The sequence below is a fragment of the Heptranchias perlo genome, unplaced genomic scaffold (assembly GCF_035084215.1).
Source record: "Heptranchias perlo isolate sHepPer1 unplaced genomic scaffold, sHepPer1.hap1 HAP1_SCAFFOLD_52, whole genome shotgun sequence".
NCBI classification, from domain to species: domain Eukaryota; kingdom Metazoa; phylum Chordata; class Chondrichthyes; order Hexanchiformes; family Hexanchidae; genus Heptranchias; species Heptranchias perlo.
Genome location: NW_027139537.1, coordinates 5820999 through 5893087, shown reverse-complemented (window position 1 = coordinate 5893087; position 72089 = coordinate 5820999). Strand labels below are relative to the sequence as shown.

Here is a 72089-nt window from a genome sequence, read left to right as displayed (position 1 = left end):
TTTCACTTTATATTTCCTGTCCTCTGTACAGTGTGTTTCTTTCCCAGTGAGGCGAGGTACTCTGTAATAAATGTCCCAGTGCTGTGTTGACACAAAATGGTGGCCCTGAATAAACACAAAATTGAGACATACACCTGTAAAAAAATCAGTGCCTTTACATTTAAACAAAATGCCTTTACATTTAAACAAACAGTGTGTCTCTCCTTCTCTGTACTTTACGGCCCATGTATGGAACAGTGACAGCTCCTGGACATGTACAGCACACAGTGGGTAACAGGGAACCATTCACTCCCGCCCTGAACTGAAAACAAAATATCTGCCAGCAAGGCTCACTGAGGGGCAAGGCGGCCATCATACTGAGGGGCAAGCTGGCTATCTTGCTGAGGGGCAAGGCGGCCATCTTACTGAGGGGCAAGGCGGCCATCTTACTGAGGGGCAAGGCGGCCATTATACTGTGGGGCAAGGCGGCCATCTTACTGAGGGGCAAGGCGGCCATCTTACTGAGGGGCAAGGCGGCCATCATACTGTGGGGCAAGCTGGCTCTCCTGCTGAGGGGCGAAGGCCATAAAAATGCAAACATTTCTCAAAGAAGAGAATTGAAAAGCAGAGATATTATGTTGAACTTGTACAGGACCTTGGTTAGACCAGACTATGAAAACTGTAATTAAATCAGATAATGCTGGACACACACAACAAGTCAGGCAGCATCTGTGGAGAGAGAAACAGTGTTAACATTTCAGATCTGTGAACCGTTCTGGTCTCCATATTATAAAAACGATACACGGTCACTGGAGAAGGTGCAAAAAATGATTCACTGGAATGATACCAGAACTGAGAGGTTATAAATATCAGGAAAGACTGAACAGGCTGGGTATTTTTATTCTAGAGAAGAGAAGGCTGAGGAGTGCCCTAATAGAGGTCTTTACAATTAGGAAGGGGTTTGATATGTTAGAGGGAGGGAAGATGTTTCCACTTTTGGGTAGTTCAAAACTTGGGGTCATAAATATAAAATAGTCACTATTAAACCCAATAAGGAATTCAGGAGAAACTTTTTAACCATGAGAGTGGATGGAATTTTGGAACTTGCTCCAACCTGGAGTAGTTGAGGCGAATAGTAGAGATGTATTTAAGGGGAAGCTGGATAAGTACACGAGGGAGAGAGGAACAGAAGGATATTCTGAAAGAGTTAGATGAAGTCAGGAGGAGGCTCGTGTGGAGCATATACACCGGAATGGAACAGTTGGGCCGAATGGCCTGTTTTTGTTTAAGATTTAAGTCTCGTCTTTTCTATTCCCATGGAAATAATCCTGTTTTTTCAAGTCTTTCCAAAAAAGTTTCCCTTCCCTGGCCACATTCGAGTGAATCGACATTGTGCTCTCCCTATGGCTTTAATGTTGTTTCTATAATGGGACACCGAAACTGCTCTGGAACTATGTGGTTTAACCGAATAGAATAACTAATAAATCTTCATCATAATCATCAGTCCCAGGGAGCAGTAAATCGGGTTATAATCAAAGAGTAAAAAGACAAATAACTAATAAATCTTCATCCTAGTCAGTGTTGCTTGTCTCCTATTAGATCAAGGATCCCCTAAAGGTTCCCTCACGGTTGTACAAACCGATTTCAAGGCGATGCCTGAACATAAACCAAGTTATGTTGTTCGAACAAAACGGTGTCCACGAGCAGTTTCCAATGTTTATTTATGTGAGCAAGTCTGTCTCTGATATAAATCTCTTTCTGGTACAAGAATATGATCCCAGAAACTACTTTTCCTCATACAGTAGACAACTAATGAACACATTCCAATGAAAGTTAACAACAACTTGCATTCCCAGACTGCCTTGAATGGAATAAACATTCCCAAGCGGATTCACGGAGAAGTAAAAGGAATAAGAAGGTGTCAGGAGGACTGGCGAAAACCTTGGTCAAAGAGTGGGTTTAAGGAGGGTGTAAAATGAGCAGAAGTAAATGGAGAATCGGAGGGGATATGATTGGTTTTCAAGAGTAGAATTTCGACGACTCCTGACCAAGGAAGGAAATAGTAGGAAGGACGGCAAAAGCTTGAAGCAAGAGATGGCTTCTTGGAAGGTCTGAAAAAGAAAAGAACTTGCTTTTCTCCAGCGCCGTTCTTGACCTCGGGACGTCCCTAATCAGTCAATGAAGTACATTGTGAAGAGTAGTCGCTGTGTTAATGGAGGAAACGTGGCAGCCAATTTGCACGTATCAAGCTCCCACACACTGCAATGAGATAAATGTCCAGAAAGTCGGTTTTATAAACATTGGTTGAAGGGTAAATATTGGCCAGGACACTGGAAGGAACTCCCCTGCTCATTTTCGAATATTGATGTGGGATCTTTTACATCTACCTGAGAGGGCAGATGAGCCCTCGGCTTAAAGTATCCTACCGTCGACACCATCGACAGGACAGCGCTCCCAGAGTACTGCCCATCCGACAGTACCGCGCTCTTTTAGCACTGACCATCCAGCAGTGCGCCAGTCCCTCGGTGCCGACCCTCCGACAGTGCAGCACTCCCTCACTGCTGACCCTCAGACAGTACTGTGCTGCCTCAATATTGACCCTCCAACAATACAGCACTCCTTCAGTACTGACCCTCCGAGAGTACTGTGCTCCCTCAGTACTGACCCTCCGAGAGTAATGTGCTCCCTCAGTACTGACCCTCCGAGAGTAATGTGCTCCCTCAATACTGACCCTCCGAGAGTAATGTGCTCCCTCAGTAGTGACCCTCCGATAGTCGAGTGCTCCCTCAGGACTGCACTGCAGTGTCAGCCGGGATTATATGTTCAAGTCTCTGGAATTAGACTTCAATGCACAGACTTCTATCTCACAGGGGAGACTGCGACCACTGAGCCACGTCTGACACGTGAAAGGAGGAATGGAGATGGAGGGGCTGAGGGTGGGCATTCAGGAGCGTGGATATGGCTGAAGGCACGACTGTCAGAAGTGGGACAAATGGACTGCAGATGCACAAGCGGCCAGAGGTGGAGGAGCAGAATGTTTGGGAGGGGCTGTCGGAACTGGTAGTTTATAGAGATAGGGAGGGGTGAGACCCTGATGGATTCAAGTGTGAGAAAGAATAAAAATAAACTAAAGGCTGAGGAGATTGGAATCCAAAGCAAGTCAGTAAGGGCTTGAGTGGTTGGTGAGTGACTCACCAATCAAAAAAACCAGGGGTGAGGATGGAATCCCTGGCAAAGTTCATGACTTCCCAATTTTTAACTGGAGGAACTGGCGGCTCATCTAAAACAAAATGTGGACCTGACAACACAAAGATATTGGAAGGGTCAAGAGAGGCGGTGGTTTCGTCAGCGTCCATCTGAAAGCTGGTCCGTGTCTGTGGACTGTGTCACCAAAGGGCAGCATGTAGATGAGGAAGAGGAGGGAGCCAAGGATTGAACCTTTGGTAACATCAGAGATAACGGTGATAGGGTGGGAAGAGAAGCTTCTCCTGGCTCTGATCAGATAGGTGAGTGGAACCAAGTGAGGGGAGTCCCAGCAAAAGAGGCCAGTGTCCGATGAATGAGATGGTGACGGGTGAGTTGTCTGTTGGTATGGAAATGGGGAGGGGTGGGCTATGGAGGGTTTTAAACCCAAGGATGAGAATTTTAAATTTAAGTGATATGGAACTGTGAGCCAGTGAGGGTCAGTGAGTCCGAGCAGTGCCTGGTGCTGGTTGGACACGGACAAGAGTTTTGGACGAGCTCACGTTTATAGAAGGTGGGGATTGGGTGGCCGGTCAGGAGTGCATTGGAGGAATGGAGTCTGGAGGGGACAGAGACATTGATGAGGGTTTCAATGGCAATGGGCTGAGGAAGGAATGGAGGCGGGTGAGGGAATTAAGGGGCCTTTGTGATGGAGGTGAAAAGGGGTCATGAGCTGAGCTCGGTTTTACACGGGACCAATTTTACTGGAGCCGTTAACCAATGTAGAATAAACGGGTAAACATCTGCAGTAAAATAGCGGAGAGAGGAATGTCAATGGGACACGTTCAGTGTCCGTCCCCTAATATCACCCACAGTCATTTCTAGGCTGCAATCCTCAACCTGCCCTTTAACTGTCCTCGTGTCAGAGACTCACAATTCATATTTTAACTGGGAAACTGCAGGAACAGAGTGAAACGGGTCTGCTTGTGTCCCTGGATTCAGTGCACACTGCGGAGACATCTGTCTAAATTATAAATGAAACACCAGGAGTGAACATGGTCAATGCAGTTATAAAGAAGCTGCAAATGCAGCCGTTTATTATTGTTGGATCAGTCCTGTATGAGAACAGATTGAAGCTTTATTCCTGAGAGAGGTCTGATTAAGTAATAACCTGGACTTTGAGATGTTTGTGTTTTATTCACCACATTATTTACAGCGGAGTCAAAGCTGCTGATATAATGTGTTTGTTAAACTGACTGTAACTAATAGCAATGATCAGGAGTATAACCGTGTCAGTGGAGACTTAGCCCCTGTATAAATCAGGGCTTGTTGGAATGGATCAGCTCAGAGTGCCTGCTGGAGCTGTGGTTTCCAGACCAACAGAAGTCAGTGCTTCTCACAGAAATGGAAGATCCAGTAATCTATCAGATACAACGTATTTATTATCCTGTTCTTGCAGCCATTGGAGTTCCGGGTAAGCCGTTATCTCATCTGTTAAAGGTGTAAATCGGTGTTAACTCTGCTGCTGTACTTGGCAAATTGTTTTTTGTCCCGACATATTTTACACAGTCACTTGTTCTGTTCTATTGGTTGAATGATGGAATGTGTTAAGTCTCTGCTCTTTCGGTATTGAGGCGCTGCATTATATCTGTCATGAATTTGTCGATCCAACCCTGGCATTGTTACAGGATTATTCCCTGTACTGAATGTATTGGAATCAGGTGTCTGGGCTAAGAGTTGGTATCAGACCATCAGGAGATGATAACAGTTTCTTGTTGTGGAACTCACCTGTCCTGGAATATGTTTTCATCAATGTGTTTTCAATGATTGATAATGAGACAGCTCACGGTCTCAGTGTTACAAGGAGGCAGCGGAATGTCCTCCCTCTCCAATAACATGCTTCAGTTTAACTGAGATTTCAATGTATTTATTGGTGATCACTGTTATGAAATATTATTTCATTATGTGTGTATCTGACGCCGCTTCAGATGTCTGGTTACTGAACTGAGTTTGCTGCTGACTCTTTCACATCTCATTCTCTGCTTCACTGTGGATGAATTCACTGACTGTCACTGGACTTCACTGTAAAATGAAATGTTTTGATGTTTTGTGGTCTCAATTTGCACTGTCCCTGTTGAAATCAGCAGCCCTTCTATGTACCTGTAGGTTATAAGTATGATGTTGGCGTTTTATAAATTGAACAATCCCGCCATCTATCCCTTTACTTTATAATTACTGGAGAAGGAATCTCAATTATTGTGAGATCTGCCTGGGAGAGGGATTCGATTCTGTTTATTCCATGATTTGTGGATGAAGTGAACAGTGTTGGTGAACAGGTGGAGAATTGGATGATCTGTGGAAATATTAAACTATTCCACAAAGGCTTCACTATTGAACAAACTAACACGGAGAATAGGATCGGTGGAACACGGGGCTGGTGAGCAGAATGCAGGCACAGGATGATAGGATTTAATCGGATATGAAAATGGACTTGAGATAGGGAGTAGAGTGAGTGATAGAGAGGGTGACTGAGAGGGAAAGCGAGAGGCTGTGGTGTGAATAATTCATCAGAATGAACTGCTGAAACTTCCAGTACAATTAAACATCGAAAATGTGATTTGAAGGTGTTATTATGAAGTGGTCAGATTGGGTGAGTTTTTATTGTGGGACTCGCTCCTCATGTTTATATCCCTGTCAGGTCCTCAGTCTGTTTTTGTGAATGTTCCTTGTTTTCCAACTTAAAATTAAACATAATGAAAACTTACTTCAAGAACACAATCAGTAATTTCTTGATCGTAATGAATCATTCGGATACTCTGTTTTTAAAGCTCGGCTGAATTCAATAAACAACTGGGTTGATTTAATTAATAAATATCTATTTAATTTCAATTGAAGGTACAAAGTATATTTATTGAACATATTTTACACCCAACACAGGTTCCCTGACATCAATAACCACAGAAATGAACTGTTGAATGTATTAGTTGGATTTTGTAAGTTGGAGCTATATATTTGATTGCCTCGAACACTCTGCTGCAGTCTCTCTCTCTCCGAATCCCAGCCTCTCCTCCCACTGCATTTTATCCTCTGTCTCCTCATCCCTTACTTCAGTTTGTCCACTTTCCCAAACCATCTGCTCCTGACTCCCCTCCAGCTCTTACATATCCTTTTCCTTGCCTCCCTCCCAATCTCACTCACTGGCTCGGTCTCCAACTGCCTTTCCCATTTAGTGCCTGCCCCTGTCGGCTCACTTAACCCAGAACAACAAAGCAGCTGCACCTCCCCCTGTCCCCTCACATTCACGGCCTTTCCCCTCTCTTTCCTCGTCCGTCTGGAGCCCAAACACGGTTTAATCCACTGTATTCCCGGTGTGTAAAACCCCTTCTCCCTTCCCCAAGGCACTGCACCCTCACTCAGCCCTTCCACTAGATCCGGTGCTCACTTTATTCACTTTCTGTATCCATCTCCCAATTCATTATTGATCATTGTGTTTAAAAACATATCTCTGCCCGAAAGCACTGCCCAGGTCAATCAATCACTTTCCACCCTTCGATGCAGCAACAAAGCTGGAAATTTCACCCCAGATCATCTCAATCTGCTGCTTTGACTCCAGGTCTGATCAGTAATTTCTCTGCTTCCTTTTCTCTCTCTTCCAGTTAACTTGGTGGCGATTGTGATCCTGTCCCGAGGAAAGTGCGGTCTCTCCAAATGTATCAGTGTCTACCTGGTGGGAATGGCAGTGGCCGATCTCATGGTCGTTATCGCTGATCCGATATTGAGATGGATTAATGAGCTGTATCTCTCATGGTCATTCCTGCACATCACTCCCGTGTGTAGTTTTGTTATATTCTTGTGTTATGTAACCGCGAATGTTTCTGTCTGGTTCACAGTCGCTTTCACCTTTGATCGATTTGTGGCCATTTGTTGTGAGAAGCTGAAAACTAAATATTGCACCGAGAAAACGGCGGCTGTGGTTCTGGGAACAGTGAGTGTGCTGGGCTGTTTGGAGAGTGTCCCCTGGTACTTTATATATGAAACTTTATATATAATTGATAATGTTCCCTGGTTTTGTGTGGTTAAACCGAGCTTCCGTACTTCCCCCGCATGGACCGCATTTGACATGTTTCACCTCATTTTAACCCCTTGTGTCCCGTTCTGTCTGATTTTACTGTTCAATGTTCTGACTGTCAGGCGTATTTTAGTGTCCAGTCGAGTCCGCATGGGACTCCGGGGCCGCAGCAATGGAGAGAATCAGAGTGATCCAGAGATGGAGAACCGAAAGAAATCCATCATTTTACTCTTCAGTATATCGGGCAGTTTTATACTGTTGTGGCTGACATGGGTTGTATTTTTCATTTATGTGCGAATTGCAGACATTCGGTATTTTTACTCCTACACTGACCCTGTTTATCTCACACAACAGACAGCAAAGATGCTGCAGCTTCTCAGTTCCTGCACAAACACGTGTATTTATGTCCTGACCCAGACTAAATTCAGAGAGGAGCTGAAGGACGCGGTGAAATACCCACTCAATCTAATTATTAAATTAGTGAAATCATAGAAAGAACAGAAGGGTTTCAAGCACTAGAACTAAATCCCATTTCATTCTCCATCCCCTACACTTCCCGGGGGATGGAAAGTACATTTTATATTAGCAGCACAGAGCCATTAAATGATCTTAAATCTGATTCGAAGATTATATTTTATTGATAATCTGACCTATTGAGGCAGCATTTGCTTTGCAGACAACACGTGAATTGTTGCTCAAAATAGCGGCACCAAAGAGCTCAGCTGGACTTTAATTAACTGACCGCAAGGCAAAATGGGCAAAGCTGGAAATCAAAGTCACTTCTGTGGCCCTGTTCAGAATGTGTGTACTCCACATAAATTGTGAGAGAGAGGGAGAGAGGAAGGGAGAGACGGAGAGAGAGACGGGAGACAGAGAGAGAGAGCGTGAGAGACAGAGAAAGAGGGACAGAGATAGTGTGGAGGGGGAGAGCGGGAGAGAGAGAGAGAGAGTGAAAGAAAGAGAGAAGGAGCTAGAAGGAGGGAGAGAAAGGGAGAGGCAATTAGAGAGAGACAGAGAGAGGAAAACAGAGAAAGAGAGACAGAGGGGGAGAGAGGGAGAGAGAGACAGAGAATGTGACAGAGAGAGACACAAAGAGAGAGGCAGGGAGAGAGAGACAGAGAGAAAGAGAGAGGGAGGGCAGAGAGAGAGAGACAGAGAGAAAGAGAGAGGGAGAGACAGGGAGGGCAGAGAGAGAGAGAGACAGAGAGAGGGAGACGGAGGGAGAGAGAACACAAGGACAAAAGAAATATACCAATTACAAAAGTGCAGAAACAAAGAGGGGCAGAGATAGAGTTACTCGGAGACGAAGAGAAACAAGGAGTAGGTTATTTAGATTGGAGATAAAAATAAAGAGAGAAAAAAAGCATATATTATAATGAGAGAGAGACAACACAAATATGGATGGAACGAGAGTGAAACACTGACAAATGATAATAAAGTGATCGGAGCGGAGAGGTAATTCGATGGAAGAAAGCAATTCAAAATAACTAGAGACTGAGAGTGAGGCAGAGCAGGAGAGTGTCAGACATAAAAAGACAGTAAGAGAAAGAGAGAAATAGGAACAGAAAGCAAGGAGAATAATAGAAAACAGGAGAGATGGGAGAAATACAAAGATTAAAATGGAGACTGAGAGAGATGGAATGAAATACTGAAACAGATGGAAAGAAGAGATCGAGAAGTCAAATGGAACCGGAGAGAAAGAAGGAGACAGAAGTAGAGCTGGAGAGAGTGAAAAACAAACAGAATAGAACAAAGACAGGTGAAAAGGGAAAAGTAGATCCACAGAGAGAAACAATGAGAGAGGTGATGCCGGGATGCCCCACAATAAAGTCACTCAGCCTTGTGTACCTGGCCCTGACCATTACTTACTGCAGGAGTTTCCCAGCTGCTCTGTGCAGTAAAAAATCATCTGATAAACGAAAGGCTGAAATTAAATCAGCTTCAGCATGTCTGAAGGAAAAGGATGATTAAAAGGTGGAAGGACTGTTAAAAGGATTGTTAATGACACATTGTAAAAGATCACACAGCAGAGGATAGATCACCATAGCAACAAGAACGATTCAAGGAGGGCTCGAGGTCGTTTGAACACCTGCCGACTTAACTTGGTTACGTTGTGGACACTGAGAGACAACAAGTGAAGTGTCAATCAATCGTGGGTTATATTTGTCTGAACCAATTGTTGATAACCCACCGTCCCAGAGGTGTGATTCTTTGTTAAAAAGGTCTTTAAAATCTGGGCAGACGTTGATTGGAGAGAGACACAGATCCACCACGACTGCTCCAACCTCACCTTTCACTTCCTGGCAGCACCACCTCACCTGCAATCTTCATGACTGCTCGCTAACTCCCAGCTTGATGCCTCGATGCTGGTTTACAGATTGCCTGTGAAGCAGATGGCCTGGATACAAGAGAAAGTCACACTACACTACAACGGTCTCCATCAAAATACCTGGAATCTTCGCGGCAAGATTGAACCAACCATGAGGATATAACTGTTGTTATGGGATCAGTCTAAGATAGATATTTGATTTCCAAACAGTTACGTATTTTGGGAATTCAGAGTGTGTTGTTTTATTGTTGTTGAAGCAATTCTAAATCTGGCATAAACCAAAGATGTTGATTAAATTGTAATCTCAATTTTTCTAGTAAATTAATAATAATAATAAATGATTGTTTTGTTCATAAAGCCATGGTTTGTGCCTGAAGTTTCTTTAGGATAAAGAGCCCATTATTTCAATATAAAATTAAACATCGTGGAGACAAAAAGTCATTGATCCCAAATTAAAGTGTAAAATCACTTTGCACCTTTTTGCTCCTCCATCTGGACCATGTGTAACTTTCCCAGTGAGCTGCTGGATTCCGTAATAAATCACAATGTACTCTTACCCCTTCTGCTGTGTTACTAAACTGGACAGGGTCCCGCAGCACTCTCCTGCTCTGTTACTGTTACAAATACTGTTATTGTTTCAGATTAAAGAAAATTATTAATAATGGAGAAATGAATTAAATCCCAGATCAGAACTACATTCAGATTGAGTCCAATTTTACTCTGATTTATTTAACAGAAGCTAGAATTACATTCTCTACACAAAATGGCTAATTGGACCTTTCCTCCGAATGTCTGGTCTCTCCTTCTCGGTCACCATTACGTCCAAATAACCAAATGTTAATCCACTTTTTTTTCAGAAGTTCACCTTTTGTTGTTTAATTCCCTCACTGCACCGCTGTCTTTGTGTTACACACCAGCTGGTGCCGTTCTCACTCAGTTTGTAGTTCAACAGTGATTTAACAGGAACAACAAATGAACCCTCTCCATGTCTCTCACCAGAACAAGCTTCTCCTTGCCCCTCAGTAAGATGGCTGCCTTACTCATGTCCATTCAGTTTCACGTTCACGGCGTTGAAATTATTGTTCATCGATTCATGGTTTCATGGTGGGTACGATGCAAGAGGGAGTCCATTCAGCCCACCATGCTTTTGCCAGCTCTTTGAAAGCGCTATCCAATTCGTCCCATTTCCCGCTCTGCTTTTCCCCCACAGCCCTTTTGGAGGCTTTGTAATAGTAGGTGTATAATGGAAATACATATATATGTGTATGTGCAAATTTAGTTGCAAATGATTGTCTCTCAATCTTTTACTCTTTAGATTCTTCTCCTTTATGAACTGGGCTTTGCTTGTGCGCAAATGAATGTTGCTGAGAGATTGTCCCTGCAACTGAGTGAGGGATCATGCTGTGCATTAGTTTTTTGAAAAAAACACTTTTTTGCTTTGGCTCTTTTATACGTCATGAATTTGTTTGAACTCTTTGGCAGATTGGAAAAAGCCACAAACTGTAAGTTGACCACAAACTACAGGCTTTTTGTCCATTGCTAATTAAAACAAGAGAAAAGAGCAAAGGTAAAGTTCGTTCACCTTTGCAAACTGCAACATAAAGGGGTAAAGTAGCAAAAAATGCCCAGAGTTTTGTCGCCTGCTCCAGCAACAGAAGAGAAAATGAGCACAGGAGTAATGTGGACCATGCAGAAAACACTAACCAGAACAGACAGACAGACCAGAACCTTTTAGGGGAGAGGTGAGAGGGAGTGGGTGAGTGAGGGAATGAATTTCAAAGCAGTAGAGAAAACCCTGCAAACTTGTATTAGAGAGAGAGAGAGAAGCAACTTGTGCTCTTCAGCCTGCCCTGAGTGTCTTTCTGTCTCTCTCTCTCTCCCAACTTTTCTCTCTTCTTTAGATTCTCTGATTTGTAACTGGGGAGTTTCTTTGTCAGTGGTGTTTGGTGAGAGATTGCCTGCCTATGTAATGGAGTGAGTGAGTGAGTGAGTGAGTGTGAATGTGTGTGAGTGAGTGAATGTGAGGGAGCTCTGGGCTCTTGCTGTGCCCTTTCAATCACTTGCTTTGTTTTTAATCAATTCCTTTTCAGCACCTCTCTCTCCCTACAGAGGATTTTTTTTGTGGAAATGCCGTAACATGAAGATGTGGAAAGAGAATTTTTGGGAGGAGGAGGAATCCTTGGACATGAAGCTTTCTCTCCACAGGGGACTGACCGAGGCCTTCATCCCAGGCTGCACTCAATGTGGCTCACGTGAGTTTTGCCTGGGTCACTGTGGTATCGGTGGGAGCACTGTGGGATCACGGGTTCCTGTGGGATCACTGGGATACTGCAGGTTCACTGGGGCACTGGCGGCCATTTTGTTTCAGCTTCATGGGGTTACAGGAGAAACAACTTTACCCATTCTATGTAATATAGAAATATTATATACATATATATATATACATATATATATATATCTTATTTTATATAACATGAAAGTCTCTCAAACATTTACACAAATTCAGTTTGGATACTGGGACCTCTGGGTGCACTGTGGGATCACTGGGATCACTTTGGGAGCACTGTGACATTATCACTGGGTGTGCAGGAGGATCACTGGGTCACTCTGCGATCACTGTGGGATCACTGGGTTCAATGTGGATCACTGGGACAATGTGGATCACTGGGATACTGTGCATGACTGTGGCATAACACTGGGTGTACTGTGGGGGTCACTGGGTCACTCTGCAATCACTGTGCGATCACTGGGTGCACTGTGGATCACTGGGACACTGTGGATCAATGGGGCACGATCACTGGGTGTACTGTGGGATCACTGGGTCACTCTGCGATCACTGTGCGATCACTGGGTTCTCTGCGGATTACTGGGACAATGTGGATCACTGGGACGCTGTGCAAGACTGGGGCAGTAACACTGGGTGCACTGTGGGGGTCACTGGGTCACTCTGCGATCACTGGGTGCACTGTGGATCACTGTGACACTGTGGATCAATGGGGCACTATCACTGGGTGCACTGTGGGATCAATAATCACTGTGGGGACTCTATGGGATATTTATTTCCCCAGTTGGGCCGAATGACCTCTGTTTCTCTGCTGTACATTCGATGTAATTTTATGTAGTATACAAATATAGATAATGTTGTTATGATGTTGTGGGAAAACAGGGAATCCCGGAGAGACTTCCTTACACAGATGGGCCGAATGGCCTCTTTCTGTGCCGTGCAGTATTCAATGCTATATATATATATATATATATATCTCAAAAGATAAATATTTTATATATACAAGCAAATGTTGTAAAATAGAAATAGAAATCGGGCTGAATGGCCTCTGTACTATACTCTGTTGTACTGTACATTCAATGTAAAATATATGTAACTGTATAATTCTATTATATATTATATTATACCATATTTTCAACAATTTGTTGTTGTTGTCAAATGAGAAATTCAGGGGAATTTCTTTACCCAGATGGGCTGAATGGCCTGTTTCTGTGCCGTGCTGTATTCTATGTAAAATATATATAAAGAAATGTACGGGGTTAAATTCGATAACCCCCGAATCCGGGCGCGGGGGGCGATTAACCCCCGAGTGATTAACCTGCACCCGGTCGTTGAGATGCAGACAGTCCGTGAGATTGGTGCTGCCTGGTGATTTACCTGATTCCTGCGAGCAGTCAGGCCTGGCTGTGCTGTTGAGCGGCTTCTCACCAGCAGGGGGGCCCTGATATTGCGTGAGTGGTGAGCGCCTCGAAAAGGCAGCCCGCACCTCTTCAAGGCAGGCCGCACCTCTGAAAGGCAGGCCGCACCTCTTAAAGCAGCCCGCACCTCTTAAAGGCAGGCTGCACCTCTGAAAGGCAGCCGGCACCTCTTAAAGGCAGGCTGCACCTCATAAAGGCAGGTTGCACCTCTTAAAGGCAGGCTGCACCGATTAAAGGCAGCCTGTACCGATTAAAGTCAGGCTGCACCTCTTAAAGGCAGGCTGCACCGATTAAAGGCAGGCTGCACCGATTAAAGTCAGGCTGCACCTCTTAAAGGCAGATTGAACCTCTGAAAGGCAGCCCGTACCTCTTAAAGGCAGGCTGAACCTCTGAAAGGCATCCCGCACCTCTCAAAGGCAGCCCATACCTCTCAAAGGCAGGCTGAACATCTGAAAGGCAGGCTGCACCTCTTAAAGGCAGGCTGAACCTCTGAAAGGCAGGCTGCACCTTTTAAAGGCAGGCTGCACCGATTAAAGTCAGGCTGGATCTCACAAAGTCAAACATTTGATTCAGATTCAAACCTCCGGGGTCATTTCCTCTCGTACAGTTTTGATTGGCAGCTTCTTTTGAATTAAACAAACCATTGCTTAAAATGACTGGCTCCCAGTCACTGTTTTGAAGCCATTTTTCACCTTGTCTTTTTCAAACTGGTGAGTCTGTTTGGAATCTCTGAGAATGTTAATCAAGTCGACAGCTTCCATAGTTTGTGATAAAAAGACAACAAAGAACCAGGATGTTCGAAAGTTCGGTCACAGTTTCGTATAGTATTTGTGAATTATTTATTATTTTCTTTTCCATTAAGGATCTGGTTGAGCTTTACAGTAAAACTGTTGTCTTACTGCTACTATTTTGTTTGTTCTCTTATTGTTTCATCAATTTGTTTGGCAGTTAAAGTCTAAAACAAGCTCTAGTGTAGTGTGAATCTGTCTCCCTCTGAAGAGCAGGCACTATTAGGCACTGGATAGAACGAGTGGGCTGAGATAATCTGAAGGGGTTTCACTGTTCATTACCTGGCGCCCTTCAAATGTTACATTGATATCAGGACAAGCGGAAACACTGAGACATTGGGAGTGAAGCCTCACCTAACAGAGGAGCTGCTTTTTCAAGCTTAGAAATACAGCTGATTTTAAATCAGCAAACATTCGCTTCATTAAAGTAGACAAAAAGGCAACTATCTCTGAACTGTCGCCACTCTCTCAAAAACATAGATATTTTACTGATCGGGGAATAATGGTCTTGTTCAAACTGTACAAAATAAAAATCAATTGTGATCTTTTTAAAATAATGAACTGATTTAAAGCATTGTCCAACCAAACAAAGGCACCAAGAATTCCCAGGACATTGAGAGATTATGAGTGGGCAAAACTGTGGCAAATGGAGTTCAATGTGGGGAAATGTGAGGTCATCCACTTCGGATCTAAGAAAGATAGATCAGAGAGTTTTCTAAATGGTGAGGAGCTCGGAACTGTGGAGGAGCAGAGCGATTTAGGGTCCAAGTACAGAAATCATTAAAAGCTAGTGGACAGTTACAAAAATAATTAAAAAGGCTAATGGAATGTCGGCCTTTATTTCAAGAGGGCTGGAATATAAAGGGGTGGAAGTTATGTTCCAGCTGTACAGAGCTCTGGTTAGACCACATCTGGAGGACCGCATTCAGTTCTGGGCACTGCACCTCAGGAAGGATATATTGCCAATGGAAGGGCTGCAGCGCAGATTCACCAGAATGATCTCGTGGCTAAAAGGGGTTAAATTATGAGGACAGGTTGCATGGACTAGCCTTGTATTCCCCTGAATAAAGAAGATTAAGGCGTGATTGAATTGAGGTGTTTAAGATGATGAAAGGATTTGATAGGGTAGATAGAGAGAAACTACTTCCTCTGTTGGGGGAGTCCAGAACAAAAGGCCATAACCTTAAAATTGGAGCTCGGCCGTCCAGGGGTGATGTCAGGAAGCACTTCTTCACACAAAGGGTCGTAGAAATCTGGAACTCTCTCCCACAAAAGTCTGTTGAGGCTGGGGGTCAATACAAAATTTCAAAACGGAGATTGATAGATTTTTATTAGTCAAGGGTATTGATGATTAAGGAACCAAGGCGGGTAGATGGAGTTAACATACTGATCAGCCATGATCTAATTGAATGGCAGAACAGGTTGAGGAGCTGAATTGTCTACTCCTGTTCCTATGTAACAGGCTCGTGTGGCTGAATGGACTTCTCTTGTTCCAATGTAACATGCTCGAGGGGCTGAATGTTCTCATCTTCTTCCTATATTATCATGCTCGAGGGGCTGAATGGACTCCTCTTGTTCCTATGTAACATGCGCGACAGGCTGAATAGCGTCCAGATCCTGTATAACAGTCTCGAAGGGCTGAATGGCTTCCTCTGTTCAAGTGCAACGAGCTCGAGGGGCTTAATGGCCGAGTCCTATTCCAGTGTAATCGGCTCGAGGTGCTGAATGGCCTTCAGTTCCCGTGGAACACGCTCGTGGGGCTGAATGGCCTGCTGCTGTTCCTATCTAACAGGCTTGAGAGGCTGATTGGCCTCCAGGTCTGATGTTTCGGGCTCGAGGGGCTGAATTGCCTTCAATTCCCGTATAACACGCTCGAGGGGCTGAATGGTCTGCTGCTGTTCCTGTGTAACAGGCTTGAGGTGCTGATTGGCTAACAGATCTAGTCTAAGGTGCTCGAGGGGCTGAATGGCCTCCTCCTGTTGCTATCTTACAGGCTTGAAGGGTTGATTGGCGTCTAGTTCCTATATAACAGGCTCGAAGGGCTGAATGGCCTTCAGTTCCCAGATAACAGGCTCGAAAGGCTAAATGGCCTCCTCCTTTTGATATTTGACAGGCTTGAGGGGTTGATCGGCCTCAAGTTCCTGTATAACAGGCTCAGAGGGCTGAATGGCCTCCTCCTGATTCTATGTAACAGGCTTGAGGGGATGATCGGCCTCCAGTAACGATGTAACGGGCTTGAGGGGCTGAATGGCCTCCTCCTTTTCCTGTGTAACAGCCTTCAGAGGCTGAATGGCCTTCAGTTCCCATATTAAAGGCTTGAGGAGCTCAATGGCCTCCTTCTGTTCCTGTCGAACAGCCGTGAAGGACTTGCGGCCAATTTGTCCAAGATGATTGCCAGACTTGCTGCCATTTTGTCCAAGATGTCGGGCGAACTTGCCACCATTTTGTCTAAAAATTAGATCCGGACCTTTCAGGAGCGAGATTAGAAAACATTTCTACACACAAAGGGTGGTAGAAGTTTGGAACTCTCTTCCGCAAATGGCAATTGATACCAGCTCAATTGCTAAATTTAGATGTGAGATTGATAGCTTTTTGGCAATCAAAGGTATTAAGGGATATGGGCCAAAGGCGGGTTTATGGAGTTAGATCACAGATCAGCCATGATCTTATCAAATGGCGGAGCAGGAACGAGGGGCTGAACGTCCTACTCCTGTTCCTATGTTCCTATGATATTATTTATATGGAATTCCGACAGGCATTTGATAAGGTTCCACACAAGAGACTGTTGGCAAAAATGAAAGCGCATGGAACTTGAGGCAATGTATTGGCATGGGTAGAGAATTGGTTAGGAGATCGTAGTCAGAGAGTGGGGATAATGGGTACATACTCCAATTGGCAGGATGCGACTAGTGGTGTCTCCCAGGGATCTGTAACTGGGGTCTCAGCTTGTCACCATATTTATCAATGACTTAGATGAAGGAACAGAGAGTCGTATATCCAAGTTTGCTGATGACACTAAGTTAGGTGGTACAGTGAGCAGTGTGGATGCGAGTGGAAAGTTGCAAAGGGACATTGATAAATTTAGTGAGTGGGCAAAACTATGGCAGATGGAGTTCAATGTGGGGTAATCCACTTTGGACCTATGGTCAGGGTATTTTCCAAATGGTAAGAAGCTCGGAACTGTGGAGAAGCAGAGAGAATTAACGGTTCATTTACATAAATCAGTAAAAGCTAACGGACGGGTCCAAAAATAATTTAAAAGGCGAACGGAGTGTTAGCCCTTATCTCAGGGGGCTGGAATATAAAGAAGTGGAAGTTATGTTCCAGTTATATAAAGCTCTGGTTAGACTGCGTCTGGAGTAACTGCGTTCAGTTTTGGACACTGCACCTCAGGAAGGATAGATTGGCCTTGGAGGGAGTGCAGAGCAGATTCACCAGAATGTTACCGCGGTTAAAAAGGTTAAACTATGAGGACAGGCTGCATGGACTGGGCTCGTATTCCATCGAGTACCGAAGATTGAGGGGCGGTCTGAGCGAGGTGTTTAACATGTTTAAATGAGTCGATAGAATAAAGAGAGAGAGAATCAATTTCCTCTGGGGAATCAAGAACGAGGGGGACAGAACCTTAAAATTAGAACCATGCCATTCAGGTTCGAAATCAGGAAGCACTTTTTTACACAATGGGCAGTAGAAGTCTGGAACTCTGTCCCCCAAAAGACTGTGGATGCTGGGGTTCAATTGAAGCTTTCAAGACTGAGATCGATAGATTTTTGTTGGGTGAGGGTATCGAGAGATAGGGAGCAAAGACGGGTAAATGGATTTGCGGTTCAGATGATCTCTGATCTAATTGAAGGGTGGAACAGGTTCAAGGGGCGAAATGGCCTCCTCCTGTTCCCAATGGAAATGTTGAGAATATGCTTTATTGATGCTGTGATGCCAGGTCCCACACCTGTCAAAACAAGGCCACATTTGGGAGTTTAATAACTTTGAAATGAACATTTTTCTTTTGTGACTTGTGCAACTTCGATCAATTGAATAGTTATGAAAGAGAATCAATGCCGTCATTCTAATTTCTGGCTGACCACCAAAGCAGAGGTTTCCGTGGTGTAGTGGTTATCACGTTCGCCTCACACGCGAAAGGTCCCCGGTTCGATCCCGGGTGGAAACATTATGTTGGGGCAGATGTTTTTTTCATCTGTGAAAGAGCCGGTCCTATTAAATTTAACACAAATTCGTGTTCTCACGAGCACTGAACATTTTAAACCGAGCCCTTCAAAATACAGTGTGTAAAATGAGAAGGGATAAAAAGTTCATCGCACAAAAGAAATTATTAAAGTTTTCCAACTTCCCTCAGTAGCCTTTCATTCTGCAAAATAACGTTATCAGTTAATTAATGGTGAATAAAACAATGATTGTTTTTATTTCTAAAATGCGATTAATATAAAAAGTGTTCAAAAGTTGCTTTGTTGACCGGGAATCGCACCCCGGCCGTGGTGGCAAAAGCGCCGAATCCTAACCACTGGACAATCAGCGAGTTTTAATTACAGTGTCATCAGATTTAACATGGATTTCTCTTTCTCTGTGATTCAGCTTTTAATTCTTTTTCGTTCCTGATTGCGGATATTCCCGTGATTAAATAGGAAAAAAGTACAATAGGTTCAGGAAAACCCGGGAGGTGGCATCCCGCTCACTGAGCCTGTCGAGCAGCATTTATCTTTCCAAACACTGGAGTGAGTGAAACTTCCTCCGGGGTGGGGGGTGTCTCAATGTGCAAAGGGTCGCGAGTGAAAAGGCCATTTATCAGTGAGGATGATCGAGCAGTCTCAGGCGCTGCGTTTCGGTTGCAGTTTTCTTTAAAGGCATGGGTTCGAATCCCACTTATGACATTGGGTTTTTGACTCCTATTTTATTTTTACCTTGAGATCCAGTTGATTTTTCGGCCCAGTTGATTTGCTCTTCCCGCAATAACCAACCCCGTCTCCGTCCACGGCACGTTTTGACGCCCACCAGTTCATCCCTAAACCGAGCTTTGAACGAAAATATGCTGGAAGCACAAGGCGGTCATTCAACAACTATGGAGAGAACAGACACTTGGGGAAATGTACCATAGGAATAGGAGTAGGCCATTCAGCCCCTCGAGCCTGCTCCGCCATTTGACATGATCATGGCTGATCTGTGATCGAACTCCATATACCTGCCTTTAGCCCATATCCCTTAATACCTTCAGTTGGCAAAAAGCTATCTGTCTCAGATTTAAAATTAGCAATTGAGCGAGCATCAATTGCCGTTTGCGGAAGAGTGATCCAAACTTCGACCATCCTTTGTGTTTAGAAGTGTTTTCTAATCTCACTCCTGAAAGGTCTGGCTCTAATTTTTAGACTGTGCCCCCGAGTCCTAGAATCCCCAACCAGCGGAAATAGTTTCTCTCCATCCCGAAAATATCAATGACACAGTCAATGAAAGGTGCAGTTCACGAAGGCGGCTCACCAGCACCTTCTCAAGAGCAATTAGGGATGGGCAATAAATGCTGACCTTGCCATTGACACCCACATCCCAGGAATGAAGACAAAAAATGTCGCCTGCATGGCCGAGTAATTTCCTGCTGCTAAACGACGGGAAGAATGAAACCATCGGCTTCAGTCCTTTGAACGAACTGTATACACTTGCCGTCGAGCTCAATCCCCACTTGCTCGTCTGCCCCGAATATCCACTGCATCAGAAAATCCTCCATAACATAGAATCACAGCATGGAAACATCACAGAAGGAGGCCATTCGGCCCATCGTGCCTGTTCCAACTCTTTTTTTTAATTCATTTATTGGGGTGTTTATATTGTAAATGTGTTTTCTGGAGATTTATTTCTCTATGTCTTATTTTTCATCACACACAAATACATAACACAGATACACAGAGCTGTCATGATAACCACCACACAGTTGCACCCACATGTATTTATAAGTGTCACAGATGCAATTATATGTATTTATAACAAGATATATCATATTGTAAAAATAATTAAAATACATTTATAAATGTCACACATAACATAAACACGCACTTCATAATGAAGCATGTCATCCATTTATACACATCCATAGTTTAAATTTTCACACTGTCCCGTTAGCAGTCCTGAACAAAGTCCAAACACCGAAAGTCTCCGCGTTTTTTCAGATGCTGCCCGTCCAGTTCCTTTCCTGTGATGTGATGATTCTGGGTGCCGGGTGTGTGTAATTGGATTTGCTGCAGTCATGCTGCCGCGGACAGGTGAAGGCTGCTTCTGAGGCTGCCTGACACCCGGTGGGAGTGGGCGGGGATTTGGTAATCTGAAATAAATGAAACGGTGTATGAGTAACTTTCATCAAGGTCAACATCAAGGTACCTGCCATTCGACCTCCAGGCGCAACAGCGGCACGTCTGATTCAAGGTTGCGTGTTCAAATCACGTCGGGGTCACACTTGTTCTTAACTGGCGGCAGGTGTCTGAATAATTCGGGAATTCATATTGCATTCCCTTTTTCACAATAAACATGAACCCTGGTCTGGATTCTACCTCACTAGTTCCCCAGTGTCAGGGAGAGAAGCGTCTGATTCCCTCATTTATTGATTGCAAGAAACATACACAAACACACTTATTAATTCAAAACCAGCCTGCAGCTCGGCACACATCGAGATAAACACAACCAGAGAGACAGGCAAACACCGGGAAATAGACAAACCGGTTTCTCAGAGAATTGCCTGTACCTCCACGGTCGAATGTAAGGGCTTTTGTTGTTCGCTTTCGTTCCACACCTTGGAATTCAGGAGAATCTGGTACATGGTTTGTCGGACAAGGCAAGGGCGCGATGGCCCGAATGGCCTGCTTCTGAGCTGTCTCCTTCTCCGATTCGAAACTCAGCCCCTCGGGGGGAGCCAGCAGCTGCCTCACTGCAATAACAGACCAAATGGAGAGATTTTAGTAGACCCGGCTAGCTCAGTCGGTAGAGCATGAGACTCTTAATTTTGTGGTCGTAGGTTCGAGCTCCACGTTGGGCCAATTCTGTTTTAAACTTTGACGCTGCTTTTGCGAGTGAACCCTCTGCTTGCTTGACTGTCAGTGCAAGAGACGATTCTGTAAGTGCCGCCTCGTGTGCAATGGTCAAAACTGTAAAAGGAGCAGAAGGTTATTCGGGGTTCAGAGACACAAACCTCTCTGATGAGCCTGAGATTTTGTCAGAGGTTGCTGCCTCCCCTCCATCTCTTGCCACCTGACGAGGTACTTGCTCCGGTTTCAATTTACAAACTGGGTGAGTTGATGATCGGGTGTCGGAGAGCTGGTTTGTGATCTGAGTAGGAGACTCAGCGGCACCGGGTGAGACAGAGAAATAAAATCAGTCCAGGCCCCGGCCCCAATCTGCGGATGTGGAAGAAAACACGGGAGGAGGGTGCGGTGTGAGGTCCCTGTCAATTCAACTGCCCGAACAAAGCTGGCCACAGTCACAGAATCAGAATGGCTACTTCCTTAGCGGGGAGGCCGATTCATGTGGAAACGGATCCGGACGAGAATGGTCTAATTCATAAGCTTCGGGGAGGGAAATTAGGGAGCTCCTTCGGAACGTTAATAGCTTGAAAATGAAGACTTTTTCCTGTGTAACTTGTGTGGTTTTGATGAATGAAATGTTTGTAAAAAGTCATCCGTGGAGAAGGATTGAGAGCTTTCAGGACTAGAGGGGAAATGTGGAGATTCTTTTCACATAGATGGTTGATCCGATCTGGTAGCCACTCCCTGAAAGGCTGGTGGAAGCATCTTTCATAGGAACTTTCAAAAGGCAATTGGACAGGTGCTTGAAGAGGACTGATTTGCAAGGTTACGGGGAAAAGGCTGGGTTTTTTGGACTAAATTGGACAGCTCTTTCAAAGAGTAGGCAGGGCAACACGGCCGAATGGCCACCTTCTGTGCTGTAATATTCTATGATTCTTTTCCATGTGTGGGACAGGAGAGATGTTGTTTCAAGAGAAGTAAAACTGTCCCAATCAGAGCAGAGAGAGGTGACTGGTCAGTTCCCCTCTGCCCAGTATAAGTCACCAGCGGTTTTTTGTGGTGTCGTGGTTACCAGTTCGTTTGACACGCGAACGGCCCTGCTTTCGATCCTGGGCGGACAATTTATGTTGCAATTGCTGTTTACATTCTATATTAATGACTTAGATGAGGGGACCGAGTATAATGTATCCAAGTTTGCTGATGATACAAAGGTAGGTGGGAAAGTAAGCCGTGAGGAGGACGCAAATGGAGATGGACAGTTTAAGTGATTGGGTAAGAAGGTGGCAGTTGGAGTATAAGGTGGGAAAATGTGAAATTGTCCACTTTGGTAGGAAGAATAGAAAAGCAGAGTATTTTTAAAAAGGTGAGAGTCCAATAAATGTTGGTATTCAGAGGGAGTTGGGTGTACTTGCAAACAAATCGCAGAAAGTTAACATGCAGGTACAGCAAGCAATTGGGAAGAAACTGGTATGTTGGCCTTTTTGGAAGGAGGTTGGAGTATAAGAGTAAGGAAGTCTTGCTGCAATTAAATAGGGCTTTGGTGAGAACACACCTGGAGTACTTTGATGCAGTCTACATGGATTTTAGCAAGGCTTTTGACAAGGTCCCAATGGGATGTGGGTGTCGCTGGCGAGGCTAGCATTTATTGCCCATCCCTTATTGCCCTTGAGAAGGTGGTGGTGAGCCGCCTTCTTGAACCGCTGCAGTCAGTGTGGCGAAGGCTCTCCCACAGTGCCACGAAGTAATAGACAAAGCACCGATTAGCGTGCCGGTTGCAGGAGAGCTGGTTGGCGGTGATATCGATGCTGTGAGCGAGACCAGACCGTTTCCATGTTTCCACAAATAATGACCCTTCCTTCATTTCTGGAAAAGTAATACTGAGAGTGAACAACTACATTTCTGTGGCTGCAACATGAAACTTTGGCAAGGTGACACGTTACTGTAGTGTATCTTGCAAAAAAGTGTACCGGGCAGTCTCTGTGTCGCAATCGGTTCGCGCATTCGTTTGTTAACCGAAAGGTTGGAGGTTCGAGCCCACCCAGAGAAGAAAATTGCAACTTTTTCTTCCCACTTTAGGATTCAATTGCCTCATTCTGATAGCCCTGAAGCCGGTGCCAGGTTTTAATTCCTGATCTGCAGTAACTGGGAGCACTTTAAATGGATCCGATCTCTTGAACTCATTTCAAGTTTACGAATGTGTGATTTGGCTGCAAGAAAACACTCTGGGAACAATATCATCTGAGCATGCCTGATTCGCCATAATTTACACTGCGGTCGGATATCAGGCACATGCAAAAAAAAAACAGTGAAATGTTTGTGTGGGCGCGATGCTCTGGGATTCCCTGCCTGACCATCGTCACCGATCCTTCTCTGCAGCCTTCCGAAATACAGCGCAGTAAATGTATCCCTGTGAAATGAGCTCGTGGACAGTAATACGGAAATTAGTTTGGCTAAGGGGTTATATCCCTAATACGGAGGTCGAGGCATCAGGTTTCCGTAGTGTAGTGGTTATCACATTCGCCGAACACGCGAAAAGTCCCCGGTTCGAAACCGGGCGGAAACATTTTGAAACCTTGTCCCCATTAAAGTTAATAAATATTTGACGATTCACATTGCTGAATAATATAAAAAAAGTCCACATCTCCCAGCCCTGTTAATGCAGTCGGCTGAGAGCAGGCGATGAATGCCAGCGTGATATTGGGGGTGAAGGCTGCTTCCAACACTGTCTCATTCCCGATGGGATCTGGCGGAGATTTGATGAGCCCTATCCATTCAACCAATATATGAAACGGTGTTTGAGAAACATTCATATATATAATAACATCCAGGATCCTGTCTTCAGAGTGCGTGGCGCAAAGGTCTGACTCCGGATTAAAAGGCTGCGTGTTCACATCTCATCAGGGTCAGTGTTTCTTTCACCGCTCATATGAGACTGGATAATTCCCGAATGAAGGTTTTAATTGCTTTTTCACCAAAAAAAAACAGAAGTTTGGTCTAATCCCTGACTCAGTACCTACCCAGTGGCAGGGAGGGGAGCGCCTGATACCCTCATTTATTTCATGCAACAAACTGACACGATGACTGGTATTGATTCAAAATCGACCTGCAGATGGACACACACAGAAAATAGACAACCACAGAAACAGACAGCAACTATTTGCACATATATATATGTACATATATATATATATAGCGCCTTTAACGTGGTCAGACGATTTAAGCTCGGTGAACTTGCTTCAGCTTTCTGAAATGTATTTGTCCATCCTTCAGAGGTCACGGGAAATATATTTTTTGCCTTTCGAAAAAAGACGCGAAAGGTAAAGATATGTTTTGTTTTCAACACGGCTGGTGAAATGGCCGGACTATCATAAATTAGGGGTCGCCTTTGAAAAATTTAAAGGAGACTACCTCAAAATCACTTAGTGCAAATTTAAAATCACGGTCACTGTTTATATAGGACTGAATGAAATAACAATCAACATGGCAGTCAGCGCCCGCGGTGAGACGGTGTCGAACTTGTTTGCTGCGAAGTTCACCGCTGGGCTAAAGTTGACGCCGTTTAAAAGACGCGAACCCACTCAATGTAAAGGATGAGCTCATAACCAACAGGTCCCGTCAACGTCAAACACCTCCTTTCTTGTTCAATGGAGGGAGCAGAGGCGTGTACATCTTCAGACGCCCGCAACTTTAAGAAATGGAACAGATAAAGGCACAGATGCAAGTTCCAAATCTTTTCAATGCAAAGTTATTTCACTTTACTTCAAGTGCGGTGAGGCTGAAAAAGGTCCCAGATGATTTGCGTTCACTCGTGACTTGTTTGCCAGTATTTGTCCGTCAGGTTTGCAATTTAATTTGTATTGGATATTGAAGATATTTCAGGATGATTGCACAACATACCATGTGTAAAGCAACCATCTTGATAACTTCAATCATCACACACTCTATATCGAGGCTGCAGAGACCCCAGCACCCCTTTCAATATTGTTTTTCTTAACTCACAGTTTTCAAAAGGGAATTGGATAAACGCTTGGATGGAAAAATTTTCAGGGCTATGGGGAAACAGCAGGCGAGTGGGACTAACTGGACAGCTCTTTCAGAGAGCTGGCACAGGTACGATGGGCCGAATGGCATCTGAATGGCGCTGTCTTATTCTATGATTCTATTAATAGATCAATTTCCGCCTTTCACTGAGCCTCTCTAAATGGAGCGCAGTAATCGTGACCCTGTGAAATAAGGTCCTGATCAGTAATACGGAAATTAGCGTGGTTGAGCGGTTTGAAACTCTGGTTCGGCTCCGAACAGGAAATTTCCACTCTAAGTTTGATTAGTTTATCAATTATCTCCCCCCTTTCGATCTTAAATGTCTTACATACTTTTTTGATCTCTTCTTCTACTGTCATGCCCACAATACTGAAACAAAGTGATTATTTAATATTTCTGCCATTTCGCTGTCATTGCCTGTGAGTTTGTCGTGTGTATCCCTTAGTGACCCAATTCCTATCCTAAACTTTCTTTGGCTGTTGATGTGTCTAGAATACTTTGCTTTTTTTGATATTCCTTTTTGCCTTTCTCATAATTCTTTAGACTTCTTTCCCACTCTTTTCACATTCTCCTCTCTCCTTTATTGTCCAGCGTGTGCCTTTTTCTTTAGTTTCAAATTTGCCCTTATTTCTTTATTCATCCCTGGTGTGTCATTTCTGGCTAGTTTGTTCTTGCTTTTCAGTGGGATATATTTCTCCTGGACTCTATTGATCACCGTTTTAAATGTTTCCCACTGCTGTTCTATTTCTTTGTCCAGGTCATTAATATGTCAAACATATCACCGTTTGAAACTTCTCAAGTCACATATGCATGACAAAGCCAGTTGCTTTTGTGGGTGGAGCAAATCAACTTGGTCGAAAAATCAGCTGCAGCCCAATCCACAAATAAAATATTGCCACATAGTCGTACAAATAAGCAATGTCAGAAGTGGGATTCGATCCCACGCCTCTCGAAGAGACTGTGACCTGAACGCCTTGGACCGCTCGGCCATCCTGACTACCGATTTTGTGTTTCATTCTGCATCATTTCTGCACTGTTGGCCAGTGAAAGCAGCATAAAAGTTTAAAAAGATACACGCCCAACGTGGGGCTCGAGCCCACGACCCTGAGATTAAGAATCTCATGCTCTGACCGACTGAGCTCGCCGGGCCTGAATGCACCCTGGCCGCTTTATCCGTTATTGCAGCAAGCAGGAGAAAGACTCCATTTTAAATTATTGGAATCAATTCTGAGGGACAGGATAAACTGTCACTTTGAAAGACACGGACGAATCAAGGACAGTCAGCGTGGATTTGTTAAGGGGAGGTCGTGTCTGAATAACCTAATTGAATTTTTCGAGGAGGTAACAAGGAGGATCGATGAGGGTGGCGTAATTGATGTCGTCGACATGGATTTTCGCAAGGCTTTTGAAAATTTCCCACATGGCAGATTTGTCAAAAAAGTAAAGATCCATGGGAACGTGGTTTATTGGATCCCAAATTAGCTCAGTGGCAGGAAGCAAAGGGTAATGGCCGACGGGTGTTTTTGCGGCTGGAAGACTGTTTCCAGTGGGGTGCTGCAGGGCTCGGTACTGGGTCCTTTGCTTTTTGTGGTGTATATTAACGATTTGGACTTAAACGTAGGGTGCATGATTGAGAAATTTGCGGGTGGAAAGCTGGAGACTGTGGGGGTTCAGGCAATTTTCTGATAAAAAAGCACTCAATCCATCTCTGAACGAATTTTGAACGAATACGTGTGTTTGACCCACCACAGGCACGATGGGCCGAATGATCTCCTCTTGTGGACTAACATAATTCGATGATACTAAGTGTTATCAGACGGAAAAGCAATTCATTCCAAATAAGAGCAGAGAGAGGAAACTAGTCTAACAGCATAACAGCACGGTGAGATATTGTATTTGAGAAGGATGAGGAGGGATAGTTTATCATGGTGGTAGTCACATACGGTATCCATTGTGACTTTGATAAGGGCCATTTCATGCTGCGACAGGGGCGGAAACCTAATTGGAGATATTCAGCCCGGGCGCGGCCCCATCGTGCGCGGTGAGACGGAGGGGGGGGGGGGCGGGGGGAAGTGTCAGAGCTGGGGCTCACCGGTGGAAGCAGCATAGAAGTTTAAAACGGTACTCGCCCAACGTGGGGCTCAAAACCACTACCCTGAGAGTTTTTAAAGAAAAGGGGGAGCAGCCACTGTCTGTATCTCTTGCTGGACTTGAAACAACACATTCCAAGTCCGAGCAGAGAGAGGACCCCATTCAGTTGCTCAATGTGTTGAATAAAATGCAATCAGTTTCCGTAGTGTAGCGGTTATCACGTTTGCTTTACACACAAAAGGGCCCCGGTTCGATCCCGGGCAGAAACATTATTTTGGAACTTGGTCTCCATGAACATCCAGATAGAATTTCTTCTCGTGCCCAAAAGGGAGACAGTGGCCGCTCCCTTCTTCTTTCTAACCTGCATTTTTTACTTCATTAAACAGATAAATTTGAGTGAGAGAAAACTGATTCTCAGTGACGCTCATTTCAAATTTTATTCCCTTTAAATCTGGAAGGCTTTAAACAGATTGGCTTCTTGAAAGGAGTTAGTTGGGTGGGATCGACCAACTTTTTCCGCTGGTGGGAGACGAGGGAACCGAATCAAACATTTACCAAGTTCTCCTGAATTATAAGTTTCAACGGGAAACCGACCAACAAAAGCCCTTTCATTGACCGTGGAGGTTCAGACAATTTTCTGATAACAAAGCGCTCAATCTATTTCTCTTGTCTATGTCCCGATGTTTCCGGAGACTGTCTGCATCTCTTCCCTGTATTTATCTCACCATGTGTCCACCTGCAGGGTGGTTTTTGAACTAAAACGTGTGTTTGCCTTCTGTTTGTTGCATTAAATAAATGAGGGCATCAGGTGCTTCCCTCCCTGACACTGGGGAACCAGAGGCAGACTTCAGAGCAGGGTTCTGTTAATTGTGAAGACGCAAAGAAAATATTAATTGCAGAATTATATAAACCAGCTTGAAGGGAGAAAACTGTGACCCTGACGTGATTTGAACACACAACCTTCTAATCTGGAGTCAGACGCGCTACCGTTGCGCCACGAGGACTGGACGCTGCAATGGGCGTTTGTTTCTATCAATATTTGTCAAGCACCGCTTTATAGCTCCCAGATTGGTGGAATGGGTTGGCTTTCAAATCCCCGCCCACTCCCACCAGATGTCAGGCAGCATCAGAAGTGTCCTTCACCTGTCAGCGGCAGCATGGCGCTCGCTTCCATCGTCTGCTATCAGCGGACTGCAGCAAATCCAATTACATTCATCCTGCACCCAAGAATGATCACATCACAGGAAAAGGATGTGGGAAACTGCTCAAGACACATAACAGGAGGGGAAACTTCTGAAAAACACTTCGACTTTCGGTGTTTGGACTTCGAATCGAAATGCAAAAAAGAACGTGTGAAAATATAAACTATGGGTGTGATGTTTGTATGTAAAGTGAATGTTAGCGGATTTCTCCCGTTACTGTCGCAACTATGGGTTGTGAATTCATCATCAATCTGTAACTTCTGCTTTGATTTTAGTCCGAGTGCTTACAAAATAGCAAATTTTATAGATTGACTTACAACAGTCTTCAACTTTACATTCAACAGTATTATTATTATGATACAACTGTCTACAGATTACATTAATGACAAACAATCAACACAACCTGACCTGTCTGCGAATCCAGGTATATCAGACCTCACCTTTGCGGGCTGCCTGTGGCAATGGACTTCTGACTGTCCCCGATTGAGAGCTCTAACATTTGAGGAGGGAGCATGCCCTATCTTTATAGGATTCGGATGCATTGTTCTGTACGTAAGCACCACTGATCTTAACTCATGGTCGTAAACCATCCCACTCTGCTGACTCTCAGAAACCACCAAGGATTGTTTCATGTCTTAGTGTTTATTTAGCCTTTCTCCGTCATCAGGTTTTGGATGTTTATACTAGGTCAGCACAACCTGGAGTTCAGGTGTCCATGACACCCAAGTTTCTCTGGACATCAACATTTAATAGTTTCTCACCATTTCAATAATATTCTGTTCTTCTGTTCTTCTGTTCTTCCGACCAAAATGAATATCCTCACATTTCACCACATTGTACTCCATCTGCCACCTTCTTGCCCACACACTTAACCTGTCTCGATCCCTTTGCAGAGTCTTTGTGTCCTCCTCACAGCTGCCTTTCCCACCAAGCTTTGTATCATCAGCAAACTTGGATATATCACATTCGATCCCTTCATCAAGTCATTAAAAGTGTTCTAAAGGCATATAAATAGTAAACGGGTCGTGAGAGGATGGGTAAGGCCGAATAGGGACCAAAAAGGAGATCTACGCATGAAGGCATAGGGCATTGCTTAGGTACTAAATGAGTATTCTGCATCTGTCTATACCGAGGAAGAAAATGCTGCCTAAATCACAGTGAAAGGGGAGGTAGTTGAGATACTGGAAGTGGTGAAAATTGATAAAGAGAAGATACTAGAAAGACTGGCTGTACTTAAAGTAGATAATTCACCTGGTCCGAATGGGATTCATCCTAGGTTGCTGAGGAAAGTAAGGGTGGAAATTGCAGAGTCCTGGCCATAATCTTTCAATCCTCCTTAGATACATGGTTTGGTGCCAGAGAACTGGAGAATTGCAGATGTTACACCCTTGTTCATCAATGGGTGTACGATAAACCCAGCAATTACAGGCCAGTCAGTTTAACCACGGTGGTGGGACGCTTTTAGAAATGAAAATCTGGGACAAAATTAAGAGTCACTTGGACAAGTGTGGATTGAAAATAGAAAGCCACTGTGGATTTGTTAAAGACAAATCATGATTGAGTTTTGTGATGAGTTAACAGAGAGGGCTGATGAGGGCAATGTGGTTGATGTTGTGTCGAGGCGATTGATAAAGTGCCACAAAATAGGCTTGTCAAAAGGGGCGATAGTGGCTGCTTCCTTATTCTTTAAAAGCGCTTTCTTTTATTTCACTCAACAGATAACTTTGAGTGAGCGAAAACTGATCCACAGTGACGCTTATTTCAAGTTTATACCCTTTGAATCTGAAAGGATATATTGGCCTTGGAAGGAGTGCAGCACAGATTCACCAGATTGTTACCAGGGTGCAATGTGTTAAATTATGAGAAGATGTTATATAAACTAGGTTTAAAATCACACAAGTCACACTGCAAGAAGTTTTCATTTTTGATACATACATTAATATCCTGGACTTGGGTATACAGGGTATAATTTCAAAGTTTGCAGATGACACGAAACTCGGCAATGTTGTAAACAATGTGGTGGATAGTATCAGACTTCAGGAGGACATAGACAGCCTGGTGAAATGGAATTTATTAATAGAGGCATCGAGTATAAAAGCAACAAAGTTATGGTAAACGTTTATAAAACACTGGTTAGGCTGCAGCTGGAGTATTGTTTCAATTCTGGGCACCACACTTTCGGAAAGATGTCAAAGCCTTGGAGAGGGTGCAGAGGAGATTTACTGGAATGTTAACAGGGATGAGGGACTTCAGTTATGTGGCGAGAATGGAGAAGCTGGGATTATCCCCTGAGAGCAGAGAAGGTTAAGGGGAGATTTGATAGAGGTGTTCAAAATTATGAAATGTTTTGATAGAGCAAACAAGGAGAAACTGTTTGAAGTCTCTCAGATGATTCTTATAATTACAATTAATAAACCCACAACTTTCTGTTTCGCACTGAACGAAATGCTAACAAGTTTGCCGAGTGACTGTCGAAACTACGCTAACTGTTCTGACTTTCATCCCTTCTCATTTTACGCACTTTATTTTAGGAGTCTGCTTAAAAGTGTTCAGTGGTGATGAGACCAGGAATCTGGTGCAGCCGTTGTTGAATGTGAAAGGATTGCAGCCCAATTTACACGAGAGAAAGCTCGCGCCTGGACGTTTGTGAGGAGCAAGTTACAGCAAATTGTTTCTGACCCGGGATTAAACCGGGAGTTTTTCGTGTGTGAGGCCAACATGATAACCATTACACCACGAAAACATCTATTTAATCCAGCCCAGGTCAGATGGAAGTGTTAATGGAGAAAGTGAACTGCTGACTTCCACTTCTGGGGGATATCCCAAAGCGCTTCATAGAGGTGTAATCAAAAAGAAAGAATCATAGAATCACAGGAGGCCGTTCGGCCCATCGTGCCTGTGCCAACTCTTTACCAGCTCTTTAAACTAAATGCTGCAATTTTAAAGGGGATGCGGGAACAGAGAGACCTGGGGCTACACGTACACAAATCTTTGAAGGTGGCAGGACAAGTTGAATAGTTTGAGGAAAAAAAAGTGTTCGGAATCGTTGACTTTATTAATAGAGGCATAGAGTACAAAAGCAAGGAACTTATGCTAAACGTTTATAAATCACTGGTTAGGCCCCAGCTGGCCACCACACAATTCTGCCCACCACACTTTAGGAAGGATGTCAAGGCCTTGGAGAGGGTGCAGAAGTGATTTACTAGAATGGTGCCAGGGATGAGGGACTTCAGTGAGGTGGAGAGACTGGAGAAGCTGGGGTTGTTCTCCTTTGAGCAGAGACGGTTGAGGGGAGATTTAACAGAGGTGTTTAAAATCATGAACGGTTTTGATAGAATAAATCAGGAGAAACTATTTCCAGTGCCAGAAAGGATGGTAACCAGAGGACACAGATTTAAGGTAATTGGCAACAGAGGTGAGATGAGGAGATTTTTTTTTTACGCAGCGACTTGACATGATCTGGAATGCGCTGCCTGAAACGGTGGTGGAAACAGATTCAATAATAACATTCAAAGGGGAACTGGATAAATACTTGAAGGGGAAAATTTTGCAGGGCTATGGGGAAAGGGAAGGGGAGTAGGTCCAATTGGATAGCTCTTTCAAAGAGTTGGCACAGGCACGATGGGCCGAACGGCCTCCTTCTGTGATGTTTCCATGCTGTGATTCGATGTTATGGAGGATTTTCTGATGCAGTGGATATTCGGGGCAGAGGACCAAGTGGGGATTGAGCTCGACGGCAAGTGTGTACAGTTCGTTCAAAGGACTGAAGCCGATGGTTTCATTCTTCCCGTCGCTTAGCAGCAGGAAATTAGTCGGCCATGCAGGCGACTTTTTTTTGTCTTCAATCATGGGATGTGGGTGTCAATGGCAAGGTCAGCATTTATTGCCCAGAACCTAATTGCTCTTGAGAAGGTGCTGGTGAGCCGCCTTCGTGAACTGCACCTTTCGTTGAATGTGTCATTGACATTTTCTGGATAGAGAGAAACTATTTCCGCTGGTTGGGGATTCTAGGACTTGGGGGCACAGTCTAAAAATTAGAGCCAGATCTTTCAGGAGTGAGATTAGAAAACACTTCGACACACAAAGGGTGGAAGAAGTTTGGAACTTTTTTCCCCTAACGGCAATTGATGTTTGCTTAATTGCAATTTTTAAATCTGAGATCGATAGCTTTTTGCCAACAGAAGGTATTAAGGAATATGGGCCAAAGGCAGGTATGTGGAGTTAGATCACAGGTCAACTACGATCTTATCAAATGGCGGAGCGGACTCGAGGGGCTGAGTGGCCCTCTCCTGTTGCTATGGTACATTTCCCCGAGTGTCTGTTCTCTCCATAGTTGTTGCCTTGTGTTTAAAGCATATTTTCGTTTAAAGCTCGTTTTGGGGATGAGCCGGTGGGCTGCAAAACGTGCCGTGCATCGAGACATTGTTGCTTTTTGCGGGAAGAGCAAATCAACTGGGCCGAAAAATCAACCGCAGCTCCAGCAACAAATAAAATCGGAGTCAAAATAACCGATGTCAGAAGTGGGATTCGAACCCACGCCTCCAAAGGAGACTGCGACCTGAACGCAGCGCCTTAGACCGCTCGGCCATCCTGACTTACAAATAGCTCCTTCACTCGCCACCCTTTCCACATTGAGACCCCCCCGGAGAAAGTTTCACTCACTCCAGTGCTTGGTAAGATAAATGCTGCTGGAAAGGCTCGGTGAGCGGGATGCCACCTCCCCGGGTTTTCCTGAGCCTATTGTACTTTATTCCTATTTAATCACGGGAATATCCGCAATCAGGAGCTAAAAATAATTAAAAGCTGAATCACAGAGAAAGGGAAATCCATATTACATCTGATAAACTAACCAACAGCGCTCCCTGGTGGTCTAGTGGTTAGGATTCGGCGCTCTCACCGCCGCGGCCTGGGTTCGATTCCCGGTCAGGGAAGCAACTTTTGAACACGTGTTGTATTCATCGCATGAACTTGCTCAAAGTCTGTGGGAAGAAAAAAAAACAATCATTGTTTTTATCACAATTAATTAACCGATAACGTTATTTTGCAGAATGAAAGGCGACTGAGGGAGTTGGAAAACTTTAATAATTTCTTTTGTGCGATGAACTTTTTATCCCTTCTCATTTTACACACTGTATTTTGAAGGGCTCGGTTTAAAATGTTCAATGCTCGTGAGACCACGAATTTGTGTTAAATTTAACAGACCGGCTATTTCACAGAGAAAAAATAAATTTGCCCCAACATAATGTTTCTGCTTGGGATTGAACCAGGGACTTTCCACGTATAAAGCAAACGTGATAACTGCTACACTGCAGAAACCTCTGTTTGGCTTATCAGCCAGAAGTTCGAATGACTGCATTGATTCTCTTTCATAACTATTCAATTGATCGAAGTTGCACAAGTCACAAAAGAAAAATGTTCATTTCAAAGTTATTAAACTCCCAAATGTGGCCTGCCTTGTTTGGACAGGGGTTGACCCAGACATCACAGCCTCAACAAAGCATATTCTCAACATTTCCATTGGGAACAGGAGGAGGCCATTCAGCCCCTTGAACCTGTTCCGCCCTTCAATTAGATCAGAGATGATCTGTAACTGAAATCCATTAACCTGCCTTTGCTCCCTGTCCCTCGATACCCTTACCCAACGAAACTCTATCGATCTCAGTCTTGAAAGCTTCAATTGACTCCCAGCATCCACAGCCTTTTGGGGGACAGCGTTCCAGACTTCTACTACCCTTTGTGTAAAAAAGTGCTTCCTGATTTCGAACCTGAATGGCATGGTTCGAATTTTTTAAGGTTATGTCCACCTCGTTCTTGATTCCCCAGAGGAAATTGATTCTCTCTCTCTATTCTATCGAATCATTTGAACATGTTAAACACCTCGCTCAGACCGCCCTTCAATCTTCCATACTCGATGGAATACGAGCTCAGTCTGTGCAGCCTGTCCTCATAATGTCACCTTTTTAGCCCCGGTAACATTCTGGTGAATCTGCTCTGCACCCCCTCCAAGGCCAATCTATCCTTCCTGAGGTGCAGTGTCCAAAACTGAACGCAGTTACTCCAGACGCAGTCTAACCAGAGCTTTATATAACTGGAACATAACTTCCACTTCTTTATATTCCAGCCCCCTCAGATAAAGGCTAAAATTCCGTTCGCCTTTTAAATTATTTTTGGACCTGTCCGTTAGCTTTTACTGATTTATGGAAATGAACCGTTAATTATCTCTGCTTCTCCACAGTTCCGAGCTTGGTACCATTTGGAAAATACCCTGACCATCGTTCCAAAGTGGATTACCCCACATTGAACTCCATCTGCCATAGTTTTGCCCACTCACTTAATCTATCAATGTCCCTTTGCAACTTTCCAATCGCATTCCACACTACTTACTGCACCACCTAACTTAGTGTCATCAGCAAACTTGGATATACGACTCCCTGTTCCTTCATCTAAGTCATTGACAAATATGATGAGAAGCTGAGACCCCAGTTACAGATCCCTGGGGGACACCACTCGTCGCATCCTGCCAATTGGAGTATGTACCCATTATCCCGACTCTCTGTCTCCCATCTCCGAACCAATTCTCTACCCATGTCAATACATTGCCTCAAGTTCCATGCGCTTTCATTTTTGCCAACAGTCTCTTGTGTGGAACCTTATCAAATGCCTGTCGGAATTCCATATAAATAATATCATAGGAACATAGGAACAGGAGTAGGCCATTCAGCCCCTCTTGCCTGCTCCAACATTTGATAAGATCATGGCTGATCTGTGATCTAACTCCATGTACCCGCCTTTGGCCCATATCCCTTAATACCTTTGGTTGCCAAAAGCTATCTGTCTCAGATCTAAATTTAGCAATTGAGCTAGCATTAATTGCCGTTTGCAGAAGGGAATTCAAAACTTCTACCACCCTTTGTGTGTAGAAATGTTTTCTAATCTCGCTCCTGAAAGGTCCGGCTCTAATTTTTAGACAAAATGGTGGCAAGTTCGCCGGACATCTTGGACAAAATGGCTGTAAGTACGGTGGCCATCTTGGACAAAATGGCTGTAAGTACGGTGGCCATCTTGGACAAAATGGCGGCAAGTCCTTCACGGCTGTTCGACAGGAACAGAAGGAGGCCATTAAGCTCTTCAAGCCTCTTATATGGGAACTGAAGGTCATTCAGCCTCTGAAGGATGTTACACAGGAAAAGGAGGAGGCCATTCAGCCCCTCAAGCCCGTTACATCGTTACTGGAGGCCGATCATCCCCTCAAGCCTGTTATATAGAATCAGGAGGAGGTCATTCAGCCCTTCGAGCATGTTATACAGCAACTTGAGGCCAATCAACCCCTCAAGCCTGTCAAATAGCAAAAGGAGGAGGCCATTCAGCCCCTCGAGCCTGTTATTTGGGTACTGAAGGCCATTCAGCCGTTCGAGCCTGTTATACAGGAACTAGACGCCAATCAACCCTTCAAGCCTGTCAGATAGCAAATGGAGGAGGCCATTCAGCCCCTCGAGCCCCTTACACCAGATCTGGTGACAAATCAGCCCCTCAAGCTTGTTACATAGGAACAGGAGGAGGCCACTCCGCCCCTCGATCGTGTTATACGGGAACTGAAGGCCATTCAGCCCCTCGAGCCCATTACACCGGAACTGGAGGCCAGTCAGACCCTCAAGCCTGTTACATAGGAACAGGAGGAGGCCATTCAGCCCTTCGAGCCTTTTGTACAGGAACTTGACGTCAATCAACCCTTCAAGCCTGTCAGATAGCAACAGGAGGAGGCCATTCAGCCCCAAGCCCGTTACAACAGACCTGGAGGCCAATCAGCCCCTCAAGCCTGTTACATAGGAATAGCAGCAGGCCCTTCAGCCCCTCGAGCGTGTTATACGGGAACTGAAGGCCATTCAGCAGCGCGAGCCTATAACACTGTAATAGGAATCGGCCATTAAGCCCCTCGAGCTTGTTGCACTGGAACAGGTGGGGGCCATTCAGCCCTTCGAGACTGTTATACAGGATCGGGACGCCATTCAGCCCTTCGCACATGTTACAAAGGAACAAGATGAGTCCATTCAGCCCCTCGAGCATGTTACATAGGAACAAGAGAAGTCCATTCAGCCACACGAGCCTGTTACATAGGAACAGGAGGAGACAATTCAGCTCCTCAACTGTTCCGCCATTCAATTAGATCATGGCTGATCTGTCTCTTAACTCCATCTACCCGCCTTGGTTCCAGAATCCTTCATACCCTTGCCGAACAAAAGTCTATCAAACTCCGTTTTGAAATTTCGTATTGAGCCCCAGCCTCAACAGACTTTTGTGGGATAGAGTTCCAGATTTCCACGGCCCTTTTGTGAAGAAGTGCTTCCTGACATCACCCCTGGACGGCCTAGCTCTAATTTTATGGTTATGCCCCTTTGTTCCACACTCCCCCAATAGAGGAAGTAGTTTCTCTCGATCTGCCCTATCAAATCCTTTCATCATCTGTAACACCTCAATGCAGTCACGTCTTAATCTTCTATATTCAGGGGAATACAAGCCTCGTCTATCCAACCTGTCCTCATAATTTAAACCTATTAGCCCCGATATCATTCTGGTAAATCTGCGCTGCAGCCCTTCCAAGGCCAATGTATCCTTCCTGAGGGTCAGTGCCCAGAACTGAATGCAGTCCTCCAGATGGGCTCTAACCAGAGCTCTGTACAGCCGGAACATAACTTCCACCCCTTTATATTCCAGCCCTCTTGAAGTAAAGGCCGACATTCTATTAGCCTTTTTAATTATTTTTGTAACTGTCCACGATCTTTTAATGATTTCTGTACTTGGACCCCTAAATCTCTTTGCTCCTCCACAGTTCAGAGCTCCTCACCATTTAGAAAACTCTCTGATCTATCTTTCTTAGATCCGAAGTGGATGACCTCACATTTCCCGACATTGAACTCCATTTGCCACAGTTTTGCCCACTCACAAAATCTCTCAATGTCCTGGGAATGTTTGGTGCCTTTGTTTGGTTGGAGAATGCTATACATCAGATCGTTATTTTAAAAAGATTACAACTGATTTTCATTTTGTACTTTTTGAACAAGATCATTATTCCCCGATCAGTAAAATGTCTGTGTTTTTCATATAGTGGTGACAGTTCAGAGATAGTTCTTTTTTTGCCAAATTGAATGAAGTGAAATTTTGCTGATTTAAAATTCGCTGTCCTTCAAAGCTTGAAAAAGCAGCTCCTCTGTTAGGTGAGGCTGCACTCCCAATGTCTCAGTGTTTCCACTTGTCCTGATATCAATGTAACATTTGAAGGGCTCCAGGTAATGAACAGTGAAACCCCTTCTGATTATCTCAGCCCACTCGTTCTATCCAGTGCCTCATAGTGCCTGCTCTTCAGATGGTGACAGATTCACACTACACTAGATCTTGTTTTAGACTTTAACTGACAAACAAATTGATGAAACAATAAGAGAATAAAGAAATAGTCGCAGTAAGGCAACAGTTTTACTGTAAAGCTCAACCAGATCCTGATTGGAAAAAAAAATAATAAATAATTCACAAATACTATACGAAACTGTGACCGAACTTTCGAACATCCTGGTCCTTTGTTGTCTTTTTCTCACAAACTATGGAAACTGTCGACTTGATTAACATTCTCAGAGATTCCAAACAGACTCACCAGTTTGAAAAAGACAGGCTGATAAATGCCTTCAAAACAGTGACTGGGAGCCAGTCATTTTAAGCAATGGTCTGTTTAATTCAAAAGAAGCTGCCAATCAAAAGTGTACGAGAAGAAATGACCCCGGAGGTTTGTATCTGAATCAAGTGTTTGACTTTGTGAATTGCAGCCTGCCTTTAAGAGGTGCAGGCTGCCTTTAAGATGTGCAGCCTGCCTTTGAGAGGTGCTGACCACTCACGCTATATCGGGGACCCCCTGCTGGTGAGAAGCCGCTCAACAGCGCAGCCAGGCCTGACTGCTCGCAGGAATCAGGTCAATCACCAGGCAGCACCAATCTCACGGACTGTCTGCATCTCAACGACCGGGTGCAGGTTAATCATGTGGGGGTTAATCGTTCCCGCCCCCGGATTCGGGCGATATCGAATTTAACCCCGTGCATATCTTTATATATATATTACATAGAATACAGCACGACACAGAAACAGGACATTCAGCCCATCTGGGTAAAGAAATTCCTCTGAATTTCTTATTTGTCAACAACAACTTCTGGAGTAGAATATATGATACAATAGATAATCTAATAATATATTTATATATATTTAACATCGAATGCACAGTACAGTAGAGAGGCCATTCGGCCCGACTGCTATTTCTATTTTAAAACAACTACTTCTTGTATGTATAATACAATGTAATATATCGTTACATACATATTACATAGGATGCACCACGTCACAGAAACAGGCCACTCGGCCCATCTGGGTAAAGATTTTCCCCTGAATTCCTCATTTGACAACAACAACACAATCTTGACTATGTTTTATAATATAATATATTTATATCTTTTACTTTGAATGTACAGTACAGCGCATATATCACAGAGGCCATTCGGCCCAACAGCTATTTCGATTTTACAACATCTTCTTGTATATATAATATATTTATGTTTGGACATATACTGCATAGAATACAGCACGGCACAGAATGAGGTCATTCGGCCCATCTGGGTAAAGAAGTCTCTCCGGGATTCCCTGTTTTACTACAACAACAACGGCATTATATCTATTTTTATATGCATAGAATTACATCGAATGAACTGCAGGGGAAAAGGTGCCTTTCGGCCCAACTGGGTAAATAAATAGCCCACAGTGTTCCCGCAGTGACCAAGTGATCATCGAGTGCACTCAGTGTTAGTTCCGCATTAATCAACAGTGTCCCAGTGATTCACAGTGCACCCAGTGATTCCATAGTGATCGCAGAGTGACCCAGTGATCTTACAGTGCACCCAGTGATCCCACAGGGATCGCAGAATGACCCAGTGATCTTACCAGTGCACCCACTGACAGGGCCCCAGTCATGCACAGTGTCCCAGTGATTCACAGTGCACCCAGTGACAGTGCCCCATTGATCCACAGTGTCCCAGTGATTCACAGTGCACCCAGTGATCCCACAGTGATCGCAGAGTGACCCAGTGATCTTACAGTGCACCCAGTGACAGGGCCCCACTCATGCATAGTGTCCCAATGATCTACAGTTCACCCAGTGATTCCACAGTGATCGCAGAGTAACCCAGTGATCCCACAGTAAACCAGTGATCCCACAGTGGTTCCAGTGATCCCAGTGTTCCACTGATCCCACAGTGTTCCAGTGACCCCACGTTGTTCCAGTGATCCCACGATGTTCCAGTGATCCCACAGTGTCCCAGTGAACCTGCAGTGACCAAGTGATCCCAGAGTAACCTATTGGTCCCAGTGTCCCACTGATCACACAGTGTCCCAGTGGTCCCACAATGTCCCAGTGAACCTGCAGTATCTTAGTGATGCCACAGCAACCCGTGATCCCACAGTGCTCCTAGTTATCCAACAGTGACCCAGACACAACTACCGTGAGCCCCATTGCGTGCAGCCTGTGGTGAAGGCCTCGACCAGTCCCCTGTGGAGAGCAAACTTCTTCCCAAAGAATCCTCCTCCTCCCAAAAATTCACTTCCAACATTTTCATGTTACAGCATTTCTACAAAAATATCCTCTGGAGGGAGAGAGAGAGTGAAAATGAATTGATTAAAAACAAAGTAAGCGATTAAAAAGGCACAGCAAGAGCCCAGAGCTCCCTCACACTCACTCACTCACTCACTCACACACATTCACACTCACTCACTCATTCCATTACACAGGCAGGCAATCTCTCAGCAAACATCACTGACAAACACAATCCTTAGTTAGAAAGCAGAGAATCGAAAGAAAAGTGAGAAAAGTTGGGAGATAGAGAGAGACAGAAAGGCACTCAGGTCAGACTGAAGAGCACAAGTTGCTTCTCTCTCTCTAATACAAGTTGCAAGGTTTTCTCTCCTGTTTTGCCACTCAATCCCTCACCCACCAAATCCCCCCTCCCCACCCCTTCCCTAAAAGGTGCTGGTCTGTCTGCCTGTTCGAGTTATTGTTCGCTGCCTGGTCCAAATTGCTCCCGTGCTCATTTTCACTTCTGTCCCTGGAGCAGGGGACACAAACCCTGGGCATTTTTTGCTACTTCACCCTTTATGTTGCAGTTTGCAAAGGTGAACGAACTTTACCTTTGCTCTTTTCTCTTGTTTTAATGTGCAGTGGACAAAAAGCCTGTAGTTTGTGGTCAACTTACAGTTTGTGGCTTTTTCCAATTAGCCAAAGAGTTCAAACAAATTCATGACGGTTAAAACAGCCAAGGTAAAAACGTTTTTTTGAAAAACCTAATACACAGCATGATCCCTCATTCAGTTACAGGGACAATCTCTCAGCAACATTCATTTCCACAGAAACAAAGTCCAGTTTATAAAGGAGAAGAATCTAAAGAGTAAAAGATTGAGAGACAATCTTTATCGACAACAACAACTTGTATTTATATATTACAGCAACTACTACAACATCAATTTGCATATATACATATATATGTATTTCCATAATACAACTGCTATTACAAAGCCTCCATCAAGGCTGTGGGGAAAGAGCAGAGGGGGAAATGGGATTAATTCGACATCCCTTTCAAAGAGCAGGCAAATGCACAGTGGGCTGAATGGCCTCCTCTTCTCCCATACCTTCCATGGAACCATGAATCTATGAACAACTTCAATGCCATGAACCTGAAACAAAATGGACACCAGTGAGGCAGTCATCTTACTGAGGGGCAAGCTGGACATCTTCCTGAGGGGCAAGGCAGCCATTTAAGTGAGGGGCAATGCACATATTTAAGTGAGGGGCAAGGCGGCCAACTAAATGGGGGGCAAGATGGTCATATTGAACAGATTGGCTGCCATGAAGCAGAAACAAAATGGCGGCCCTGATCCTGAAACATAATGGCCGCCAATAAGGCAGCCATCTTACTGAGGGGCAAGGTGGAGCTTGTTATGGTGAGAGACACGGACAGGGTGCATTTGGTGTTCCTGTTAAATCACTGTTGCACCATAGTTAAAGATACAAACTGTGTGAGACTGGCACTAGCTGGTGTTTAACATAAAGACAACGGTGCAGTGAGGGAATTAAACACCAAAATGTGATCTTATCCAAAATAATGGATTAACATTTGGTTATTTGGACTTAATTCTTACAGAGAAGGAGAGACCAGACATTCGGAGGAAAGGTCAAATGAGCCATTTTGTGTAGAGAATGTAATTCTAGTTTCTATTAAATAAATCAAAGTAAAATTGGACTCGATCTGAATGTAATTCTGAACTGGGATTTGGTTTAATTCTCCATTATTCATATTTTTCTGTAATCTGAAACAATACAGTATTTGTAACAGTAACAGAACAGGAGAGTGCTGCGGGACACTGTCCAGTTTAGTAACACAGCAGAAGGGGTAAGAGTACATTGTGATTTATTACAGAATCCAGCAACTCACTGGGAAAGTTACACATGGCCCAGATGGAGGAGCAAAAAGGTGCAAAGTGATTTTACACTTTAATTTGGGGCAATTCATTTTTATCTCCACAAGGTTTAATTTTAAATTTAAATAATGGACTCTTTATCCAAAAGAAACTTCAAGCACAAACCATGGCTTTATGAACAAAACAATCATTTATTATACTTATTACACTAGAAAAAATTACATTAGAATTTCATCAACATCTTGGGATTATACCCGATTTAGAATTGCTTTAACATCAATAAAACAACACATTCTGAATTGCCAAAATGCATAACCGTTTGGAAATCCAATGTCTATCTTCGACTAAAGTGATAACGAAAGTTATATCCTTATGGTTGACTCAAGCTTGCCTGGAAGATTCCAGGCGTTTTGATGGATACCGTTGTAGTGTATCCTGTCTATCTCTTGTATCCAGGTCATCTGCTTCACAGGCAAACTGTAAACCAGCATCGAGGCATCAAGCTGGGAGACAGCGAGCAGTCATGAAGATTCCAGGTGAGGTGGTGCTGCCAGGAAGCGAAAGGTGAGTTTGGAGCAGCAGTGGTGGATCTGCGTCTCTCCCCACTCAACTTCTGCCCAGCTTCTTTGTAACATAGAACCACACCTCTGGGACGTGAGCTTATCAAAAATAGGTTCCTACAAATACAACCCACGATTGATTGACACTTCACTTGTTTTCTCTCAGTGTCCACAACGTAACCAAGTCAAGCCAGCAGGAGTTCAAACCACCTCTAGCCCTCCTGGAATCGTTATTATTGCTATGGTGATCTATCCTCTGCTGTGTGTGTCTTGCACAACGTGACATTAACAATCCTTCTAACAGCCCTTCCTCCTTTTAATTGTCCTTTTCCTTCAGACATGCTGAAGCCGATTTAGTCTCAAGCTTTCGTTTATCAGATGATTTTTTACTGCACAGAGCAGCTGGGAAACTGCTGCAGTCAGTAATGGTCAGGGTCAGGCACACAAGGCTGAGTGACTTTATTGTGCAGCCTCCTGACATCACCTCTCTCTTTGTTTCTCTCTGTGGATCTACTTTTCCCTTTTCCTTCTCTCTATCTGTCTCTTCCTCCTTCCCTTTACATCTGTCTTTATTTCATTCTGTTTGCTTCTCACTCTCTCCAGCTCTACTTCTGTCTACTTCTTTCTCTCTGTTTCTATTTGACTTCTCGAACTCTTCTTTGCATCTGTTTCTGTATTTCATTCCATCTTTCTCAGTCTCTGTTTTAATATTTGTATTTCTGCTCCTCTCTCCTGTTTTCTATTTTCTCCCTGCTTTCTGTTCCTCTTTTTCTTTTTCTCTTTGTCGTTTTATGTCTGACATTCTCCTGCTCTGACTCTCCCTCAGTCTCCAGTTATTTTGAATTGATTTCATCTTTCTATTTACCTCTCCTCTCCTATCACTTTGTAATTATTTGGCAGTGTCTCTCTCTCTCATTATATATATATATATATATGTATATATATATACTTTCGTTCTCTCTTTATTTTTCTCTCTTGTCTTAATAATTTACTCTTTATTTCTCTCCATCTCTGAGTAACTCTCTCTGCCCTTCTTTATTTCTGCACTTTTCCAATTGGTACATTTATTTTGTCCTTATGTTCTCTCTCTGTCTGTCCCTCTCTCTGGCTCTCGTCTCTCTCCCTCTGCCTCTCTATCTATCTCTTTCTCTCCCTCTCTCTGCCCTCTCTGTCTCTCACTCTCTCTGTGTCTCTCTCTCCCTGCCTCTCTCTTTTTCTTTCTCCTGGTCTCTGTCTCTGTCACTCTCTGTGCCACTCTCTCTGTTTCTCTCTCTCTCTGTCTCTCTCTTTCCCTCGCTTCCCTCTCTCTATATCTCCCTCTCTGTCTCTCTGCCTCTCCTTCTTTCTCTCCCTCTCTCTCTCCCACCCTCTCTCCCTCTCTCGCCCTTTCCCTCTCTCTTCCCCTTTGTCTCTCTTTCTCTGTCTCTCTCCAACTCTCTCTTTGTCTCTGCCTCTCCCTTTCTCATTCTCTCTGTCTCCCTCTCTCTGTCTCTTTCTCTCTCTAATTGCCTCTCCCTTTCTCTCCCTCTCTCTCTCCCACCCTCTCTCCCTCTCTCGCCCTTTCCCTCTCTCTTCCCCTTTGTCTCTCTTTCTCTGTCTCTCTCCAACTCTCTCTTTGTCTCTGCCTCTCCCTTTCTCATTCTCTCTGTCTCCCTCTCTCTGTCTCTTTCTCTCTCTAATTGCAACTCCCTTTCTCTCCCTCTCTCTCTCCCACCCTCTCTCCCTCTCTCGCCCTTTCCCTCTCTCTTCTCCTTTGTCTCTCTTTCTCTGTCTCTCTTTCTCTGTCGCTCTCCAACTCTCTCTTTGTCTCTGCCTCTCCCTCTCTCATTCGTTCCGTCTCCCTCTCTCTGTCTCGGTCTCTCTCTAATTGCCTCTCCCTTTCTCTCCCTCTTTCTCGCTCCCTCACTCCCTCTTTCTCATTCTCTCTCTGTCTCCAGTTCTCCCCCTCCCCTCTCTCTCTCTCCCTCCCTCTGTCTCCACTCTCTCTCTCCCTTCCTCTCTCCCTCTCTCTCACCATTTATGTGGAATACACACATCCTGATCAGGTCCACAGAAGTGATTTTGGTTTCCAGCTTTGCCCATTTTGTCTTGCGGTCAGTTAATTAAAGTCCAGCTGAGCTCTTTAGTGCCGCTATTTTGAGCAAACAATTCACGCGTTGCCTGCAAAGCAAATCCCGCCACAATAGGTGAGATTATCAATAAAATATAATCTCAGAATCAGATTTAAGATCATTTCATATTTCTGTGCTGCTAATATAAAATGTACTTTTCATCCCCTGGGAAGTGTAGGGAATGGAGCATGAAATGGGATTTAGTTCCAGTGCATGAAACCCTTCAGCTCTTACTGTGATCTCACTAATTTAACAATTAGATTGAGTGGGTATTTCACCCCGTTCTTCAGCTCCTCTCTGAATTTAGTCTGGGTCAGGGCATAAATACACGTGTTTGTGCAGGAACTGAGAAGCTGCAGCATCTTTGATGTCTGCAGCGTGATATAATTAGGGTCAGTGTAGGAATTATAATACCGAATGTCTGCAATTCGCAGATAAATGTTAAATACAACCTTTGTCAGCCACAACAGTATAAAACTGCCCGATATACTGAAGAGTAAAATGATGGATTTCTTTCGGTTCTCCATCTCTGGATCATTCTGATTCTTTCCATTGCTGCGGGCCCGGAGTCCCCTGCGGACTCGACTGGACACTAAAATACACCTGACCGTCAGTACATTGAGAAGCAAAATCAGACAGAACGGGACACAAGGGGTTAAAATGAGGTGAAACATCTCAAATGCTGCCCATGTGGGGGAAGTACGGAAGCTCGGTTTATTCTCACAAAACCAGGGAACATTATCAAATATAAATCTCGGTTCAAATATAAAGTACATGGGGACACTCACTGAACAGCCCAGCACACTCACTGTTCCCAGAACCACAGCCGCCGTTTTCTCGGTGCAATATTTAGTTTTCAGCTTCTCACAACAAATGGCCACAAATCGATCAAAGGTGAAAGCGACTGTGAACCAAACAGAAACTACCGTGGTTGCAAAACTCAAGAAGAAAATAAAACAACACACGGGAGTAATGTCCAGGAATGACCATGGGATATACATCCCATTAATCGCCGTCAATATCGGATCAGTGATAATGACCAGGAGATCGGCCACTGCCATTCCCAACAGATAGCGACTGATACATTTGGAGAGACCGCACTTTCCTCGGGACAGGATCACAATCGCCACCAAGTTAACTGGAAGAGAGAGAAAAGGAAGCAGAGAAATTACTGATCAGACCTGGAGACAAAAGCAGCAGTTTGAGAGGATCTGGGGTGAAATTTCCAGCTTTGTTGCTGCATCGAAGGGTGGAAAGTGATTGATTGACCTGGGCAGCGCTTTCGGGCAGAGAGATGTTTTTAAACACAAGGATCAATAACTAATTGGGAGATGGATACAGAAAGTGAATAAAGTGAGCACCGGATCCACTGGACGGGCTGAGTGACGGCGCAGTGCCGGTGGGGAAGGGAGAAGGTGTTTTACGCACCGGGAATCCAGCGGATTAAAGCCGGATTTGGTTCCAGACGGACGGGGAAAGAGGGGGAAGGGTCGGGAATGTGAGGGGACAGGGGGAGGTACAGCTGGTTTATTTTCCAGGGTTAAGAGAGCCGACAGTGGCTGGCACTAAATGGGAAAGGCAGCTGGAGACCGAGCCAGTGAGTGAGATTGGGAGGGAGACAAGGGAAAAGGACATGTAGGAACTGGAGGGGAGTCAGGAACAGATGGTTTGGGAAAGTGGACAAACTGAAGGAACGGATAAGGAGACAGAGGATTCAATGCAGTGGGAGGAGAGGCTGGGATTCACAGGGAGAGACTGCAGCAGAGTGTTAGAGGAAATCTAATCTCTCGGTCCCACGAACACAATCCAACTAATACATTCAATAGATCATTTCTGTGGTTATTGATGTCAGGCAACCTGTGCAGTTATAAAATGTGTACAATAAATTTATTTTGTAATTCACTTGAAATTAAATGTAAAAGCATTAATTAAATCAACCTCGTTGTTTATTGAATTCACCAAACTTTAACGTACTGTATCCGAACAATTCATTACGATCAAGAAATTTCTGATTATATTTTTTTCAGCAAATTTTAATTATGTTTAGTGTTAAGTTGGAAAACAAGTAACATTCACAAAAACAGACTGAGGACCTGACAGGGATATAAACATGAGGAGCGAGTCCCACAATAAAAACTCACCCAATCTGACCACATCATAATAACACCTTCAAATCACATTTTCTCTGTTTAATTGTACTGGAAGTTTCAGCAGTTCATTCTGATGAATTATTCACACCACAGCCTCTCGCTTTCCCTCTCTGTCACCCGCTCTATCACTCACTCTACTCTCTTTCTCAAGTCCATTTTCATATCTGATTAAATCCTATCATCCTGTGTCTGCATTCTGTTCACCAGCCCCGTGTTCCAACGATCCTATTCTCAGTGTTAGTTTGTTAAATAGTGAAGCCTCTGTGGAATAGTTTAATATTTCTACAGATAATCATATTCTCGACCTGTTCACCTGCACTGTTCACTTCATCCACAAATCATGGAATAAACAGAATCGAATGCCTCTCCCAGGCAGATCTCACAATAATTGAGATTCCTTCTCCAGTAATTATAGGGTACAGGGATAGATGGCGGGATTGTTCAATTTACAAAACGCCAACATCACACTTATAAACTACAGGTACATAGAAGGGCTGCTGATTCCAACAGGGACAGTGCAAATTGAGACCACAAAACATCAAAACATTTCATTTTACAGTGAAGTCCAGTGACAGTCAGTGAATTCATCCACAGTGAAGCAGAGAAGGAGATGTGAAAGAGTCAGCAGAAAACTCAGTTCAGTAACCAGACATCTGAAGCGGCGTCAGATACACACACAATGAAATAATATTTCATAACAGTGATAACCAATAAATACATTGGAATCCCAGTTAAACTGAAGCATGTTATTGGAGAGGGAGGACATTCCGCTGCCTCCTTGTAACACTGAGACCTTGAGCTGTCTCATTATCAATCATTGAAAACTCATTGATGAAAACATATTCCAGGACAGGTTAGTTCCACAACAAGAAACTGTTATCATCTCCTGATGGTCTGATACCAACTCTTAGCCCAATACATTCAGTGCAGAGAATCATCCAGTAACAATGCCACTGTTGGATCGACAAATTCATGACAGATATAAAGCAGCGCCTCAATGCCGAAAGAGCAGAGAATTAACACATTCCATCATTCAACCAATACAACAGAACAAGTGACTGTGTAAAATATGTAGGGACAAAAAACAATTTTCCAAGTACAGCAGCAGAGTTAGCACCGATTTACACCATTAACACCTGAGATAACGGCTTACCCGGAACTCCAAAGGCTGCAAGAACAGGATAATAAATACGTTGTATCTGATAGATTACTGGATATCCCATTTCTGTGAGAAGCACTGACTTCTGTTACCCTGGAAACCACAGCTCCGGCAGGCACTCTGAACTGATCCATTCCAACAAGCCCTGATTTATACAGGGGAGAAGCCTCCACTGACACGGTTATACTCCTGATCATAGCTATCAGTTACAGTCAGTTTAACAAACACATTATATCAGCAGCTTTGACTCCGATGTAAATAATGTGGTGAAGAAAAATCAAACATCTCAAAGGCCAGGATATTACTTAATCAGACCTCTCTCAGGAATAAAGTTTAAATCTGTTCTCATACAGGACTGATCCAACAATAATAAACGGCTTCATTTACAGCTTATATGTAATTATATTGACCATGTTCACTCCTGGTGTTTCATTTATAATTTAGACAGATGTCTCCGCAGTGTAGACTGAACCCAGGGACACGAGCAGACCCGTTTCACTCTGTTCCTGCAGTTTCCCAGTTAAAATATGAATTGTGAGTCTCTGATACGAGAACAGTTAAAGGGCAGGTTGAGGATTGAAGCCTAGAAATGACTGTGGGTGATATGAGGGGACGGACACCTTGGACAAAATGGAGCACAGCGCGGCCAACCTTTTGGAAAAAAGGCGTCTGCGCCACCGCCATCTTGGTCAGATGGAGGCAAGTGGCCAACAGAGTGTCCCCAGTGATCCCGCAGTTAATCCAGAATGATGCCAGGGTGCAGCCAGGGTTCCCAGGTTGCACCCAGTCATGCCAGAGTGATGTCAGAGTGGCGGTCTTTATCATCAGACCACCACCACCAAGAACACCAACTTGTATTTATAATATGTATATTTTACCGATATATTTATGATGTACTGATATATATTGAAGTGCATTTGCACAGGGGCAGCACGGCTGCAGGTACGGCAGCCGGCTTGGACAAAATGGAGGCCAGCGGGGAGTCCGTCCTGGACAAAATGGGGGCGAGCGCGACCACCATTTTGGAAAGAAAGGCCGCTGGCGCGGCTTCCATGTCAAATTGGAAGCCAGCTTGGCCACCACCTTGGACAAAATGGAAGCCAGCTTGGCCACCACCTTGGACAAAATGGAAGCCAGCTTGGCCACCACCTTGGACAAAATGGAAGTCAGCTTGGCCACCACCTTGGACAAAATGGAAGCCAGCTTGGCCACCACCTTGGACAAAATGGAAGTCAGCTTGGCCACCACCTTGGACAAAATGGAGGACAGCTTGGCCACAACCTTGGAGAAAATAGAGGACAGCGCGGCCAACCTTTTGGAAAAAAGGCGGCTGTGCCGCCGCCATCTTGGTCAGAGTGTCCCCTGTGATCCCGCCGTGAACCCAGAATGATGCCAACAAGCCCTGATTTATACAGGGGATAAGTCTCCACTGACACGGTTATACTCCTGATCATTGCTATTAGTTACAGTGCCTTGAACAAATACATTACATCAGCAGCTTTGACTCCGATGTAAATAATGTGATGAATAAACAGATCTCAAAGTCCAGGTTATTATCTGAATCAAACCTCTCTCAGGAATAAAGTTTAAATCTGTTCTCATACAGGACTGATCCAATAATAATGAGCTGGTCCATTTACAGTTTTTGTATAATTTTATTGACCAAGTTCACTCCTGGTGATTCATTTATAAATGTTACCGATTCTCCGCAGTGTAGCCTGAATCCAGGGACACAAGCAGACCCGTTTCACTCTGTTCCTGCAGTTTCCCAGTTAAAATATGAATTGTGAGTCTCTGACACGGGGACAGTTAAAGGGCAGGTTGAGGATTGCAGCCTAGAAATGACTGTGGGTGATATTAGGGGAAGGACACTGAACGTGTCCCATTGACATTCCTCTCTCCGCTATTTTACTGCAGAAGTTTATCCGTTTATTTTACATTGGTTAACGGCTCCAGTAAAATTGGTCCCGTGTACCACCGAGCTGAGCTCATGACCCGATTTGACCTCCATCACAAAGACCCCGTGATTCCCTCACCCGCCTCCATTCCTTCCTCAGCCCATTGCCATTGAAACCCTCATCAATGCCTCTGTCCCCTCCAGACTCCATTCCTCCAATGCACTCCTGACCGGCCACCCAACCCCCACCTTCTATAAACGTGAGCTCGTCCAAAACTCTGTAGTCTGTGTCCAACCAGCACCAGGTCCTGCTCGGACTCACTGACCCTCACTGGCTCCCAGTTCCATATCCCTTAAATTTAAAATCCTCATCCTTGGATTTAAAACCCTCCATGGACCACCCCTCCCCGTCTCCATACCGACAGACAACTCACCCGTCGCCTTTTCATTCATCAGACACTGGTCTCTTTTGGTGGGATTTCCCTCACTTGGTTCCACTCACCTCTGTCTGTGGAATTTGCTGCCCCAGGAAGCTGTGGAAGCTACATCATTAAATAAATTTAAAACAGAAATAGACAGTTTCCTAGAAGTAAAGGGAATTAGGGGTTACGGGGAGCGGGCAGGAAATTGGACATGAATTTAGATTTGAGGTGAGGATCAGATCATCCATGATCTTATTGAATGGCGGAGCAGGCTCGAGGGGCCGATTGGCCTACTCCTGCTCCTATTTCTTATGTTCTTATGTTCTTATTTGATCATAGCCAGGAGAAGCTTCTCTTCCCACCCTATCACCGTTATCTCTGATGTTTCTAAAGGTTCAATCCTTGGCTCCCTCCTCTTCCTCGTCTGCATGCTGCCCTTTGGTGACACAGTCCGCAGACAGAGACCAGCTTTCAGATGGACGCTGACAAATCCACCGCCTCTCTTGACCCTTCCAATGTGTTTGTGTTGTCAGACCCACATTCTGTTTTAAATGAGCCAACAGTTCCTCCAATTAAAAATTGGAGTGTCATGACCTTTGGCCCCAAAATCTCCACATCCTTGCCAGAGATTCCATCCCCATCCCTGGCTTTTTGATTGGTTGCTCACCAACCACCGAAGCCCTTACTGACCTGCATTGGATTCCAGTCTCCTAAGCCTGTAATTTATTTTTATTCTTTCTTACACTTAATTGAATCAGAGTCTCAAACCTCCCTATCTCTGTAAACTCCCCAGTCCGACAGCCCGTCCCAAACACTCTACTCCTCCACCTCTGGCCACTTGTGCATCCGCAGTCCATTTGTCGTATTTTTGAAAGCCGTGCCTTCAGCCATGGCCACGCTCCTGAATGCCCTCCCGAAGCCCCTCCATCTCCCTCTCCTCCTTTCAGGTATCAGACGTGGATCATTGGTAGCAGTCTCATCTGTGAGTTAGAAAGCTGTGCATTGAAGTCCAATATCAGAGACTTGAACACATAATCCAGGCTGACACTGCAGTGCAGTACTGAGGGGCCACCAGTACAGGTTAGTAGTGAGGTAGTGGTGCACTGTCGGAAAGTCACGACTGAGGGAGTGTAATACTGTCAGAGGCTCAGTCCTGAAGGAGTGCTGCATTGTCGGGCGGTCAGTACCGAGGGAATGTTGCAATGTCGGATGGTCAGTACTGAGGGAGTGCTGCATTGTCGGAGGGTCAGTACTGTGGGAGTTTTGAATTGTGGGAGAGTCAGTACTGAGGGAGCGTTACACTGTCGGAGGGTCAGTAATGAGGGAGTGCTGCACTGTCGGAGAGTCAGTACTTAGGAAGTGCTGCACTGTCGGAGGGTCAGTACTGAGGGACTGGCACTCTGTTGGATGGTCAGTGCTGTGGGAGCTCAGTACTGTTGAGGATCAGTACTGAGGGAGTGCTACACTGTCGGAGGGTTAGTACTGAGGGAGTGCTACACTGTCGGCGGGTTAGTACTGAAGGAGTGCGACACTGTCGGAGACACAGTATTGAGGGAGTTTTGCACTGTCGGAGAGTCAGTATTGAGGAAGTGTTGCACTGTCGGGTGGTCAGTACTGAGGGAGAGGCACTCTGTTGGATGGTCAGTGCTGCGGGAGCTCGGTACTGTTGGAGGGGCAGTGCTGTGGGAGCGCTGTACTGTCGAAGGTGCCAACAGAAGGATACGTTAAATCGAGGGCCCATCTACCCTCTCAGGTAGATGAAAAAGATCCCACAGCAATATTCGAAAAAGTGCAGGGGACTTCTTTCCGGTGTCCTGGCAAATATTTATCCCTCAACCAACATTACTCAAGCCGATTTTCTGGCCATTTATCTCATTGCAGTATGTGGGATGTTGCTTGGTGCCAATTGTCTGTCACGTTTCCGACATTGCCACAGTGACTGCACTTCACAATGTACTTCATTGACTGTTTTGGGCGTCCTGACACCTTGAATAGTGCTTTATAAAGGCATGTTCTTTCCTTCTTTCAGACCTTTCATGAAACCTATTTCTTGCTTCAAACTTTTGTCATCTCTCCTAATAGCTCCTTCTTTAGCTGGGGGTCCATTTTTGTCCTTCAGACATCGAAATTCTACTCTTGAAAACCAATCTTATCCCCTCCGACTCTCCATTTACTTCTCCTTCTTTTACACCCTCCTTAAAACCACTCTTTGACCAAGGTTTTCACCAGTCCTCCTGATATCTTCTTACTCCTTTTAATTCTCCTTGAATCCCCTTGGGAATGTTTATTAAATAAAGGGCGGACTGTGAATTTTTTTAAGTTTTTGTATTCGTTCGTGGGATGTGGGCGTCGCTGGAAAGGCCAGCATTTATTGCCCATCCCTAATTGCCCTTGAGAAAGTTGTGGTGAGCCGCCTTCTTGAAACGCTGCAGTCCGTGTGGTGAAAGTTCTCACTCCCACAGTGCTATTAGTTAGGGAGTTTCAGGATTTTGACCCAGCGACGATGAAGGGACGGCGATATATTTCCAAGTCGGGATGGTGTGTGACTTGGAGGGGAACGTGCAGGTGGTGTTGTTCCCATGTGCCAAATGCCCTTGTCCTTCCAGATGGAAGATTGTAAACAATTTTACAACATAAAGTGATAGTCCAGCAATTTTATTTTAAATTCACAAGCTTTCGGAGGCTTCCTCCTTCCTCAGGTAAATGTTCAGGAGCTCCTCGAAGCCTACGCATTTATACATATAGAACAATACATGGTGTTTACAAAATGCCCCTGCAACTGCCCGTTGCCAAGGCAATCACCGTGTTCAGACAGAGAGGTGTCACCTGCAGAACCCCCGAATACACATTCAACAAAAAAACAAACAGGAAAAAAAAACAGAGAGAGGCAGAAACATCCGGAAGGCAGAGAAAGCCAGCAAATGACCCATTATATTAAAAACAGATAACATTTGTTCGCTGGTGGGGTAACGTGTAGCGTGACATGAACCCAAGATCCCGGTTGAGGCCGTCCTCATGGGTGCGGAACTTGGTTTTCAATTTCTGCTCGACGATTTTGCGTTGTCGTGTGTCTCGAAGGCCGCCTTGGAGTATGCTTACCCGAAGGTCGGTGGATGAATGTCCATGACTGCTGAAGTGTTCCCCGACAGGGAGAGAACCCTCCTGTTTGGCGATTGTTGCGCGGTGTCCGTTCATCCGTTGTCGCAGTGTCTGCATGGTCTCGCCAATGTACCATGCTCTGGGGCATCCTTTCCTGCAACGTATGAGGGAGACAACGTTGGCCGAGTCACAGGAGTATGAACCATGCACCTGGTGGGTGGTGTCCTCTCGTGTGATGGTGGTATCTGTGTCGATGATCTGGCATGTCTTGCAGAGGTTACCGTGGCAGGGTTGTGTGGTGTCGTGGACGCTGTTCTCCTGAAAGCTGGGTAATTTGCTGCGAACGATGGTCTGTTTGAGGTTGGGTGGCTGTTTAAAGGCGAGTAGTGGAGGTGTGGGGATGGCCATAGCGAGGTGTTTGTCCTCATTGACGACATGTTGAAGGCTGCGGAGAACATGGCGTAGTTTCTCCGCTCCGGGGAAGTACTGGACGACAAAGGGTACTCTGTTGGTTGCGTCCCGTGTTGGTCTCCTGAGGAGGTCTATGCGATTTTTTGCTGTGGCCCGTCGGAACTGTCGATCGATGAGTCGAGCGTCATATCCCGTTCTTACTAGGGCGTCTTTCAACAAAATAGTAGCAGTAAGACAACAGTTTTACAGTAAAGATCAACCAGATCCTTCTTGGAAAAGAAAATAATAAATAATTCACAAATACTATACGAAACTGTGACCGAACTTTCGAACATCCTGGTTCTTTGTTATCTTTCTGTCACAAACAATGGAAGCTGTCGACTTGATTAACATTCTCAGAGATTTCGAACAGACTCACCAGTTTGAAAAAGACAGGCTGATAACCCCGTACATATCTTTGTCTATATTTTACATAGAATACAGCACGGCACAGAAAGAGGCCATTCAGCCCATCTGGGTAAAGAAGTTCCCCTGAATTTCTTATTTGACAACAACTTCTGGAGTAGAAAATATAATATAATATATAATCAAATATTATATGTATATATATTTAACATCGAATGTACAGTACAGCACAGTGTCCATTCGGCCCGACTACTATTTCTGCTTTACAACAGCTACTTCTTTTATATAAAATACAATACAATATATCTTTATATAAATATTACATATAATTCAGCACGTCACAGAAACAGGCCATTCGGCCCATCCAGGTCAATAAAATATCCCACAGTGTTCCCACAGTGACCAAGTGATCCCACAGTACACCCAGTCTTAGTGTCCCACTGATCCACAGTGTCCCAGTGATCCCAAAATACCCCAATGAACCTGCTGTGTCCCAGTGATCCCACAGCAACCTGTGACCCCACAGTGCTCTCATTGATCCCACGGTGACCCAGACAAAACTCACGTGAGTCTCATTGGGTGCAGCCTGTGTTAAAGGCCTCGGCCAGTGCCTTGTGGAGAGAAAGCCTGCAGTTTGTGGTCAACTTACAGTTTGTGGCTTTTTCCAATCAGCCAAAGATTTCAAACAAATTCATGACATTTAAAACAGCCAAAGCAAAACTTTTAAAAAAAAACCTAACACACAAATATGATCCCTCACTCAGTTACAGGGACAATCTCTCAGCAACATTAATTTTCACAGAAACAAAGCCCAGTTTATAAAGGAGAAGAATCTAAGCAGTAAAAGATTGAGCGACAATCTTTATCGATAACAATTTGTATTTATATCTTACAGCAACTACTACAACATCAATTTGCACATATACATATATATGTATTTGCATAATACAATTACTATTACAAAGCCTCCATAAAGGATGTGGGGAAAGAGCAAAGGGGGAAATGGGACGAATTCGACAGCCCTTTCAAAGAGCTGACACAGGCACAGTGGGGCGAAAGGCCTCCTCTTGTGCCATCGTTACCATGAAACCTTAAATCTATGAACAACAACTTCAATGTCATGATCCTGAAACAAAATGGACACCAGTAAGGCAGTCATCTTACTGAGTGGCAAGCTGGACATCTTACTGAGGGGCAAGGCTGCATTTAACTGAGGGGCAAGCTGGACATCTTACTGAGGGGCAAGGCAGCAATTTAACTGAGGGGCAAGGCGGCCATTTCACTGAGGGGCAAGGCAGCCATTTAACTGAGGGGCAAGGCTGCCATTTCACTGAGGGGCAAGGCGGCCATCTTACTGAGGGGCAAGGCTGCCATTTAACTGAGGGGCAAGGCGGCCAAGTTACTGGGGGACAAGATGGTCATATTGAACTAATTGTCCGCCATGAAGCTTAAACAAAATGGACGCCTTGATCCTGAAACCTAATGGCCACCTATAAGGCAGCCATCTTACTGAGGGGCAAGGTGAAGTGAGCTGTGTTGTGAGACACGGAGAGGGTTCATTTGCTGATCCTGTTAAATCACTGTTGAACTATAGTTAAAGATACAAACGGAGTGAGACTGGCACCAGCTGGTGTTTAACACAAAGACAGCGGAGCAGTGAGGGAATCAAGGACCAAAATGTGAAATTCTGCAAAAAAATAGATTAACATTTGGTTATTTGGACGTAATGCTTATGGAGAAGGAAAGACCCGACATTCGGAGGAAAAGTCAAATGAGCCATTTTGTGTAGTGTTTGCAATTCTAGCTTCTATCAAATAAATCAGAGTAAAATTGGACTCAATCTGAATACAGTTCTGATCTAGGATTTGGTTCATTTCTCTATTATTCATATTTTTCTTTAACCTGAAACAATAACAGTATTTGTAACAGTAACAGAACAGGAGAGTGCTGCGGGACCCTGCCCAGTTTAGTAAGACAGCAGATGGGGTAAGAGTACATTGTGATTTATTACAGAATCCAGCAGCTCACTGGGAAAGTTACACATGGTACAGATGGAGGAATAAAATGGTGCAAAGTGATTTTACACTTTAATTTGGGGCAGTGCCTTTTTATCTCCAAAAGTTTAAAATTTATGTTTAAATAATGGGCTCTTTATCCTAAAGAAACTTCAGGCACAAACCATGGCTTTATGAACAAAACAATCGTTTATTATTCTTAATAAACTAGAAAAAATTACATTAGAATTTAATCAACATCTGGGGATTATACCCGATTTAGAATTGCTTTAACACCAATAAAACTACACATTCTGAATTCCCAAAATGCATAACCGTTTGGAAATCCAATGTCTATCTTAGACTAAGCTGATAACGATAGTTATATCCTCATGGTTGACTCAAGCTTGCCTGTAAGATTCCAGGCGTTTTGATGGATACCATTGTAGTGTAGCCTGTCTTTCTCTTGTATCCAGGTCATCTGCTTCACAGGCAATCTGTAAACCAGCATCGAGGCATCAAGCTGGGAGGTTGCGAGCAGTCATGAAGATTCCAGGTGAGGTGGTGCTGCCAGGAAGCGAAAGGTGATTTTGGAGCAGCAGTGGTGGATCTGCGTCTCTCCCCACTCAACTTCTGCCCAGCTTCTTTGTAACATAGAACCACACCTCTGGGACGTTAGCTTATCAAAAATAGGTTCCTACAAATACAACCCACGATTGATTGACATTTCACTTGTTTTCTCTCAGTGTCCACAACGTAACCAAGTCAAGCCGGCAGGAGTTCAAACCATCTCCAGCCCTCCTGGAATCGTTATTATTGCGATGGTGATCTATCCTCTGCTGTGTGGTCTTTCACAACGTGTCATTAACAATCCTTCTAACAGCCATTCCTCCATTTAATCGTCCTTTTCCGTCAGACATGCTGAAGCCGATTTAGTCTCAGGCTTTCGTTTATCAGATGATTGTTTACTACACAGAGCAGCTGGAAAACTCCTGCAGTAAGTAATGGTCAGGATCAGGTGCACAAGACTGAGTGACTTTATTGTGCAGCCTCCTGGCATCATCTCTCTCTTTGTTTCTCTCTGTGGATCTACTTTTCCCTTTTCCTTCTTTCTATCTGTCTCTTCCTCCTTCCCTTTACATCTGTCTTTATTTCATTCTGTTTGCTTCTCACTCTCTCCAGCACTGCTTCTGTCTCCTTCTTTCTCTCTGTTTCTATTTGACTTCTCGAACTCTTCTTTGCATCTGTTTCTGTATTTCATTCCATCTTTCTCAGTCTCTGTTTTAATATTTGTATTTCTCCTCCTCTCTCCTGTTTTCTATTTTCTCCCTGCTTTCTGTTCGTCTTTTTCTCTTTCTCTTTGTCGATTTATGTCTGACATTCTCCTGCTCTGACTCTCTCTGAGTCTCTAGTTATTTTGAATTGATTTTTTCTGTCTATTTACCTCTCGTCTCCTATCACTTTGTAATTATTTGGCAGTGTCTCTCTCTCTCATTGTATATATATATATATATATATAGATAGTTAGATATGCTTTCTTTCTCTCTTCATTTTTCTCTCTTGTCTTAATAATTTACTCTTTATTTCTCTCCGTCTCTGAGTAACTCTCCTTGCCCTTCTTTAATTCTGCACTTTTATAATTGGTACATATATTTTGTCCTTATGTTCTCTCTCTGTCTGTCTCTCTCTGGCTCTCGTCTCTCTCCCTCTGCCTCTCTATCTATCTCTTTCTCTCCCTCTCTGTCTCTCACTCTCTTTGTGTCTCTCTCTCCCTGCCTCTCTCTTTGTCTTTCTCCTGGTCTCTATCTCTGTCTCTCTCTGTGCCACTCTCTCTGTCTCTCTCTCTCTGTCTCTCTCTTTCCCTCGCTTCCCTCTCTCTATATCTCCCTCTCTGTCTCTCTGCCTCTCCTTCTTTCTCTCACTCTCTCTCTCTCCCACCCTCTCTCCCTCTCTCGCCCTTTCCCTCTCTCTTCCCCTTTGTCTCTCTTTCCCTGTCTCTCTTTCTCTGTATCTCTCCAACTCTGTCTTTGTCTCTGACTCTCCCACTCTCATTCTCTTTGTCTCCCTCTCTCTGTCTCTGTCTCTCTCGAATTGCGTCTCCCTTTCTCTCCCTCTTTCTCGCTCCCTCACTCCCTCTTTCTCACTCTCTCTCTGTCTCCTGTACTCCCCCTCCCCTCTCTCTCTCTGTCCGCCGTTCTCCCCCTCCCCTCTCTCTCTCTCTGTCCTTCTCTCTGTCTCCCATTTCTCTCTCCCTCTCTCCCTTCCTCTCTCCCTCTCTCTCACCATTTATGTGAAGTACACACATCCTGATCACGTCCACAGAAGTGACTTTGATTTCCAGCTTTGCCCATTTTGCCTTGCGGTCAGTTAATTAAAGTCCAGCTGTGCTCTTTAGTGCTGCCATTTTAAAAAAACAATTCACGGATCACCTGCAAAGCAAATCCCGCCACGATAGGTCAGAATATCAATAAAATATAATCTCAGAATTTGATTTAAGATCATTTCATATTTCTGTGCTGCTAATATAAAATGTCCTTTCCATTCCCTTGGAAGGGTCGGGGATGGAGTATGAAATGAGATTTAGTTCTAGTGCTTGAAACCCTTCAGCTCTTTCTATGATTTCACTAATTTAACAATTAGATTGAATGGGTATTTCAGCGCGTTCTTCAGCTCCTCTCTAAATTTAGTCTGAGTCAGGACATAAATACACGTGTTTGTGCAGGAACTGAGAAGCTGCAGCATCTTTGCTGTGTGATTTGAGATATACACAGGGTCAGCCACAACAGTATAAAACTGCCCGATATACTGAAGAGTAAAATGATGGATTTCTTTCGGTTCTCCATCTCGGGATCACTCTGATTCTCTCCATTGCTGCGGCCCCGGAGTCCCCTGCGGACTCGACTGGACACTAAAATACGCCTGACTGTCAGAACATTGAGCAGCAAAATCAGACAGAACGGGACACACGGGGTTAAAATGAAGTTAAACATGTCAAATGCGGCCCATGTGGGGGAAGAACGGAAGCTCGGTTTACTCACACAAAACCAGGGAACATTATCAATTATATATAAAGGTTGATATGTAAAGTACCAGGGGACATTCACCAAACAGCCCAGCACACTCACTGTTCCCAGAACCACAGCCGCCGTTCTCTCGGTGCAATATTTAGTTTTCAGCTTCTCACAACAAATGGCCACAAATCGATCAAAGGTGAAAGCGACTGTGAACCAGACAGAAACTACGATGACTGCAGAACTCAAGGAGGCAATAAAACTACATACAGGAGTAATGAGCAGGAATGGCCATGGGCTATATATCGCATTAATTACCACCAATATCACACGAATGATAACGACCAGGAGATCAGCCACTGCCATTCCCACCAGGTAGACACTGATACATTTGGAGAGACCGCACTTTCCTCGGGACAGGATCACAATCGCCACCAAGTTAACTGTAAGAGAGAGAAAAGGAAGCAGAGAAATTACTGATCAGACCTGGAGCCAAAGCAGCAGTTTGAGAGGATCTGGGGTGAAATTTCCAGCTTTGTTGCTGCATCGAAGGGTGGAAAGTGATTGATTGACCTGGGCAGCGCTTTCGGGCAGAGAGATGTTTTTAAACACAATGATCAATAATGAATTGGGAGATGGATAGAGAAAGTGAATAAAGTGAGCACCGGATCCACTGGAAGGGCTGAGTGAGGGCTCGGTGCCTGTCGGGGAGGGAGGAATGGTTTTACACACCTGGAATCCAGCAGATTAAAGCCGCGTTTGGCCTCCAGACGGACGGGGAAAGAAAGGGAAGGGTGGAGAAGGTGAGGAGACAGGGAGAAGTGCAGCTTGTGTGTTGCTCTGTGTTAAGACAGCTGACAGTGAGTGAGGTTGGGAGGGAGACAAGGAAAAGAGTAGTTTATATAAACGTGTCGGAGCTGGAGGGGAATGAGGGGCAGGTAGTTTGGGAAAACGGAAAAACTGAATGAATGGATAAGGAGACAGAAGACTCATTGCAGTGAGAGGAGAGGCTGGGATTCACAGGCAGAGACTGCAACAGAGTGTGAGAGGAAATCTCATCTCTTGGTCCCACGAACACAATGCAACTAATACATTCAACAGTTCATTTCTATTGTTATTGTTGTCAGGAAACTTGTTGAGTATAACATGTCTTACATTAATTTAATTTACACATTCAATTAAACTTAAATTGAAAAGTTTTAATAAAATCAACCACGTTGTTATTGAATTCTGCGAGCTTTGAAAATACAGAATCCGAATAATTCATTATGATCATGAAATTTCTGATTCTATTCTTGAAGTAAATTTTAATTATGTTTAGTGTTAAGTTGGAAAACAAGGAACATTCACAAAAACAGACTGAGGTCCTGACAGGGATATAAACATAAGGAGCGAGTCCCACAATAAAAACTCACCCAATCTGACAACATCATAATAACACCTTTAAATCACATTTTCTCTGTTTAATTTTACTGGAAGTTTCAGCAGTTCATTCTGATGAATTATTCACATCACAGCCTCTCGCTTTCCCTCTCAGTCGCCCTCTCTATCACTCACTCTATTCTCTTTCTCAAGTCCATTTTCATTTCCGATTAAATCCTATCATCCTGTGTCTGCATTCTGTTCACCAGCCCCGTGTTCCACCGATCCTATTCTCAGTGTTCGTTTGTTAAATAGTGAAGCCTCTGTGTAATAGTTTAATATTTCTACAGATCATTCAATTCTGCACCTGTTAACCTACACTGTTCACTTCTTCCACAAATCATGGAATAAACTGAATCAAATGCCTCTTCCAGACAGATCGCAAAATCATTGAGATTCCTTCACCCGTAATTATAAAGTAAAGTGATAGATGGCGGGATTGTTCAATTAACAAAACGCCAAGATCACACTTACAATCGAAAGATACATAGAAGGGCTCCTGATTCCAAAAGGGACAGTGCAAACTGAAACATCATAACATCAAAACATGTCTTTCTACAATTAAGTCCAGTGACAGTCAATGAATTCATCCACAGTGAAGCAGAGGAGGAGATGTGAAATAATCAGCAGAAACCTCAGTTCAGTAACCAGAGATCTGAAGCGGCGTCAGATGCACAGATAATGAAATAATATTTCATAACAGTGATAACTAATTGAAATCCCTGTTAAACTGAAGCTTGTTATTTGGGAGGGAAGACACTGCGCTCCCTCCTTGTAACACTGAGACCGTGAGCTGTCTCATTATCAATCACTGAAAACACATTGATGAAAACATATTCCAGGACCGGTGAGTTCCACACGATGAAACTATTAACAGCTTCTGATGGTCTGATAGCAACTCTTAGACCAGACAACTGACTCCAATACATTCAGTACAGTAATTATTCCAATAACAATGCCGTGCTTGGATATAGAAAGGGCACTACAGATAAAATGTAACTCCTTCAAGACCGATTTTTTAGAAGATAAGGACATACCATTGTTCAACAATACATTCAGTACAGAGAATAATCCAGTAACAATGCGAGGATTGGATACACAAAAATCATTCCGGATATAATGCAGCTCCTGCAAGATCGAAAGAGACTTAACACATTCCATCATTCAACCAATAGAACAGAAGAGGCGATTGTGTAAAACATGCAGGGAGAAAATATAATTTGCAAAGTACAGCAACAGAGTTAACACCGATTTACACCATTACCAGCTGGGATAATGGCTTACCTGGCACTCCAAATGCTGCAAGAACAGGATAATAAATTCGTTCTATCTGATAGATTACTGGATATTCCATTTCTGTGAGAAGCACTGACTTCTGTTGGCCTGGAAGCCAAAGCTCCAGCAGGCACTCTGAGCTGATCCATTCCAACAAGCCCTGATTTATACACGGGATAAGTCTCCACTGACACGGTTATACACCTGACCATTGCTATCAGTTGCAGTCAGTTTAACAAACACATTATATCAGCAGCTTTGACTCTGATGTGAATAATGTGGTGGATATAATACAAACATCTCAAAGTCCAGGTCATTATCTTAATCAGATCTCTCTCAGGAATAAAGTTTAAATCTGTTCTCATACAGGACTGATCCAATAATAATGAGCGGCTCCATTTACAATTTTTATATAATTTTATTGACCATGTTCAATCCTGGTGATTCATTTATAAATGTAACCGATTCTCCGCAGTATAGACTGAATCCAGGGATACGAGCAGACCCGTTTCACTCTATTCCTGCAGCTTCCCAGTTAAAATATGAATTGTGAGTCTCTGACACGGGCACAGTTAAAGGGCAGATTGAGGATTGCAGCCTAGAAAAGACTGTGGGTGATATTAGGGGACGGATACTGAACGTATCCCATTGACATTCCTCTCTCCGCTATTTTACTGCAGATGTTTACCCGTTTATTCTATATTGGTTAACGGCTCCCGTAGAATTGTTCCCGTGTAAAACCGAGCTGAGCTCATGACCCGAAGTGATCTCAATCACAAAGCCCCGTGATTCCCTCATCCGCCTCCATTCCTTCCTCAGCCCATTGCCATTGAAACCCTCATCAATACATCTTTCCTCTCCAGACTCCATCACTCCAATGCACTCCTGGCTGGACACCCAACCTCCACCTTCCAAAAACATGAGCTCGTCCAAAATTCTGTTGTCCGTGTCCAACCAGCACCAGGTCCTGCTCGGCCTCATTGACCCTCACTGGCTCCCAGTTCCATATCCCTTAAATTTATAATTCTCATCCTTTGGTTTAAATCCCTCCATGGCCCACCCCTTCCCATCTCCACACCGACAGCTAACCCACCAATGACCTCATTCATCGGACACTGGCCTCTTTTGTTCGGACTACACTCACTTGGTTCCACTCAGCTTTCTGATCAGAACCAGGAGAAGCTTCTCTTCCCACCCGATTACCGTTATCTCTGATGTTTCTAAAGGTTCGATCCTTGGCTCCCTCCTCTTCCTCATCTACATGCTGCACTTTGGTGACACAGTCCACAGACACGGACCAGCTTTCAGATGGACGCTGACAAAACCACCGCCTCTCTTGACCCTTCCAATGTCTTTGTGACGTCAGACCCACATCCTGTTTGAGTTGAGCCTCAATACCCTCCAGTTAAAAATTGTCCAGTCATGATCTGTGGCTCCACATCCTAGCTACGAATTCCACAACAATCCCTGTTTTATTGATTGTTGAGTCGTTCACCAATCACCCAAGCCCTTTCTGAACTGCATTGAATTCCAGTCTCATCATCCTGTAGTTTATTTGTATCCTTTCTTACAACTTAAAATCCATCAGAACCCCACCCCTCCCTATCTCTGTCACCTCATCCAGTCCGACAGCCCCTCCCAACCATTCTGCTCCTCCACCTGTAGTCGCTTGTGCATCCGCAGTCCATTTGCCTTACTTTTGACAGCTGTGCCTTCATCCATATCCACCCTAAGCTCCTCCATCTCCCGCTCCTCCTTTCAAGTGTCAGCAGTGGCTCAGTGGTAGCAGTCTGACATCTGAGACAGAAGATTGTGGGTTCAAGTCCCACTCCAGAGACTTGAACACATAATCCAGGCTGACACTGCAGTGCAGTACTGAGGGAGTGCAGTACTGTCGGAGGGAGCACCGAACTGTCGGAGGGTCATAAGTACATAAGACATAGGAGCAGGAGTGGGCCATACGGCCCATCGAGCCTGCTCTGCTATTTAATAAGTTCATGGCTGATCTTCGACCTCAACTCCACCTTTCCACCCAATCCTCGATTCCATTGGAATCCAAAAATCTATTGATTTCAGTCTTGAATGTGTTAAATGACTGAGCATCCACAGTCCTCAGAGGTAGAAGAAATTCCTCCACATCTCAGTCCTAAATGGCAGACCCCTTATCCTCAGACTATGTTCTCGACTCTCGAACCAGGGGTAACGGCCTCTCCGCATTTACCCTGTCAAGCCGTCTAAGAATTTTATACCTTTCAATGAGATGACCTCTCATTTTTCGAAATTACCAGAGAATATGGAACCATTCTTCTCAATCTCTCCTCAGATGACAACCCTCTCACCCCAGGAATCAATCTAGTGAACCTTTGTTGCACCGCCACTAAGGCAAGTATATCCTTCCTTAGATAAGGAGACCAATACTATACACAGTAGTCCAGAAATGGTCTCACCAAAGCTCTGTACAAAGGTAGCCAGACTTCCTTGCTCTTGTACTCCAAACATTTTTCAATAAATTCCATCATACCATTTGCCTTCCCAATTGCTTGTTGTACGTGCAAGTCAATTAACTTCCTGTGTTTCGTGGACAAGGACATCAAAATCTCTCTGAACACCAACATTTTATCGTTTCTCATCATTTCAAAAACATACGTTTTTTTCTATTCTTCCGACCAAATTGAATAACCTCACATTTCTCCACATTATACTCCATGTGCAACCTCTTGCCCACTCACTGAACCGATTTATATCGCTTTGCGGACTCTTTATGTCCTCCTATCAGCTTACTTTCCAACCTAGCCTTGTAGCGTCAGCATAATTGGATGCATTGGTAAGTACTGAGGGAGCGCAGCACTGTCGGAGGGTCAATACTGAGGGAGCACAGTGCTGTCGGAGGGTCACTACTGAGTGAGTGCAATGCTGTCGGAGGGTCACTATTGAGGGAGGCAGTGCTGTCGGAAGGTCAGTACTGAGGGAGCGCAGTGCTGTCTGAGGGTCAGTATTGAATGAGCACAGTACTGTTGGAGTGGCAGTACTCAAGGAGCGCAGTGCTGTAGATGGGTGAGTACTGAGGCAGCACAGCAATGTCGGATGTACCGACTTTTGTAGGACACCTGAAAGCGAGGGCCCATCTGCCCTCTCAGGTAGGTGTAAAAGATCACCCGGCAATATTCAAAATAGTGCAGGGGAGTTCTCCCCGGTGTCCTGGCCAATAATTATACTTCAACCAACATTACTGAAACTGATTTTCTGGTCATTTATCTCAGTGAAATGTGTGGGATCTTGCTGTGTACAAATTGGCTGTCACGTTTCCTACATTACGAGAGTGACTACACTTCACAATGTACTTCATTGACTGTTTTGTGACGTCCTGAGGCCTTGAAAGGCGCTATATAAAGGCAAGTTCTTTCCTTCTTTCAGACCTCCCGTGAAACCCATCTCTTGCTCCAAGCTTTTGTCATCCCTCCTAATATCTCCTTCTTTCGGGGCTTCTTTCGGGCACTATCGGGTCCTACTCTCCTCTGTCAAAGCTCAGTATTCCAGGATCACCCTGGAATGCTTCTCTTCTCCACCACAAACCATCTTCTCCAACCCCTCTCCCCCGCCCGCTCCATCCTCACCTTCAACGTAAAGTGTGAGGAGCTCATGGAATCCTTGTCACTGAGATTGAGACCATCCGTTCAGCTGCCTCCCTTCCCTCAGCCCACCAAGCCAAATTTCCGCTCCGGCTCCCCCTGCCCTAGCCCTGAACTCACATCTTTCTCTTGTTTCTCTCCTGTCTTCCCTCATACCCTCTCCGTGCTCATCTTGACCATGAGACCCACTTCCTGCTCCCTCGACTCTATTCCCACTAAACTGCTGACCACCCAACTTTCCTTCCCGGGCCCCATGTTTGCTGATATTGTAAACGGTTCCCTCTCCTTAGTAACTGTCCCCCTCCACTTCAAATCCGCCGTCATCAAGACTCTCCTCAAAAAACTACCTTGACGCTTCTTTCCTTGCAAACTACCGCCCCATCTCCAAACTCCCTTTCCTCTCCAAACTCCTAGAACATATTGTCACCTCTCAAATCCGTGCCCATCTTTCCCGCAACTCCATGTGTGAATCCCTCCCATCAGGTTTCCGTCCCTGCTACGTTACTGAAACGGCCCTTATTAAAGTCACAAATGACATCCTATGTGACGGTGACGATGGTAAAATATCCCTCCTGATCCTTCTCGACCTGTCTGCAGCCTTTGACATGCTTGACCACACCATCCTCCTCCAACGCCTCTCCTCCATCGTCCAGCTGGGTGGGACTGCGCTCCCCTGGTTCCATTCTTATCTATTCAGTCGTAGCCAAAAAATCACCTGTAATGGCTTCTCTTCCCTCTCCTCCACCGTTACCTCTGAAGTTCCCCAAGGATCTATCCTTGCTCCCCTCCTATTTCTCATCTACACGCTGCCCCTCGGCGACATCATCCGAAAACACAACGTCAGATTCCATATGTACAATGACGACACCCAGCTCTACCTCACAACCACCTCCCTCGACCCGTCCACTGTCTCTCATTTGTCACACTGCTTCTCCGACATCCAATACTGGATGAGCAAAAGTTTCCTCCAACTAAAAATTGGGAAGACTGTAGCCATTGTCTTTGGTCCCCGCTGCAAACTCCATTCCCCAGCCACTGACTCCATCCCTCTTCCTGGCCACTGTCTGAAGATGAACCAGACTGTTCACAACCTTGGAGATCTGAGATGAGTTTCTGACCACATATCTGCTCCTTCACCTGTTTCCACCTCCATAACATCGCCCGTTTCCGCACCTGCCTCAGCTCATCAGCTGCTTGAAGCCTCATCCATGCCCTTGTCACCTCTAGATTTGACTATTCCAAAGCTCTCCTGGCCGGTCTCCCATCTTACACCCTCCATATGCATTACCTCTTACAAAACCCTGCTGCCCATATCGTAACTTGCATCAAGTCCCTTTCACCCATCACCCCTGTGCTCGCTAATCTACATTGGCTCCCGGTCGGGGAACGCCTCAATTTTAAAATTCTCATCCTTGTTTTCAAATCCCTCCATGGCCTCTCCCCTCCCTATCTCTGCAAACACCTCCACCCCTACCACCTTCCGAGATCTCTGTGCTCCTCCAATTCTGGCCTCTTGTGCATCCCTGTTTTTAATCACTCCACCATTGCCTGACGTGCCCTTAGCTGCCTCGGCCCCAAGCTCTGGAATTCCCTCCCTAAACTTCTCCGCCTCTCCACCTCTCTCTCCTCCTTTAAGACGGTCCTTAGAATCTACCTCTTTGAACAAGCTTTTGGTCACCTGTCCTAATATCTCCTTGTGTAGTTCGGTGTTAAATATTGTTTGACAATCGCTCCTATGAAGCACCTTAGGACATTTTACTACGTTAACGGCGCTATATAAATGCAAGTTGTTGTTGTTATTGATCATGGTTGATCTGTATCTTAACTCTATCTACCTGCCTTGGTTCCAGACCCTTTAATACTCTTGCCTAACAAAAATCTATCAGTCTCAGTGTTGAAATTATCAATTGACCCCCAGCCTCAACAGCATTTTAGGGCGGAGAGAGTTCCAGATTCCCACTACTCTTTTTGTGAAGACGTGCTTCCTGACGTCACCCCTGACCGCCTTGCCTCTATTTTTAAGGTCATGCCCCTTGTTCTGGACTCTCCATCTACCCTAATTAAATCGTTTAATCATCTTAAACACCCCAATTAGATCAACCTTTAATCTTCTATGCTCAAGGGAATAAAATACTGGTTTATGCAATCTGTCCTTATAATTGAAACCTTTTAGTCCCGGTATCATTCTGTTGAATCTGTGCTGCACCCCCTGCAAGACCAGTCTATCTTTCCGGAGGTGTGGTGCCCAGAACTGAACACAATACTCCAGATTCTGTTTAGCCAGAGCTCTGTTCAGCTGTAATATAACTTCTACCCCTCTGCATTCCAGTCCTCTCGAGATAAAGGCCAACATTCCCTTAGCCTTTTAATTTTTTTTGTATCTGTCCATTAGCTTTTAGTGATTTCTGTACTCGGACCCCGAAATCTCCCTGCTCATCCACAGTTCCGAGCTTATTACCATTTAGAACATTCTCTGACTGTCTTTCTTAGGTCCCACGTGAACTCTATCTGCCACAGTTTTGCCCACTCAATTAATCTATCAATGTCCCTTTGCAACTTTCTGCTCCCATCTGCACTATTTACTGTTACACCTCACTTAGTTTCATCAGCAAACTTAGATATACAGCTGTTCCTTCACCCAAGTCGTTGATAAATATAGTGAAAAGCCGTGGTCCCAGAATAGATCACCAAGTCACATCCTGCCAATTTGAGAATATATCCATTATTCCTATTCTCTGTCTCCTAATTACTAATCAATTCCCCATTCAAGCCATTAGGTTGTCTCACGTTCTATGTGCTCTCACTTTCTTTAACAGTCCCTTGTATGGAACCTTGTCGAATGTTATCAGCATGATCTGTAAAAACTCCCACCAAACTCCCGCCTCCTGGGGGAGTGAGGCCTCCACATTGAGCAGCCTCCCACCTCGCTTTGACTCTGAAAAAAACTCCAAGCCAGGCCAGCCCGGCAATTGACTTGTGGGCTCCTTCAAATATGTGGACCCATGAACGGGCACTGCAAGATCATGCGGGGAGCGACAACCATTTCTCTGAGGCTGAATTTGATAAATCTACCGCATTGACTATTTTACATATTGTGAGCTCTAAGGTTGGTTCAGTGAGAGCGCATTTCATTCAACGAGAATGCTGAGAGTGACGTCATTGCAAGCGGTCACTAACGGAGCCGTAGCTTTTAAACACGCGCTGCGAGTGAAGTCATCAGGTGGCACGGCGCATGTGACGTCACGGGTTGAACACAAACCGGAAATATCCGCATTGTCACTAATCACTCCCATCAAACTAAAGAACAAAAGAACGTTAGATATAGGAGCAGGGGTGGGCCATACAGCCCCACGATCCTGCTCCGTCATTCAACCAGATCATGGCTGATGTTCGACCTCAACTCCACTTTCCCGCCCAACCCCCACATCCCTCAATTCCCGAGAGTCCAAAAATCTATCGATCGCAGTCTTTGATATATTCAATGACTTAGCATCCACAGCCCTCTGGGGTAGAGAATTCCATATATTCTCAACGCTCTGCTTGAAAAAAATCCTCCTCCTCTCAGTCTTAAATGGCCAAACCCTTATCTTAAGACTAAGCCGCCTAGTTCTAGACTCTCCAGCCATGGAAAACATCTTCTCAGCATCTATCATTTCAAGCCTTCTCAGAAACTTATATGTTTCAATGAGATCACCTCTCCTTCTTCTAAACTCCAGAAAGTATAGGCCCGTTCTACTCAATCTCTCCTCATCGGACAACCCTCTCATCCCTGTAATTAATCGAGTGAACCTTCGTTGCACCGCCTCTAAGGCAAATATATCCTTCCTTATATAAGGAGATCAAAACTTCTCACAGTAATCCAGTGTGGCCACACCAACGCCCTGTGCAATTACAGCAACAGTTACTTACTCTTGTACACCAAAGCCTTGCAATAAAGGCCAACATATCATTTGCCTTCCTAATTGCCTGCTGTAACTGCATGTTAACTTTCTGTGTTTCATGCACAAGGACATCCAAATCCCTTTGAACACCAATAGCTTCTAACCATTTGAAAAATATTCTGTTTTTCTATTTTTGCTCCCAAAGTGAATATCCTCACATTTCCCCACATAAAACTCATTCTGCCACCTTCTTGCCCACCCACTGAAGCTGTCTATATCTCTTAGCAGACTCTTTGTGTCCTCCTTGCAGTTTACTTTCCCACCGAGCTTTGTATCATCAGCAAACTTGGATACATTACACTCGGTCCCATCATTTAAGTCATTAATATATATTGTAAATAGGTGAGGCTCAAGCACTGATCCTTGCATCACCCCAATACTTACATCATTCCAACCTGAAAATGACCCGTTTATCTCAACTGTCTGCTTTCTGCTCTTCAACAAATCCCGTTCCCTCCGCTTCTCCGCTGCTCCCTGCTCCTCCCCTGCCGCCTGCTTCTCCCCTTCCCCCTGCTCCGCTCTTTCTCCCTGCTCCTCCCTTCCCCTGCTGCTCCCCTCCCCTCTTCCTCCTGTTTCTCCCTTTCCCCCGGGCTCTTCTCTCCTCCCCATGGTTCTTCCCCCTTCCCCCTGCTTCTCTCCCCTTCCCCCGGCTTCTCCCGTTCACCGGCTTCTCCCCTTCACCTGCTCCTGCCCTTCTCCTCTTCTCCCCGTTTCTCCCCTTCTCCCCGTTTCTACCGTTCTCTCTGATTCTCGCTTTCCCCCCAGCTCTGCTCTCCTCTCACTGCTTCTCTCCCCTTACCCCTGTTTCCGTCCTTTCCCCTGCTTCACCCCTTCCCCCTGCTTTTTCCACTTCCCTCTGTTCCCCTTCCCCCTGCTACTCTCCTTCCCCACTTCTTCCCCCCTTCCCCCTTTCGCTCCTCCCTTCTCTCCTCTCCCTCTATGCTTCCGCGCTCACCTGTTCCGCCTCTTTCGTCTCCCCTGTAGAGTGTGTGCGAGTGTGTCCGGTTAATCTACGAGATAATGTAAAGCATAACAAGCTGTTTTCATCTCGTTCATAACAGTAGAACCAGAGGACAGGGCCTGCGCTTGAAGGGGGTAAATTCAAAACTAAATTGTGGAAATATTATTTCAGTGAGTGAGTGGTCGATCTCTGCAAATCTGTGGAACATGCATTTTTCCCAATCCGTATCAATAAAACTGGAGGATAGACGAATTTAATTGAACACAGCAATTGTTTAATTGCAAGAAGAGGGCAGTGGAATTTAGGGCAACACAATAACTGTTCAATAGGAAATTGAATAAATTGGAATAAAGGGGGAACACAGTAAGTGTTTAATCAGAAACACAACGAAGTGGAATATAGAGGGAACACAGTAACTGTTTAATTAGAAATAGAATAAAGTGGAATAAAGGGGGAACACAGTAACTGTTCAATTTGAAATAGAATAAAGTGGAATATAGAGGGAACACAGTAACTGTTTAATTAGAAATAGAATAAAGTGGAATATAGAGGGAACACAGTAACTGTTTAATCAGAAACACAATAAAGTGGAATATAGAGGGGACACAGTAACTGTTTAATTAGAAATAGAATAAAGTGGAATATAGCGGGAACACAGTAACTGTTCAATTAGAAATAGAATGAAATGCAATATACGGGAAATAGTAACTGTTCAATTGGAAAAAGAATAAAGTGGAAGATAGAGGGAAAGCAGTAACTGTTGAATTAAAAATAGAATAAAGTGGAATATTGAGGGAACACAGTAACTGTTCAATTAGAAATAGAATAAAGTGGAATATTGAGGGAACACAGTAACTGTTCAATCAGAAATAGAATAAAGTGGAATATAGAGGGAACACAGTAACTGTTCAATTAGAAATAGAATAAAGTGGAATATGGAGGGAACACAGTAACTGTTCAATTAGAAATAGAATAAAGTGGAATATAGAGGGAACACAGTAACTGTTTAATTATAAATAGAATACAGTGGAATATGGAGGGAACACAGTAACTGTTCAATTAGAAATAGAATAAAGTGGAATATAGAGGGAACACAGTAACTGTTTAATTAGAAATAGAATACAGTGGAATATGGAGGGAACACGGTAACTGTTCAATTAGCAATAGAATAAATTGGATTGTAGGGAGAACACAGTAACTGTTTAATTAGAAATAGAATACAGTGGAATATAGGGGGAACACAGTAACTGTTGCATTAGAAATAGAATAAAGTGGAATATAGGGGGAACACAGTAACTGTTGCATTAGAAATAGAATAAAGTGGAATATAGGGGGAACACAGTAACTGTTTAATTAGAAATAGAATAAATTGGATTGTAGGGAGAACACAGTAACTGTTTAATTAGAAATAGAATACAGTGGAATATAGGGGGAACACAGTAACTGTTGCATTAGAAATAGAATAAAGTGGAATATAGGGGGAACACAGTAACTGTTGCATTAGAAATAGAATAAAGTGGAATATAGGGGGAACACAGTAACTGTTGCATTAGAAATAGAATAAAGTTGAATGTAGGGGGAACACAGTAACTGTTGCATTATAAATAGAATACAGGGAAATATGGAGGGAACACAGTAACTGTTCATTTAGAAATAGAATAAAGTGATTGGCAAAAGAACCAAAGGTGATTTGAGAAAAAGATTTTCACACAGCGAGTGGTTAGAATCTGGAATGCACCGCCAGA

The 72089-nt window shown here is 44.3% G+C and overlaps 6 non-coding genes across 6 annotated transcripts; 4 read left to right on the top strand and 2 right to left on the bottom strand.

Annotated features, from left to right (window-relative positions):
• The first annotated feature begins 18145 nt into the window (after positions 1–18145).
• Positions 18146–18218, top strand: trnav-cac (transfer RNA valine (anticodon CAC)). Its single transcript has one exon. It is a non-coding gene; the product is annotated as a tRNA-Val (tRNA).
• A 5338-nt stretch (positions 18219–23556) lies between these two features.
• Positions 23557–23629, top strand: trnav-aac (transfer RNA valine (anticodon AAC)). Its single transcript has one exon. It is a non-coding gene; the product is annotated as a tRNA-Val (tRNA).
• Positions 23630–26182: 2553 nt separating this feature from the next.
• Positions 26183–26256, bottom strand: trnak-cuu (transfer RNA lysine (anticodon CUU)). The gene has a single exon. It is a non-coding gene; the product is annotated as a tRNA-Lys (tRNA).
• A 1138-nt stretch (positions 26257–27394) lies between these two features.
• Positions 27395–27467, top strand: trnav-uac (transfer RNA valine (anticodon UAC)). Its single transcript has one exon. It is a non-coding gene; the product is annotated as a tRNA-Val (tRNA).
• A 5445-nt stretch (positions 27468–32912) lies between these two features.
• Positions 32913–32995, bottom strand: trnal-cag (transfer RNA leucine (anticodon CAG)). The gene has a single exon. It is a non-coding gene; the product is annotated as a tRNA-Leu (tRNA).
• Positions 32996–33259: 264 nt separating this feature from the next.
• On the top strand, positions 33260–33331 carry trnae-cuc (transfer RNA glutamic acid (anticodon CUC)). The gene has a single exon. It is a non-coding gene; the product is annotated as a tRNA-Glu (tRNA).
• Positions 33332–72089: the final 38758 nt, after the last annotated feature.